The 72,089-nt window shown below is 36.3% G+C and overlaps 4 protein-coding genes and 1 long non-coding RNA gene across 11 annotated transcripts; 3 read left to right on the top strand and 2 right to left on the bottom strand.

Annotated features, from left to right (window-relative positions):
• The first annotated feature begins 11,791 nt into the window (after window positions 1-11,791).
• LOC123884051 (probable receptor-like protein kinase At5g18500) lies at window positions 11,792-16,647 on the top strand. 5 transcript variants are annotated; one of them, XM_045933051.1, is made up of 8 exons: window positions 11,792-11,952; window positions 12,927-13,599; window positions 13,749-13,853; window positions 14,080-14,202; window positions 14,337-14,507; window positions 15,257-15,386; window positions 15,501-15,713; window positions 16,212-16,647. In XM_045933051.1, the coding sequence occupies exons 2-8, from the start codon at window positions 12,947-12,949 to the stop codon at window positions 16,335-16,337; spliced, it is 1,521 nt and encodes a 506-aa protein (XP_045789007.1). In that variant the 5' UTR covers window positions 11,792-11,952; window positions 12,927-12,946; the 3' UTR covers window positions 16,338-16,647. The 5 variants fall into 5 exon arrangements, with proteins under 5 accessions (XP_045789007.1, XP_045789005.1, XP_045789004.1 ...); XM_045933049.1 differs by lacking the exon at window positions 11,792-11,952 and adding an exon at window positions 11,961-12,348; XM_045933048.1 differs by lacking the exon at window positions 11,792-11,952 and adding an exon at window positions 12,574-12,730.
• A 3,452-nt stretch (window positions 16,648-20,099) lies between these two features.
• On the top strand, window positions 20,100-20,804 carry LOC123884053 (protein FAR1-RELATED SEQUENCE 4-like). Its single transcript, XM_045933054.1, has 2 exons — window positions 20,100-20,471; window positions 20,572-20,804. Exons 1-2 carry the CDS (start codon window positions 20,100-20,102, stop codon window positions 20,605-20,607), a joined length of 408 nt encoding a protein of 135 aa, XP_045789010.1. The 3' UTR covers window positions 20,608-20,804.
• A 5,597-nt stretch (window positions 20,805-26,401) lies between these two features.
• On the bottom strand, window positions 26,402-27,082 carry LOC123884050. The gene has a single exon (XM_045933047.1). The coding sequence runs from the start codon at window positions 26,992-26,994 to the stop codon at window positions 26,500-26,502; it is 495 nt and encodes a 164-aa protein (XP_045789003.1). The 5' UTR covers window positions 26,995-27,082; the 3' UTR covers window positions 26,402-26,499.
• A 12,729-nt stretch (window positions 27,083-39,811) lies between these two features.
• LOC123884049 (polyubiquitin) lies at window positions 39,812-44,782 on the bottom strand. Of its 3 annotated transcripts, XM_045933045.1 has the most exons (6): window positions 44,677-44,782; window positions 44,539-44,591; window positions 41,641-41,826; window positions 41,362-41,401; window positions 40,147-40,262; window positions 39,812-40,052 (listed from the first exon to the last, which is right to left on the bottom strand). In XM_045933045.1, the coding sequence occupies exons 2-5, from the start codon at window positions 44,539-44,541 to the stop codon at window positions 40,180-40,182; spliced, it is 312 nt and encodes a 103-aa protein (XP_045789001.1). In that variant the 5' UTR covers window positions 44,542-44,591; window positions 44,677-44,782; the 3' UTR covers window positions 39,812-40,052; window positions 40,147-40,179. The 3 variants fall into 3 exon arrangements, with proteins under 3 accessions (XP_045789001.1, XP_045789002.1, XP_045789000.1); XM_045933046.1 differs by having other exon boundaries at window positions 40,184-40,262; window positions 44,539-44,774; XM_045933044.1 differs by having other exon boundaries at window positions 44,539-44,772.
• A 23,896-nt stretch (window positions 44,783-68,678) lies between these two features.
• LOC123884048 lies at window positions 68,679-69,850 on the top strand. The gene is made up of 3 exons (XR_006800630.1): window positions 68,679-68,795; window positions 68,939-69,029; window positions 69,808-69,850. It is a non-coding gene; the product is annotated as an uncharacterized LOC123884048 (long non-coding RNA).
• Window positions 69,851-72,089: the final 2,239 nt, after the last annotated feature.

Here is a 72,089-nt window from a genome sequence, read left to right as displayed (position 1 = left end):
TTGCTTTATTTTATTCAGCGCCTGTCTTGCTGCAACATATGCTATAGCATCTTGTGCAGCATTGTGTTCACTGCGTGCCAGATTTCAATTGGCATCAGAGCAGGCACCCTTTCTGGTTATAGGGTGAGCTCCAGGGAGAATGTCTGGCAACATGGACAAAGAAGGAGGGCTTGTAAGCAGACCACCGCTTCTAGTTGGTGTCTCCAACTATGATTATTGGAAATCACGCATGATTGCTTTCCTAAAATCTATGGATAGCAAAACTTGGAAAGCTGTTCTGAAAGGATGGGACCCCCCTGTGGTCATGGACAAGGATGGAAAGCCAACACTTGAACTAAAAGCTGAGGAGGACTGGTCTAAAGAAGAAGATGAGCTTGCTTTGGGAAATTCAAAAGCATTATATGCATTATACAATGGGGTAGACAAACACATCTTCAAACTGATCAAAAAATGTGTCTCAGCCAAGGAAGCATGGAAGATTCTTGAAACTGTTCATGAAGGTACTCCTCAGGTAAAAATGTCCAAATTACAGATCCTTACTACTCAGTTTGAAAATTTACGTATGAAGGATGAGGAAACAATTCAAGATTTTCATATGACTATTCTAGATTATGATAATCAATTTGATGCTTTGGGGGAGAAAATTCCCGAAGAAAAGTTAGTAAGAAAATTGCTCAGATCTCTTCCAAAGAAATTTGATATGAAAGTCACAGCTATGGAAGAAGCCAAAAACATATCTCAGATGAAGCTGGATGAACTGGTTGGATCACTCCAAACTTATGAAAGTGTTGTAAATTGAAGAAGTGAAAAGAAAAATAAGAGCATTGCTTTTTCATCCAAAAATGATGAAGAAGATCTAGAAGAGGATGAAGAATCTAATGAAAGTATCTCTGAAGCTATGGAGTTGCTGGGAAAACAGTTCAACAAAGTTCTAAAACAAATGGACAAAAGACCCAGACCAAATTCTAAGAATGATGCTCCAGGCACTATGCGCAGCATTGTGAATCAAGGAAAACCTAAGAGTGATGAAAGGTCAAGCTTAAACAAGAATATTCAATGTCATGAATGCGAGGGATATGGTCACATCAGACCTGAATGTCCAACATATCAGAAAAGAACGAAGAAAGGACTAACTGTCAGTTGGTCTGATGATGATGACTCAGAAGATGATACAGCATCTGTGACTGCCAAACATATCTCAGTCTTAACAGGTACTATTACATCTGATACAGAATCTTGTGATGGAGAGGTAACCTACGAAGAACTTGCTGATTCTTACAGAGAACTCTGCCTCAAGAGTGGAGAAATATGCAAAGTCATTGAGAAACAAAAGGTAACCATCAATCAATTGAAGGCAGAAAAATTTGAAAATATATCAAAGATGGATGAGCTCCAGAAGAAGGTAAATTATCTATCCTCTGATCTTGATGAAGCTAAGGAAGTTATTGAAAAATTAAATGCTGACATTTGGCGTTTGAGAAAATTCTCTGACATGTTGTATAAAGATGATGATCATCTTGATAAACTTCATAAAGCTGATGGTCAACTAGAAGAAATCTTAGAGAAAAATGTTCTAAAGCCTAAACATATTGGGCTTAGTTATGAGAATGTCAACAAACACAAAGGTTACAGCCCAGATCTCACGTACATGCATCCAAAAGAAACTCATAAGCGAAAGATGCCTCAACAGATGCTACAACATCATAAGCAGCATCCCTTGTCAAAGAACAAAAGAAAACATCACTCTTGGATATGTCACTACTGTGGCAGAAAAGGGCATATAAGACCTTTTTGTTACAAATTGTTTGGATACCCTAACAGGCATCATCAGCCTAAACCAGTTTCCACAACTGCCTCCACTCAACAAGAATGGAAACCTAAAGGTAAGAATGTGAAGACCAGTGATGATACTCAACTTGAGAAGAAGATTACTGCTCTGATTGCTCACACATCACTTAGAGCTTCATCAAGGGAAGACTGGTATTTTGATAGTGGTTGTTCAAGACACATGACCGGAATTGAAAAATTTCTTGTTGATTTAAAGTCTTACTCAACTAGTTTTGTAACTTGTGGTAATGGTACTAAAGGAGAAATTGTTGGTATAGGGGAGCTCAACAGTAATAGCTTGCCTAAACTAAGCAATGTGTTGTTAGTAAAAGGATTGACTGCAAATTTAATAAGCATCAGTCAATTATGCGACCAAGGGATGAAGGTAAACTTCACCAAGTCTGAATGTTTGGTTACAAATGATGAGGGTGAAATTTTGATGAGGGGCGTCAGATCAAAAGACAACTGCTACTTATGGGTTCCCCAAGAAGAGGCAAATGTGTCGACATGCTTAATCACGAAAGAAGATGAAATAAAATTGTGGCACCAAAAACTTGGTCATCTCAACTTAAGAAGCATGAAGAAAGCTATACCTGAAGAAGCCATCAAGGGCTTGCCAAATCTCAAGATCGAAGAAGGAAGCATTTGTGGTGAATGTCAAATTGGAAAACAAACCAAGAAGCCACATCCAAAGCTGCAGCATCTTACCACTACCAGAGTTCTTGAGCTTCTACACATGGATTTGATGGAACCTATGCAAACTGAAAGCTTAGGAGGAAAAAGGTATGCCTATGTTGTTGTAAATGATTTCTTTAGATATACCTGGATAAATTTTATTAGAAAGAAATCAGAGACCTTTGACGTATTCAAAGATCTATGTATTCTACTTCAAAGAGAGAAAAACAATGTTGTGAAAGATGATACAGAAGATGCTACAGCATCTATCCTAGGTAGCATAGATTCTGAATCTATTGAGGAATTCAAGAATGATACAGAGATTACTATACCTGAACCAATCTTTGCTACTTCAAAGAAAGGGTCACCCATTCGTACTCAAAAGAATCATCCTACAGATCTGATTATTGGTAATCCTAATCATGGAATTACTACTAGAAGGACACTTGACTTAGCTCCTAATGCTTGTTTTGTTTCTAAGTTTGAACCCAAAAATGTGATGGAAGCCCTTACTGATGAGTTTTGGATAAATGCTATGCAAGAAGAGCTAAATCAGTTCAAGAAGAATGAAGTTTGGGACTTAGTTCCTAGACCAGAAAATACTAATGTGATTGGTACCAAGAGGGTCTACAAGAACAAGTCTATGCTAGAGGGGTATTGTGATGCTGATTGGGCAGGTTGTGCAAATGATAGAAAAGGCACCTCAGGAGCCTGTTTCTTTTTAGGCAACAATCTTATATCTTGGTTCAGCAAGAAACAAAATTGTGTATCTTTATCTACAGCTGAAGCTGAGTACATAGCTTCTGGTAGTAGCTGCTCCCAGCTATTATGGATGAAACAAATGTTGCTGGAGTACAATGTGGTACAAGATGCTATGGCATTGTACTGTGACAATCTTAGTGCCATCAATATTTCAAAGAATCCTATCCAACATAGCAGGACGAAGCATATTGATATTAGGCACCACTTTATTAGAGACCTAGTTGAAGAAGGTATTGTGACTCTTGAGCATATTTCAACTGAAGAACAACTGGCTGATATTTTTACTAAGGCTCTAGATGCGGTCCAATTTGAAAAATTGCGAGGCAAACTTGGTGTTTGCCTATCTGAAGAGTTATAGCAATTATTGCAAGTGTGGCGTGCAGTTTTCTCTTCAATTTATTTAGTAATGCACGCTGTTATGGGTAATGTTGAAACATCTGAAGATTTGGTAAGAATTGTGTGTTTGTTGATGATAAGGATGTTTCTTGTGGTGAGAAAGTATTTGTCAGAGAAAGTTATGTGGTGTTCTCCCCTGCTGTGTTTAACATTTGTTGGTAATGATATTAGCGCTCCAACTGAGGTCAAAGATGACTTTGTGTTGGAACATGTCAAGAAGAGTGTTCCTGAGAAAGATGCTGCACATGATGCTACAACATCTGCAGCACGGGAAAATTTGGATAACATCGTGATACCCGAGTCTCCAGATGATGTTATTGTTCCTGAAAAAGAAAAGGGTTCTGAAGCAACTACTACTGATAATGTTTTTGTTCATGATATCTATGTGATCCCTTATGTTGATGATAGTGGTAAAACTATGTTTGTTCCTTTGAATGTTGATGAATCTGCTGAGAAAGATTCAAATGTTATTTATGTGGACAATCTCAACCTTACTGAGAGGACTCCTGCTTCTAGTACTAGGAGGTTAAGGAGCAATGCTGGTAAAGGTGTAGCTGTTTCTAATGTTCCTGTCAAGACTGCCAAGGAAAAGAAAATCTATGGTCTTAAAAGACAGTGGAGTAAGATTACTGGGCCCTCTGAGCCAAAGAAGAAGCTTTTGAGGAGCTTGCTGTGGAAAGGAATTTAAGTGAAGTCTTTTTACAATGCCAAAAGCTTGTTGATTTGATTAATGCAGCTGGATTGATGAAAACTGCAACTGGGCTCCAACTACTCATTCCAATACTGTGGCTACAGGTTTGGCTAGGTTTATATATGTTGTAGGGACCAGATCACCTTTTGCCTTTGGTTCTTATATTTTTGATGAAACTGTTCTGCATGGTAAGTCATGTGCTGTGAAGATGCCTATAGCCTTCCCTACACTAATGTGTGATATTGTTCTGGCACAACATCCTGGCATCTGTACTGAGGCTGATAAGAGAGGTTGTGATTTGTCTTTTTGATTTTAGACTGTTTGAGTAACACATGCTGCAGACTGTGCTGCATCATCTGTCAATCTGTCATCTGATGTTTTGCCTATAAAGCAAATGATTGTTGACCTCAAGGTGTTCTCCAATGTCAGTCCTGGTGTTCTTGATGGTAATGCAGGTGGTGATACTGAGGTAGAGGAGGAGGACTCTGACGCAAGTCCTTCTATGTGACCTGCTTATGCTTTATTTGCATGTCCTTTTGGATTTTAATTTTGTGGGCTACGCCCTGATGCTCTCTGGATTGTAACATGCATAAATCCATGTCTTTGGGTTCGATACTCCAGGTTTTCTATGCCCTGATGGTTTGTATATGCACTTTATGAGTTCCTATGCTCTGATTCTCTCTGCACTCTATATTTCTCTATGATCTGATAACTCTGTGGAAGTTCTGCTCCTACTGTGTGATACTGACTTTATTTGTCAGAATTTATGGCTAAAAAGGGGGAGTAATATCTGTTGTGCATGATGTGATGCATAATGCTATAGCATCTAGTATAGCATGTCTGTTCTATGTGATATGCAAGTTTTGAGGGGGAGTGAAGTTTATGCATATATTGAGGGGGAGTAGGTAGAATTTATTTTTCTACTACTTATGATATGCATGCTTATATAGGAATTTATTTTTCCTATTCTCTGTGGCGTTGCTTAATTATTAAGGAGTTTATTTCTCCGATCTTGAATCCACTATGTGAGACTTTATTTCTCTCTATCTATACTTTGAGGCTAAGATGTGTTATGTTCCGCTGTTGCATGCCTCTGATGCTTACGTGCTAGCTATCTATTCATCTGATGAATTTCTTTACTTTCTTTCCTAGTTGTGTGCTTATGTTGACTCGAAGGAAAGTTTAGACTGTATCTCTCTATGCACTGGCCTAAGGTTGTTTTAGCCAAAATTTGCCAAAGGGGGAGATTGTTGGTGTTTTGATTGGCGACATTTTGCAAAAGCCAACCAGCCAGATGCTGGATCGCGATGATGTAGCATCATCGTACAGCATCCTGATACTCTGTTTTTCGTGCAGAATTTTTATTTCAAATCTGAGTCAAGATTTGCTTCAATTATATATTCAGGCACGTGCGTCTGGGCAAAACGAGCCTTGCTCAGCAAGTTTTATTGAAGTCGGCTGAAGGAATGTTATTTAAAACAAAAATATAATTATATTATATTTTTGGCGTTTTTTTTGTTTGGTACAACATGAAACAAACAAATTATATTTTTGAAATTAATTTAGGGTTGGGCCGCAATTCCTACAGCTGTACATGTCTGAAGACCTAACTTGGACATCAAGACAATTGAAGACTATAAATATGTGAAGCCTCAAGCTATTATTTTCATGTATTCTAAACCGTGTTCTTTACAAAGTGTGAGTTTTTAGGGTTTAGAGTTTGTGTCTTTTGTCAGCCTTTCTTGTATCAATTTGATGCAAGTTTAGGACTGTGTTTTGGTTGTTAATTGTAAGCTACTCCTAAGCTTTGAAGCACGGAGTTAGTGTGTGTGATTCACTCATAAGCTTTTAAGCAAGAGTGTGGTCTAGTTTCTAGGAGAGTGTCTCCATCTTGATTATTATTATTGACAGCAACATGGTACGTGTTGTTAGAGGGAATTTGGGACGGGGTCTCATTATCTAAGAGGTTCTTAGATAGGATTGCACGGGTAGTGTCTAGGCGATAAGTCAAGTACCGGGTGTTGGTCGAGGGCTTTGAACTAGAGCTATTATAGTGGATTCATTCCTGGATTGGTATCCCCCAGAGTAGGTGACGTTGCACTGAACTGGGTTAACAAACGATCTGTGTTATTTATTATTCTGTCGTTTATTGCTTTATTTTATTCAGCGCCTGTCTTGCTGCAACATATGCTATAGCATCTTGTGCAGCATTGTGTTCACTGCGTGCCAGATTTCAGGATAATTTGAATCAAAATTGCTTTTGGAAACACAATTACCAAATTGGGTTTTAATATGTGTTTTTTTATAGAAACATAAAACAAAATTACTTAGTAAATACTCCCTCCGGCTATTTTTATAAAAAACATTTTGAAAAAATCACATAGGCTAAGAAAACTAATTTTTCTCGTTAATAATTCTAAAGTTTTATGTTTTATTCCAAAACTAATCTTGGAGTAGCATGAGAAATATGTCTCTCTAATTAATGCATTAAAATTGAAATAAATTATTTGTTTTTATTTAATAAAGGTACAAATGAAATTGTCTATTTAATAAAAAATAAATTTAAAGAGTATTTTTTATAAAAAGAAAAAAAAAATCAAAGTGTTCCTTATAAAAATTATCGGAGAGTATAATATTTAAATAAAATCATACCCTTAAAAAATATTAAATTAGCATAATAACAAATTATTATGGATCTAAATTATGGATCTAAATGAACATAACAAATGGTGGTTAGTAAAAAGAATTGCTAAACATTTTTTGCCAACAGCAAGAGAAGGGTAAAACAAAAATAGTGGAACTGCAACACTTGTTGAAAGGGGCAAAGTTGGTAAATCAAATTTATTTTATATAGAATCGATTCACTAAAATATAGAAGCTATGAAATGGAGCTTCAAGTAGAAGCACTACCAATTAATTGAATCACTTTATAAAATGAGATCCAAACATCTTTATGTTTTATTTGAATCGCATTTGGAGGGTTGGACGTGCGTTTAAGGCATGTTTAACTTGAAACCAAACAGGTACTAAAGATAGTTAAACAAATTTAGGTTTAGTATGGATTAAAACTATGCGAAAGAAAAAATTTATAGGGACTAAAAATATAATAAAAATAATGTAAGGACAAAACTTAGAAGGTCCACATTTTATATGGACCAAAAAATATTTAACCCCAAAAAATAATAAATAAATAACAATATTGTATACTTTTGCAAAATAATATTTGACACCGTTAAATAAACAATTTCAAAAAACAATTTTAATTATGAGTAACTAAATAATGTTAAACTAAAATGGGTGTTAAGACAATGTCTCTTAGATTTTGATAATAAATATTTTGATAATAACAATGTATAAGTGAATAATCTGGTATTATAACGTATATTCAAGTGTGAAGAATAATATATTAAAAATGTACTTCTGAACACGCTACAAAGTCAACGTTGAAAGTCAAAAGGTCAACTCTGATGACTAACAAGTTTTGAAGACTAGCATGCTTCTGACCAAAGTAAACAAAAGTCAAGTTCTGATCAGGATTCATCAAGTAGTTCAAGAGCAAGTTTTGCCTCTGAAGTCAACAAAAGTCAAAGTTCTGATTAAGACACTTCAAAGTAGGCATGACAATAAAACCCATATCCGGAGGTACCCACCCAAACCATACCCGCTTTGATGGGGAAAACCCGAGTTGACTGGGTTTGAGTTCGGGTTTGGGTTTTCCCCGATTTCAAAAGATGGGTTTGGGGCGGGTAATGGGTACATTGATACCCACCCCGAACAGGACCCCGAACCCGCCCCACTTATACTAAAAATTAGATTTCACCTCTTTTAAATTAGAAACGTTTAAACAATCTCTTAAGTTACGTTCATATATTTATTTTTTATTTTAATTTGAGTATTAAACAAACCATTTTCTCTATTTTTTTTTCTTTATTTAAAAAAATATTGTTGAGAGAAAATAATTTTGAACATTTAACTTTTTTTTTTAATAAAAAAATACTAAAATATAATCTAAATTCATGTGAAAAGAGACGTAATGGGGATACCCGAAACCCGATAGGATACCCGATCCCCGTTGGGTATGGGTTTGGGGTTATCATTTTTATCCCCGCTCGAATTTGGGATGGGTTTGGGGAAACCCGAACTTTATGGGTTTGGGTTTGGGGAGGGAAAAACCCGTCCCCGCCCCGCCCCATTGCCATGCCTACTTCAAAGGACTGAAGAGCATGTTCTGATGAAGACGGACACACGCAGAAGACAAGTTCTGAAGCTGGAGAGAGATTATGAAGGATTCAAGCTTCACCAAGGTTTTGAAGTGTATTGTACTTTCACCAAGTTTCCTTGAATTAAATATCATATTACATGCAACCACAAAGATATATAGATTCCCCGAGTTAGACAGAATCACAATAGATGACAAAACTCTCTCTTAAAAGATTTAAAACTATTGAAATCTCGGGATTGAATTCTAACCAAAGATCTTTGATTAAGACGGAAGAGATATATATTACAATCTCAAATACCGAATTATTTTATGTGAAAAAAACACACTGCACGAAAAATTACTAAGTTGCGAAAATTTTTCTTCAGAGTATTTCACAATTCAATTTATCCAATATCAATATAAAAAAATATCACGTAAATAACTATTTAATCACAACCTTTGAAATAAGTTCACCTAAATTCACCTTTTTAAAAACAAATAAAATGACAAAAATATTTCCTTTTTAAATAAAATGACAATTTTTTTGAAGCATAATAAAATGACAAATATCACAATATAATTTACAAGATGTTTAGTTTAAACACAAATAACTATAAAAAAATATTCTGCCTAATAATTTCAACAATGTTAACTAATTTATATACTCATTTAGATATTAAGATATCATAAAAGAAGGTGGTTGGCAAGTTTTTGTTTTAATATGCCTCAAAAAAATTGTTTTAATAATATGTTAGAAAAGTCTCATCTTAGGTTTTCATTTTCATATAGGGTTGGGAAAGAACAGATTGAATTATGTTTTGTCAAGCTTAAGTTTGATCTGTCAAAAAATTAAAGGTATGACTTGTAGGTGAAAAAAACACGAGAGAGTTGAATTGTGTTGCCTTCTTAAAAAATTTTCAAATCAAAGTGGTTAACATAAGTCAGATTCTGAAGCAAAGAGTAGAATCTGATCAGTATAGTAAAGAGTATGCAGCAGATAAATTAACACAAAGATGAGAGAGAGAAAACAATTTTATACTGATTTCTCTCACAAATTGAGAGTAGTCCAATTCTTTTGTACTACCAAAGGAGTTCCATTATAATCACCAAGACTATACAGTTTGATCAAACACCAAGCAAGAGACTTCCACTTCTCAAGTCCATTGACAAGAAACTTCTATGCTCAAACACTCAGCAAGAGACTTCTAATTTTTCAAGTCCACTGACAAGAGACATCCAAATGCTCAAGTCCAAACGCAAGGCAGGAGACTTCTCAATGCTCAAACTTTTAGCACGGGGCTTATCAAAAACTAACTTTACAAACAAAGTTAGTGGTCACCTTCTTCAGATTCTTGGTTTTCTTACTAGAATCTGTCTTCTAGCTTTTGATCAATTGTTGTAGCTTTTCTTCCCAATTTCATATGCTCTTCGTGTGTTCACATAAATTTTAACCTTTGGTTCTACACACTTGAATACACATTAATATATACAGTTTGTTCTTTCAATATTTTGTTATCATCAAAGCTCTAGGGTATTGTACAAATTCATTATGTTCCAACATGGGCAGGACATGTGGCCTATTATAAGCTTATTTTTAAACTTGAGTCTAGCCTTTTGAGAGCTCATATGGCTTGTTAGTTTGTTTAAAAGTTTATTTTCATATATCGAAAGGACAAAGATTAATGTGATTTTTCTTCTCTTTTGATTTGGCATATATTTCTTTCAAAATTCAGCTTTAAAGTGAAATTTCTAATTACAAAGCCACTTGAAAAATATATTTATCAATATTTTTTGTGTGCATTAATGTATACTTTCCAGTTTTTCCTCTCAATTTTAACATTTCAGCTATTAACCGACTTCTCTCTTTTTTAAATTTCAATCATATATTTTTATTGTGTGAAAAAAAATGAAATCTTTTTATAATTTAAATGGTATAGATTTCACATCACTCTTAATTTTTTTTTTTTGCAATTGAAAAAATTCATTCTCCTTAATCTTAATATTTGTCAATCTAAATTTGAGTAAAAAATAAATAAAACCTAATAAAAAACTATTTCATTTATAAATGCAATTTTTTTCTCTCAAACAATTCACCCCTAGTTTTCTATTTTGCCTTATGTTATGGTGAATATGTTAACAAAAGATTTTTGCTGCTAAAAAAAAAGACTTGTCTTATGTTATGGTGAGTTTGTTCATAAAAGATTTTTGCCGCTAAAGAAAAAGTCAATGGTATTGTTGGTATTATGAAAAGTTCACACCAAATTTTTTTGTATCCTCTTTATATATAGATAGATAAAGAAAAAACAATTTATGACTTAATTAGTAAAATGGTCCCTTAAAGACATTTTTTGTTTCACATTGGTCCCTTAAAGAAAAAAGTCCAAATAGGTCCCTTAAAGAAAAAAAAAGGTTCGAATAGGTCTCTTAAAGAAAAAACGGTCCGAATAGGTCCCTTAAAGACATCTCGTTAATCAGTTTGGACCTTTTTTTAAGGATCAAACTGATTAACGGAGATGTCTTTAAGGGATCTATTCAGACCTTTTTTTTAAGGACCTATTCAGACATTTTTTTCTTTAAGGGACCAATCTAAAACCAAAAATATCTTTAAGGGACCATTTTACTAATTAAGCCACAATTTATTTATACAATAACAATCCAAAGATTTTGCAAGTTTCTTCTTTAAATAAAAAATGAAAATTTCGGTGTACTCTCCTAACAAGAGTAGTTCTTTCATGGGCACAAACCCAAATAATATTTGTTAGGCACAACTCACAAGAAACAAAAAATAGTTAAAGTAATTTTTTTTTGAATAATGCTAGCAACACACTCTTTAACAAACACACTCTAATACACTCTCTTTTATTGGTTGAAATTCACATGAGTCCCATTAAAAAATGTGGATCCATATAACTTTTATGGGACCCATATAAATTTTAACCAATAGAAGAGAGTGTGTTAGAGTGTGTTTGTTAAAGAGTGTGTTGCTAGCACTCCTTTTTTTTTTATAATCAGTTAAAATAATGTAAATTGATATGACCATTTTATTTTTCTTTTAATTTTTTTGACTTGTGTTTGTGTGCCTAAATATTGTGCTTATATAGTTGTGGCTATAAGCAAGTGTGTCTCTACTAACAAACATTGATGAATGTCAAAATATAAATAACAAATTAATGTTCTTAAAAAAAATAATGAATAATCAATGAATAATAAAAAGAATTAAAAAACACTACTAGAAGTAGCAAGTAGAAGGAAACAGAAAAGTTTGAGAGACATATTGAGAGAGGAAGAAAGAGATTGAACACTAAACCAAAAGTCCAAAACAAAACATCAAAAGATTATGTAATGTTTATGAAGACAAAGAAAGAGAAGATTTGAAGAAACATCAACAACAAAAAAAAAAAGTTTGTATTTTTTATTTTTTTTATCTTCTCTTTTACTGTATGTAATGTGAGTCATGTCATTGCCCATCACCTACCACTGATAATTCAATGCCTTCTTCTTCTTCTTAGCCCCACCGCCATTCTCTTCTTCTCAGATTTTCATGTGCTTCTTGTGTTCTTCATTTCCCTCCAACTACACACTAAAGGGTCAAATTTAGTGCCTTTTTTGGTTGTGTTTGAGAAATTCCATTTTTTGAGATTGGAAATAGATACCCTTTTGAGCATTTGACAAAACCCATAAAGCAAAATTTGACATTTTTTTAGATTTTCAAAATGGGTCTTAACTTTGGGTGTTTCAATGGCTTCACTTAAGAGATCTAGTTTTGAATCTGTGTAGGATTTTTTGTTTTGGAAAGGTATTCATTCATTGAACATTTTTTGTTTCAAAGAATTGTTTTTTACCTTTTGTTTTTTTTCTATGTTGGATTAACTTGTCTATGTAATTTTTAAGTCTTTGTTTTACATTGTTGGTAAGAATTAAGGATAGTCCTTTTTGTTTTGTTGCATTTGGTTGTTTTGTAACTTTACTCAATTTATTTTTTGGGTTGCTTAATGTTGAAACTTTACTAGGCTTGTGTTTTCTTATGTTGCAATGAACAAAGTTTTAGTCTTTTTTGCTTACTTGTTTCAATGGCTTTGGTTGTTAGATGTTTCCTTTCATGAGTATGAGTCATTTAGACTTTTTGCTTAGTTGGGATGTGAATTTCTTACCAAAATTAAGTTTTTGTTTTTCTTCATGTAAGCTCTCTCTTTTGTTATATATATTATTATTTTGTTATTTAGATTTTGAATGGCTGTATGTATGATTAAGTTTCTCAAATCTTGTTGGTGCGCAAATTCACAAAAATAGTAATGTATACTTAGAAATTGCATTATTTTACAATTTGATTTGTTGTCTAATTGTCATTTAATATTTCAATTTTGATTTTTGCAGATTTTTTTGGAAACACCAAAATGGCGTCTGATCTAAATTCAGGGTTGTCAAAGAAAACATTTGTTTTCGGATTGAAAGTTTGGGTATTAATGGGAATTATTGTTGGTTTGTTCATTATAATCATTCTTGCGGTGCTATCAATATGTCTTACTTTAAGAAAGAAATCGAGAAGAGGCAACGGTGGCATGCGTCCTCTTAGCCATATTCTGTCTATTTCAGAAGAGATCAAAGAAATTAGTGTCGATCAAGTTTCATCGAATAATCATCCGCAAAATGGTTCTTTCATGAGCTTGAATGACAAGTTTAGTGATGGCGATTCCGGAAAGGTTTTGATCCAGACAAAGAATGGAGATAATAGTAGTCAATCAGGCTCGTTTAATCGTTTAGAGAAAGATCCGAGTGGTTCTCAGTCAGGTGAAGATAGTGGCGGTTTTAGGAGCATTTCAGCTTATAGGTCTTCGTCGCATCCTATATCTGCACCATCACCATGTTCTGGTCTTCCTGAATTCTCTCACCTTGGCTGGGGTCACTGGTTTACACTAAGGGACTTGGAACTTGCAACTAACAGGTTTTCGAAAGACAATATTATCGGTGAAGGTGGTTATGGAGTTGTCTATCGAGGTCAACTTATCAATGGGAATCCTGTTGCCATTAAGAAGCTCCTCAATAATTTGTAAGTTATTTTCTTTATAGTTTCATTGCAGCTTTTGTTTTAAAGTTTTTGATTATGAACCAGGTTTTACAATGGTTTCGTGTCATGTTTTATTAGCATGTTTGCAAATGCAGCTATTTTATCGAAAAATTGTTAATTTCATCATGCAGAGGACAAGCTGAAAAGGAATTTAGGGTGGAAGTTGAGGCTATTGGTCATGTGCGGCATAAGAACTTGGTTCGACTTTTAGGCTTTTGCATTGAAGGAACTCACAGGTAGTAAATTGTTTAATGTTTGCGCTATGTATGCATTTGATTATTTGCATCCATAAAAGCTTACGATGTGACTGATTAATGTTTGCATCATCACCGTCATTATTTTAAAAATCTATTAACCGCTTGAAAAATCTAGTCTTTACGTCTTTCTAGAATGGAATTTCTTTTAGTAATGTTTTATATTATTTGCAGATTTCGTTCTTATTGAACTTGCTATAAATTTCAGGTTATTGATTTATGAGTATGTTAACAACGGCAATTTAGAGCAGTGGCTTCATGGAGCCATGCGGCAGCATGGATATCTTACTTGGGAAGCTCGGATAAAAATTCTTCTTGGAACAGCCAAAGCGTATGCTAATTTCTTCTCGAAAAGAAACATTAATCTACTAGTTTCCCGAGTTTATTTTGTTGATTGAGTTTCCTTTTTATCTAATGACTAATTGATTGATGATGATTAATTTGATTGATTATTGTATCTTGTAGGCTTGCTTACTTGCACGAGGCGATTGAGCCAAAAGTTGTACATCGAGATATTAAGTCGAGCAATATTTTAATTGATGATAGCTTTAATGCAAAAATATCTGACTTTGGGCTTGCTAAGTTACTTGGTGCTGGAAAAAGTCACATTACAACTAGAGTAATGGGTACTTTTGGGTAAGATTCTCATGTTTCAAATTTATAATTTGTTTGTTTTCTGTTTAAGAATTAATTTCTTCATAAATTCTTATTTTATTAGACACGGTGAAATAATCATTTTGTAGTACACCAAATAAAGAAATTACTATATAATTGGTCATTTTTTTTATTTTCCTCGGTGATCTCATGCTAATATTCTATTAAGTATTATATTTTGCCTTAACAATCTGTAATGTTTCTGCCAAAACATGACAGATATTCATTTGCATACGAAAATTAACATAATTGGTGTGTTTTTTTTTTTGGTCAAGTAGCCTAGTGGCTAGAAAATCCACCTTAAAGGTGAAAAAGTGGAGTGTCCCGGGTTCGAACCCGGGCTCCTGCACATATAATGCGATGTCCCTACCAACTGAGCCAAGCTCACGGAAACACATAATTGGTGTTTTTATTCATTAAACTAATTATATATTCCGAGAAGTCATAGTTGTATGTAATTGGCTCTTTCTTTTCATTGGTTGCATACTAGCATTGCAATTTTCAAGATAAGATGTTCTAGAGTATGTCAAATCTGGATTACTAAATGAAAGCAATGACCAAGTCAAAAATGAATGATTAATTGTGAATTTCAACTCAGCTATATTGTAGTGGACATTCATTAAAATCTGACAAAGTTGACCTTTTTGTTCTTTAATTGTAATATTATAGAAATTAAATCTGCGTCTTGTTTGCTCATTCTTCTTTTGCATGCTTGTGCTGTATATTTTCAGATACGTAGCTCCAGAATATGCGAATTCTGGCTTGTTAAATGAGAAGAGTGATGTTTATAGCTTTGGTGTATTGCTTCTTGAAGCAATTACAGGAAGAGATCCAGTCGATTATAGCCGATCAGCAGCCGAGGTGTGCCATTGTCATCGGTTTACTTTAGAAATAATAATATCTCTAACATACTACCGTTTTGACTCATGGGGCTTTCATTGATGCAATATTTTTTTTCTTCTTTTTTTCGTATAGGTAAATTTGGTTGACTGGCTCAAGATGATGGTAGGGTGTAGGCGCTCAGAAGAGGTGGTGGACCCTAATATTGAGACTAGGCCATCGACTAGTGCCCTAAAACGATCCCTTTTAACTGCTTTGAGGTGTGTTGATCCAGATTCTGAAAAAAGACCAAAGATGAGCCAAGTTGTTCGCATGCTTGAATCAGAGGAATATCCTATACCTCGAGAGGTTTGGCATTCGATTTTTATATTTTTCATTGTAACATGGCAATCTGTGCTTTATGAAATTACATTTCGTTCTTTACAAAACAAAAGGGTTTGGCTACACATAAGACAAAGGGAATGATAAAAATTATAGACTTGTTTTGTTTGAAAAATTACAATTTTCAATGATTTGTGTAGAATTCGGGTATAATTTTCCGAATATAATTTCAAAATAGAGTGAAGATCTATTTTGGTCCTTCACAAATTTCAGACGGGACAATTCAATACAAAAATAAAACCCTAGTCTTTTGACATTTTCATATTGGGGACAAATTAATCTCTCTGTTATAACGAATCAGGGACTAGTTTGTCCTCAATATTAAAATATCAGGGACTAATTTGGGTTTTATCTTCGAGACATCTGTTTTGAGACCCCCCTGTTCAAATTTTAAGAAACATAATTTATGTTAGTTTGTATATTTGGAATGTGATGTTTTCTCAAATATTGTGAGTGACATTTCAGGATCGTAGACGGCGAAAGAGCCAAGCAGGAAACATAGAGGTAGAGAGCCAGAGGGAGACTTCAGATACAGATAAGAGTGACAATCCAGATCATAAACCAAATGGCAGAACAAACCAACACATGTAGATCGAGATAGTGATCTCAAAGGTATTTCAAAGATAAGGAACACAAGTGAACTTGCAAATTTTGCATTCTTTCGAGATTCTGTAAGTTCCTACGCTGCGCAGGAACCGGTTACTTATATATATACCTATAGGTTTAGATGTTAGAATGTAGATTATTGTGTATGAATATGGCATGAGTTCCTTTGGACTAGTAGTGATGGTGTGTATAGTTTATTACTCTACTATTCTTTCCTTTTGTATTTTCATTTATTTCATCATTAAGGAACTAAACTTTTTCTCTGGAAGATCAGAAAAAGTATTGTTTTCATGAATGTTCTAATAGTTATAAGAGTTTGATAAATCCAAGAGTACTTGAATGAGAAGATTCATGTCTCTTTGCTCCTAACGAGAGATCTTAGGTTTGAAACCAGTCTTAGGGATGCAACAACATTCAAACTCTTGAGAAAAATATTTGCAGTTGATTATGGTCTTATCCGGTTTACACACAAAGTTTAATAACGACGTAAAATATTTGCATGTGTAAAATTTAGTAAGATAGTGAAATATTGTTTAATGCATGTGTAAAATTTGTTTAGAGTTTAATTGTTGTGTACCATCGGTGTAATTTTTTTTTTACACATACATCCAATGACGCGTTGTCACATCATTTAATGAATGTGACACATCATGTGTTTTTAATTACCATACATGATGTGTCGGTATATTATTGGACGCATGTGCAAAATAACTTTACACTGACGGTGCATATAAATTAAATTCATTTGTTTATACCGTCAATATTTAGTCATTAAACTTTATTAAAATTCACCAGATATTTAACTCTTCTAATTGGTGGATTCTAAGGTGAGGGCTCAATTAAGTTCCTCACCGGTGTACCACTTAACTTGACCTTTGGATTAAACAAGCGTACATGATCTAAAATGTTCCTTATCACACTGGATTCATTTTCTTTTTTTCTTTTTTTCTCTCTCCCTCAACCGATCTCGCTCTCCACATCTGCATTCTCCATGATCTTTCGCCACTGTCTGCAAACAATTACCCATAAATTGATCTTTTCTATCATCTAAGTGGAAGTTAATTGGTGCCTCTACATAACCAACTTTTGCTACAAATAAAATAACATCCTGCTGCAATTGCTTTAAAAGGGGGTTCAAGTTTATGTTTCCAAAGAATAATATCATCCATTATTGTTGTTCTATCCATTATTGTGGTTAATGTCTTTAAATTTTTGTTATCAATTTTTGTGGGATGTGTTTATGCAAAATGTAAGTTTCATTCATTCCCAGATGATCTATCATGGTTTGATATAAATTTGCTTCATTTTTTTTGTTATAATTAAGAAAATAATCTTCTGATTTACTCTAAAAGAAGAATAATATTGTGCAATGTTTAATTGAATTCGAAGGAAATAAGGGTTGTACTGTATGAAGGATAAAATTACATCCCTAAAGAGAATAAGAGGAAGAAACCGGATCCGGTGTGGTCAGGAATTATTAGATCATATAGACTAATTAAATCTAACGGTAGATTTGAGTAGTACACCGGTGAGGGACTTGATATAGCCCTCACATTAGAAGAGCCACCCTTTTATTTATTTATTTTTGGTATTTTTTTTTTGAAGGATTATTTATTTTTGGTATTGGTATTAACTCTTCTACCTATTTATGAAGTTGAAGATTATTAAAATATTATAAGTTGCAATCTTTTCTTTCTAAATTGGCATCGAAATGTATATTCAAAGATATTTTTAATCACTTCATGTTTATTTCTTTCTTTCTATAATGGTAATCCAGGGTCCATAAAATGGATATATAATATAACATCAAGATGAGAAGAGTAAAATTACTCAATGATTGTTCCCGTGAGCGAGGAGTTCAGGTTCCCTCCATTTAATGAATCATCCATTTAGCCAATTAATTACATGGATGTGTGATATGTGTCAAATAAACAATCTAATGGCCTAGATCAAACCTCTAAAAATACACCTTCCCCGTGTCTTTCTTCTTCACCTTCGGATCTCTGTAACTTTCTTCTTCACCGTCACTCTTCTTCCTTGTTTCACTTTACTTTGGGGCAAACCATAATAAAATTGAATTAATTTTGAAATAACAGTGGAATCAAACCCAACAATTACAAGCCAAACACACACCATTTTGACCTAACAAAATTCAATTTTCCAGAAGTAGAAATATGAAGCTTAACAATGTCTCAAATTTAAGCATGAATCAAAAGAGAAATTGAATAGAAGAATAGGCTACAGTCCGGGAAGGAGAAGAGATCGAGAATGGAAAAACGCTGCAGAGCATGACATGTCGGAACGCGGGGAAGATGAAGAGGAGACCATGGATATCATAAGGGATCGTTCAATGGTACAGAGGAATATGCAACGCGACTTTTGGTGCTGGGATGGATGGCGGCAGCACCGACGAAGATGAGAGGACGAAGAGGGAGTTGCTAAGTTCCATATCAGAGGAAGGGGAAAGTTACAGGGAAGGTGTATTTTTAGAGATTTGATCACAGCCATTAGATTGTTTGTTTGACACATGTCACACATCCATGTAATTAATTGGCTAAATGGAGGATTCATTAAATGGAGGGAACCTGAACTCGTGAGCGAGGGCTGAGATTTGAACTCGGAATTTTTCACTTATTTATTTTTAGGGGTAAATTTCTAGCTACTAGACTACTTGATCAAAATAAAAAAGGACTCTGATTAATATTTAAACACACTATTAATTCATTTCATTCGATATAATGTTCGTGATGCTATCGGTAGAGGTGTAAAAAAGGGCCATACTATCGGGTCGGCTCATTAGCCCTATATTTTTACACGGGCCGGGCTTCATAAAAAGGGACCGGGCCTTATCAGGTCGGGCCTTATCGGACCAGGCTTTTTCATGGGCCGGCCCACGAGCTTTTGGGCTGGTCCCTTAAAGAATTAAAAAAAATATTTAAAACATTCTATAATCTTTTTATTGTTATATTTTGGTCGTATTTTTATGCATAATTCATATATAATCTTTTTTATTATTTCTGTCATTTTACAGCTGTGCTATATGGTGCGACAGGCACCCCACGAAATTGCACGAACACGTGCGTTGCCACTTGCCACCAGTTTCCTTTATTAATAAATTAATATGAAAATAAAATAAATAAAAAAATATTGAAGAGAAAATTTTGCACGCGCGTCAGTGCTATTTTGTTCAAGAATGTAAACTACCCACTAATCCTATATCAATCCAAAGCGCGCGCAGTTAGGACTTGCCGCCAGCAACCATTATTGACAGTTTAATTCACTATCATCGACTCGATATATCTATTGTTGCGGTTGTCGTCTTCGTTGTTTTTATTGCTGTCTATCTTCATTCTGGTTGTCTCCATTGAAGCCTCTGACGCCGTTGTCGTCGTTCTCGTTGTTGTCATCATTGTGGTTCTCGCCGCATAACCAACACTGCAACTGCTCTGCATTTCGTTCAATTCAACAGTGAGTATAATTTATCTTTATTACTTTTCCTTATATTACTAGCTAGAATAATCTTGTTGCCTTCAGTTATAATTAGTTGATTAATTTAATTTTCTTTTTTTAAAAATGGTTGCATTATTAGTGGAGAAAAGGATTACATCTTTTGACGAAGAAGAGACTAGTCATATAAATGAAATTTGTGATGATAAAATGGAAGAGAGTGGTCACATAAATGAAACTTGTGATGATAAATTAGAAGAGAGTGGTAACACAAATGAAGATGAAGAGCCTAAGGTTGGAATGATATTTAGTTCTCAAGAAGTTACCAAATATTACAAGAATTATGCTAGGTGTATGGGTTTTGGAGTTAGTAAAATCAGTTCAAAAAATGGAGATGATGGAAAAAGATACTTTACTCTAGGATGTAGTCGTGCAAGAAGCTACGTGAGTAATTCAAAAAACCTTTTAAAGCCAAATCCTATCACAAAATCACAATGTAAGGCTAGAGTAAATGTGTGTGTGTCTTTAGATGGAACAGTTACAATTTCAAGAGTTTCTCTTGAGCATAATCATGAATTAAGCCCAAGCAAATCAAGATATTTTAGATGCAACAAGAATCTAGATCCTCATATAAAAAGAAGTTTGGAGCTTAATGATCGAGCTGGGATAAATGTAAGCAGAAATTTTTGGCAATATAGTCAAGTTTTAATATACTCCTATTTTAATTTTAATACAAGTCACTAATTATTTCATTCATGTGTTCTTTTTGCAGGCACAACATCATATAAATGATCGCCCATTATCATGATGCAGTGGAGATGTGTGAGTTTTATTCATGTTGGGGTGCTCCCAGGCATGTGTGAAGAGGGTAAAAATTGAATTCATAGTGTAGGGGAAGTCCTACTATTTCAACTGTGTAATTTTCCTGCATATTTGCATTTTCTCTGTTGTGGGGCAGTATGTAAGTTGCAGGCTGTGGCTGAGTTTGTCAGGATGAACTACTTGTGTAGCTTTATTATTGAATGGTTTAGTTTTGATTTTGGTATCATTTTGGCTTTAATGTTACTATACCTCATTTATGTTTTTAAGCATTTTATGGCTTTAATACAATGGATTTTTTAATTTCGATCATTTTTATGTAATTGATTTTGAAACACAGATTACCAATCATATTGAAACTTGATTTCTGAAAGTATCAATCTTCAATATATTCAATCTTCCAATATATTCAATATTCAAATATTACAACAATGTACATACATTAACAATGTAATATAACTTTTTACAATTATGCCTCTACATCACTTGCATCTAAATTGTGATTCACTCCATCTGACTTCAATGTCAATTCCTTGTTGACGAGGTATTTTAACCGAAATTATTCTGCGGTTGACTCTCTAGTCGCACATATCAGCATAGCACTCCGTCTTTGTTTAGCAATTGTGCACTATTTTGATCTTGAGCAGTAGTTTATTAATGGTAGCTACCTATTTAACTCCTTCCCTTGCAATTTTAACCTGCTAGAGTGCTAGACTGCTATTCATGGAAAACCTGCAAAACACAACCATACATGCTACAAAACAGCAGCCATTGTCAACAATAAACACTAATTCAACACTGTCATCGATTCTTTATATCTATTGCGGCCGCTTCATCTCTATTGTTGCCTTTGTTGTTGTTATTATTGTTCTTTTATCTCTATCTCCATTGTTTCCGTTTCACACAATCACTCTACTGCACATTGCAAAACAACCAAGCTTATTATAACTATATTTACTCCTTTTTTTATTTGGAAACAACTTTATTAGAATAAAACCTTGAGTATAAAGGCAAGGCAACAAACAGAACCTGCATAATACAGCAGGAGTAACAAAACAGAATCCAAACACACACTTGGAAACAACAACTCTCAATCAACCAACTAAGCTACACAAGCACTTCTAACAAGATCCTAAAAAAACCAGTTTCACAGAATCTAATCTAACACTTAATCCAACACACCAAGTTCAATTTAGCTTATAATGCCAAGTGCCAACAATGAGTTTTACAGCAAGTGACTTGTAGACGAACTTCATCACCTACAAAAATCAGAGAATATCAAAGGCGGACAAAAAGAAGAGAGTAGTATACGGTTACTGAACCGAAGAGAGTTATACGGTTACTGTAACACATGAGAGGGTGGTTGAGTTGAACGGCGGTGGTTAGGTTAGGGAAATCGATTTGATAGAGATCAGAATTGTGACGAAGGATTAAGCTTAAATTGAAATTGAAAGAGTTTTTGAGATGAAGGTTGATGAAGTTGATGCTATCGATTAAGGAACGAAGTGATTTTGAAGTCGATCGGACTCTGAGAAGAGATGGAACCGGTAAGAGGGAGAGTATGTCAGTGAATAATTCTGGTGGAATGTTTGCCATCGACGATGAGATTGGGAAGTGATTTTGATTTAAGCGATTTTTTGGTGTTCGTCATCTGCTCTCCTGCAGAAATCTTTGGTATGATCCTCAACATCTGTTGGTTTCGATTTCGATTTGATCCTCACGGTTGTGGAACGATGGCGATGGCGTAGTTGATTGTAAGGAAGGAGTGTGAAGGGACGCAGAGGAGTATTTCCGGCGAACAATTTAGGGTTAATTTGGGCATTTTGTCTATAGACGAATTTAAGAGAGTGGCCCCATCAGGATGCCAAGTCACTCGCGGGATTTTCACGACAAAACTCTCGTGCCTTTCAGCATTTTCCGTCCATTTTATTGTTATTATTTGTGTTTTGTTTCTATCTATAATCTGTTTTATTCCTATTTTTAAGCATATCATCTTTTTATTGTCTTTATCTTATATATATATATATATATATATATATATATTGTGAAATTACAACGAAAGATATAAAACTTGGAATATGGTTATTTTAAGCATATCATCTTTTTATTGTATTTATTTTATATTCTTTATATATTGTTTTTATTTTTATTTTTTTTACTTAAATTACAATGAAAGATATAAAACTTGGAAATTTTTTTATTTTTTTTGGTTTTCAAAACCAGTTTAATCTGGTTCGGAGGTCAGTTCTGGCATCAAATGGTTCCAGACTCCTCCCGATCGCAGTTGCGGGGGATCGAACCGCGGTCCTCCCTACCAAGTTCAACGCCAATCACCACTGAACCAACTAACGGTTGGTATAAAACTTGGAATATGGTTAAACCTACTAAGGATAAATTAGTAACTTTGGTAGTAATTAATTTTATTATATTAAAAGTAGATATAAAATACTGAGATACGAGGTAGAAATCTATACCTGTATATAAAGATAATACAAAAAAATTTGGTGTTGAGTTTTCATAATAGCAACAATATCTTATTAACAAACTCACCATGATATAAGACAAAATAGAAAATGCGGATCACACAAACGGACACAAAACGTGTCCGTTTGGCCGCTAGTAATAATAATAATATGACAAAAAACTTATTGGATTAGAGTGAGATTATTTGTTAAAGATTTGTTTGTTTGTTTGATGAGGATAAAGAGGAAAATATTGTTGTTTGGGAGATTATGTGAGAAAATATAAGGATACGAATTACCTTCTTGGAGATTTAGTTAACGGGCCGGGCCGACCCCTTTATATGACCGGGGCCCCCGGGACGGGCCAGGCCGGACCGGCCCCTTTGACAGCTCTAGCTGTCGGAAGAGAGCGAGCAACACAATTGGCTTATCTCCGAATACCAGTATCAGTATGCTAGTTAAAAAAACATCAGCAACCATTTCAGTGCCTTCAATACTGCAAAAGTTTTGGCCTCTGCTACTGTTAGAGATCCACTGTGCTAAACAGTTTTCGATTGAACTACCTTGCCATTATCGATTCTCCAGCACAACCTGCATCCAAACATATTGTTGTCAGTGAACAACGCTGCATCCACATTGCATTTTAACGATCCTATAGGCGGTTTCCTCCAGCTCCCTGCACTGTTTCTGTTATGGCTTTTGCTCTCGACTAGTTAATTTTTTTTTGTAAACCATCGGTCAATCCCCTAATAAAACAAATTATTTGAGAAAATCGTTTTGAAAGACAGTTTCAATAAACAGAGAAAGGGAAAAAAAAGAATACACAAGTACTTTTATACTATTTCACGATCGACCAACTACCTGCTACGTCTAGTCCCCTCATTATTGAGAAATTTTTCCTTCTTTATTCGAAGGATTTAAATCCACTATAACAATTATTACACAAGTATTCTTTACTCCGCCTCTCCATGTTAAAATCAGAGATACACAAATAGGAAAATAGAAAGACGGCTAGGGTCAATGGAATACCAATAGCTTAACATTACAAAAAGGTTACTAGAGAATATATAATAAAACCTAATGGACTCTAAACTAACAGGCCCAATAACATAAACTATTATTTTATTATCTAACACCTACTCTCAAACTCATGATGCATCAACAAGAAGCATTATGAGTTTGTCAAACAAAATACGAAAATAAAATAAACTACCAAATAAAATAAACTTCTAACATCACCCCTCAAGCTAAAGCTTACTAAGCTTTAAGCTTGTTACAAATTAGCCCTAACAACAAATCAACCCAATTAAGATCACGATCAACTAAGAGCAGCCATTTACCATCAAAGAGGAGAGAACCAAATCAAATTAATCCAACATCCAATCCAATGCAGTCCAAGCTAACCAAAAACCAAATCAATCGAACAAATTCAAACTAAACCAATCATAAGAATCAATAGGGAGAAGTGCAATCAATCAGAAGAAGTGCAATAGGGAGAAGTGCAATGCAATCAGAAGAGAAGTGCAATAGGGGGAGAAGTGCAATGCAATCAGAAGAAGTGCAATAGGGGGAGAAGTGCAATAGGGGGAGAAATGCAATACAATCAGAAAAGAAGTGCAATAAGGGGAGAAGTGCAATACAATCAGAAGAAGTGCAATAAAGGGAGAAGTGCAATGCAATCCGAAGTGCAACAGGAAGAAGTGCAATACAATCAAAAGAAGTGCAATAGGAAGAAGTGCAATACAATCAAAAGAAGTGCAATAGGGAGAAGTGCAATGCAATCAGAAGTGCAACGGGAAGAAGTACAATACAATCAAAAGAAGTGCAATAGGGGGAGAAGTGCAATGTAATAAGAAGAATTAATAGGGAGAAGTGCAATCAAAAGGATGAACCAATAGAGGGAACAAAGCAAACACAAAACTTGCAACGAAACTACCATTAAGCAAAGATCCTAATTTTTTCACCAATTTATTTCTTCAAAGCCAATATAGATCTCCTAGAACCATATGCAACTTGCACCGTTTGAACAAAAGCACCAGACGAATTTAACTCAAATTACAAAATTCCCAAGCAGCAAGCTTTCACATCCCACCATATAATAATATGTTCCAGTCTCGGTGGAGGATTTCAAACTTGTTCTTTAAAGAAGCAAACATATAACAAATTATATGAACAATCAGATTCAGAGCGAACAACCGAAGCAAAATATAGCAAACTTACTTTTCAATTAATTTCTTTCTTTCAATAAATCGACCAAACAAACAGAACCAACAATGCAACAACATCCCCAAATTCTTGGGAATTCAACAGCGGAATCAACAAATAATTCAAGGTGGATCGAAATAAGCTCTCGATACCATGTTAAAATCAGAGATACACAAATAGGAAAATAGAAAGACGGCTAGGGTCAATGGAATACCAATAGCTTAACATTACAAAAAGGTTACTAGAGAATATATAATAAAACCTAATGGACTCTAAACTAACAGGCCCAATAACATAAACTATTATTTTATTATCTAACATGTTACGTACCTTGTTGATGAACCAAGTATTATTTAATCCAGAGTTCTAGGCTACACATGAGTATTCTTTGCTCCGTCTCTCCAAACTATTTCACTAGAAATCTTTTAGTCTTCTCAACACTTTTGGCACCTGCTTCCTTGAGGAACAAGTGTTTATAGTCTCTCTAGACATTTCCTTTTCTAAACAAATGTTGTTGTCACTACTAACTGGTTTACATAGAGTTGGATTTTTGTTTGATCTTAACATAAAATATTTTTTAGGATTCTTACTCTTATTAGAGAGGATATTACAATTCAAATTTTATATCAATCTATTGAGTTTCAAGTATGAGTGGTTAAGTTCTACATCGATTATGAAATGAAAGAATGATGAATTTATAAGAGAGGTGACCTATTAACCTAATGCCTTAAAATTTTGGGTGGAGATGCGACGTCTCCCCCTCTTGTGGTCCTGGAGCATTTGTCACATTGTTTCTACCGAGCTTCCCATAACTCTCAAACACTAGTATGTAGTATTTCTCAAAGTCGAATGAATATACAATCAATTGTATATATATTATCAAGATTATGATTACTATATCCTAGTGATCAACTACTTTCCCTTGTTATTACTAATGTATTGTAAATTTAGGAGTACCCTTCTATTCATTCTCATAAAAAAAAAAACCAAAGCGTAATACATACGTACATAACATAAGAAATCAGTACTTCAAAAAATTATATATATGTATATTTACTAAAAAAAACAAAAGAGTACATCATAAACTTTATAGTTGATAACTTTCAACAATCAAGATCTCATAATGCTCATCTATATTATTCATAATTATTCATAATAACCAAATTGTCAAATAACATACTTGAATTAAAAACAAACACATACAATGTCACCAATTAATTTTCTTTGATCTCCACCTCCTTATCCTTCAATTGCAACAACTCATACTTTTCCTTTTCCTCAATAGTCATAAATGAAGTAGCATGAAATGACTTACCAATCCCCATAGGAGTCTTAAAAAATATCTTCTTTCCATTAAAACCATCAATACTCATTTCAATTATAGGAACCCAAACAAACAATTGCTTACTCTTAATTCCACTCATTTTCTTCATCTTGAATTTCTCCACATAAGCAGTTACTTCAATTCCATAGCTCACAAGAGTCTTTGTACCTTCAAAAAAATGTTCACTTGGTGCTTTTTGCTTCATCCAAACAAATCCAGTTTCTCTAACTCTTCCACATTCTACAAGGTCTTTCAAAGGAAGAACACCTTTTGGAAATCCAAGCTCTTCTAAGAGTTGTATGGAATGGTTGAAGCAGTTTTCGGAACCATAGACAATTTCCGCCCCTGCTCGCTCGTTCACTACCATTGTACTATTGCTAGCCATTGCAAAAAAGGGAAGAGTTTTTTTTTTTTTTTTTTGTGACCAAAGGAATGGAAATATTGTATTATTAACTATATGGATAAATTAAGCTATCATATAATATGTATAAATATAGCTTTTAGAGATGAAGGGTCATTTGCTTAGAAAGGAAGGTAGTTGCTGATTAAATGGAAGTTGAGCTGAATTGGTTTGTTTCTTTTTAGTTGTTCAACCAATTTTTATTAACGTTTTGTGGTTAGTTTGGTCAGCTATAATATGTTTTCTTTATGCATGCATGTATCCTATGATCTATCTATAGTTATATTTGAAGGAGATGCAAAATTTTGATGTAGTCAAAGTATTTTGTTTTTCATCACTTCATGTGGATCAATAAGAACCATGTATTCTGTCACGTCACTTCAACTTACTTTATTGATATGACATAGAAGTTTGCATTATTTTTATTGGTTATCACTATAAAATTAATTTACACGGTAGTGAGTATTATTTGAATTTTTAATATAATCATAAAAAAAAACGTTTTTTTTTAACTCAGTCATAAAATAAACGTGAAGGGTAGATTTTAATGCAAAATAAGTTTTAGTAAAAAAAATGCAAGTTTATCTGCATGATAAGTAACAAAAAAATGTGCATGGTACTTTTTTTTTAATGGCAATTTAGTATATTTTTATTTTATAATTAAGTTGAAATTTTAAATTATTAATACATAATACATATATATATATATATATATATATATATATATATATATATATATATATATATATATATATATATATATATATATATATATATATATATATATATAATGTTCGTAAAAAAAAAAGTATATATATTATGTGTTCCGCTTCCGATTTCTGAGCTATGAAGTACGGACACTGCACGGACATCGGACAACGTGTTTCCAATATTAGGACACGCCTAATCCGATTAGTGTCCGTGTTTTATAGCTTTTGAGTCCTTAAGAAAACTGGTAAAGTTAGGTGGATTTTGTTAGTTAGAAAATATGTAAATTTCATGTTTGGAAGTGGGGTGCGTAAAGGTAGGTATGAAATTTTGGAGTGTGAACAAATTTGAACGTTGTTTATATATGTTATCTTAATCAACGTGGTTTACTGTTTGATTGAACTCAGATCAAGACTTTGTTCAATGACAGATTAGAATGTAAGAAATTTCTTTCAGTTTTCAAAGTTTCGGAATAAAACAAAATCAAAAACAAAACTAACCTGCTTAAGGGGAAATCTTAAACAATAATTGTTATACAGTTGACGATGTTAAGAGAGTCAAAAATACCAAAATCGTAACCTTTAAAGATACACACAATCAATATTAAGCTGATTGAGGTAACGGTTAAGAAACATGAGATCATGGTTCAAATTCTGGCAAAGGAGAAAAAATTAATATATATATATATATATATATATATATATATATATATATATATATATATATATATATATATATATATATATATATATATATATAGGAGCTGCTAATTTAAACCCAGTTGGGTCTAAATAAGCAAAGTGCACCTTTTCAGTTGGACCAAAATACTCATTCTTTTTAATTAATTAACCAAATTACCATCAATGGAGCGGATCCAGTGTCGCGCGCGTACCGCAGGACCATGGTTACAGGCTGTTGATTTCCATCAGACAGCCAAGATCGGATCTCATCAAGACTGTCTGATCAATCAGACAGCCCAGATCATCCGAATTCATCAGATTCCAGCGCGTGCACCACACTGGATTACACCCTGGAGAGAGAAGAATCTACTTTTTAAAAGCAGGACACGTGTCGCTGTCTGATTGGCTGGGCGTGATTTTTTTCCATTTAATACTTTGAACTCAATTATTTCGTTGTAAATTAATTTTTTTTTTTTAATACCAAAATTCATTTTTTTTTCTCTACAAATAGAGACTTGGTTCGTTTGATTTGGACACCGAAAAAAAACTCAATTTTTCACTACCTTAATCTCATTTTTCACTACCTTACATCAACTCACTGAAACCATTCTATCAGGGAAATGGTTTCAGAGTACAAATCTCTGAAACCATTCTACCAGCTAAATGGTTTCAGAAGCAAATAACTAAGAATCAACTTACTGAAACCATTCTACCAGCATAATGGTTTCAGAAGCAAACACAATTAATAAATTACTCACTGAAACCATTCTACCAGTAAAATAGTTTCAGAGTACAACTATGTGCAACCATTCTACAAGCTAAATGGTTTCAGAAGCAAATAACTAATAATCAACTTACTGAAACCATTCTACCAGCAAAATGGTTTCAGATTACAACTCTCTGAAACCATTGTACCAGATAAATGGTTTCAGAAGCAAACACAATTAATAAACTACTCATTGAAACCATTCTACCAGTAAATGTTGGGAAATCGTTTCATAAAACACTTTTATAAACGCAGCGGAATTTTAAAATTAAGATTTCCCATCAATGGATTCTTGTGAATGAGCATGATCAGGTCTAGAATATTACCTTTGAAGAACAAAACTGTGGCCGCCTTTATCGATCACAAGCACCGCACTTGCAGCACCTCCACTTAGTCCACACGAACAGAAACCTTCGATCTCACAGTGCTAGCTGTTCTTGGATGAAGGCTGAGGGAATTTTGTGCGGTTTAGGGTTTAGAGAAATTCAGAATTTTTCTAAACTCAGTTAGGGTTTCAAAAAGTGTAACTTCTGAACTTCATAAGGCTCTATTTATAGAGTTTCTTATGAGGTCTTTAGTTTACACGAAATTGGGCTTCTCAAGCCCAATAACCGTTTTTCACTAACTGCACCCCCACAATAAGTCTTACTTATTTTTCCCTTCTTAACTGTCCTTATGTGTGTGACCCTGTAGGTTCTTATGACGTTGGCAATAATATTAATCGTAATATTATAAACAGTGAGCGGTATCTAGCAACACATCACTGTTACCCAAGTCATAGGAATGTCACGTGATCTGACTAACCTTTCCGTGATAAATATCTTGTGCACAATTACCCTTTTGTCCTCATGTCTATATTGAACACAAGGCATAGTATGTCATCCTTGTCTAGTTCAATATTGGGCCCATAGACATATCTCCCGTTATGTAGGAGGGACAAATTCCATCTAGGTCACTCATGTCCCTCAGCATGATTCGTGGGATACCCATCAACCATCTTTATAATTATCCAGTTACGGATAACGTTTGAATGACAACAAGGTATTACACTCCTGCATCTAGGGTACATAGTGGTTTCAGGTCGAAGGGTGGAATACACCTTTTATCACTATGAGAAAACTTATGACATTTCATAACACTCTATGTAGTATTCTCATGGTGGGTCAATCCGATATAAAGTTACCCTTAACATTTATATCTATGTGAAGACTTGATAACTCATTATCCATGATCAGTGAGATATGATCATCAGTCTACCAACATAATAGTCTTTATGCTTTATCGTTATCCCATTTCACAATAAAATTTGACTATGGATATGTTTAAGAATAGTGTTCTTATATTTAATGGAATCTCACGATTAAGTCATACTTAACGTTCCATAAGTGAACTGACTATTCTAGGGACTTTATCATTTTATCATATATAAAATAAATAAAGAAAAGCCTTTTATTTGATAAGTAAATTATTCAATACATCTATTATTCAATTATAAGTAATTGGCCTCTAGGGCTTACACCAACAATCTCCCACTAGCACTAGAGCCAATCAGGCATACTCCTAATACCTATGCCCCTAGTGTGGCCCTCATGCTTCGGCTGAGCAAGAGGCTTTGTAAGTGGATCAGCAGCATTGTCAAGTGTTGGTACTCTGCATATTTTCACATCTCCTCTATCAATTATTTCTCGAATAAGATGATAGCGCCTGAGTATGTGTTTGGACTTTTGGTGAGATCTAGGTTCCTTAGCTTGTGCGATTGCACCATTGTTGTCACAAAATAATTCAATGGGATCCACAATACTAGGGAATATGCCAAGTTCAGTAATGAACTTCTTTATCCAAACAGCTTCCTTTGCTGCATTTGATGCAGCGATGTACTCAGCTTCGGTTGTAGAATCAGTAACTGTATCTTGCTTTGAACTCTTCCAGCTCACAGCGCCACCATTTATGCAAAACACATAGCCTGATTGCGACCTAAAGTCATCCCTATCTGTTTGGAAGCTAGCATCAGTGTAACCAATTACATTTAGCTCTTCTTGGCCTCCATATATTAGGAATGAGTCTTTAGTCCTCCTTAAGTATTTAAGGATGTTCTTGACAGCCACCCAATGAGCCTCACCAGGATCAGACTGATAACGGCTTGTTGCGCTTAAGGCATATGAAACATCTGGTCGAGTACATATCATGGCATACATGATAGATCCTATAGCCGATGCATAAGGGATCTTACTCATGCGGTCTCTTTCTTCTTTAGATGAAGGAGACTGTGTCTTTGAAAGACATAGGCCATGTTGCATAGGAATGAATCCTTTCTTGGAATCATGCATATTAAAGCGTCTTAACACTTTATCTATGTATGTACTCTGGCTCAGGCCAAGCAGTTTTTGTGATCTATCTCTATAGATTCTTATTCCTAATATATAGGCTGCTTCACCCAGATCTTTCATAGAAAAGCAATTCCCTAACCAAGTTTTAATTTGTTGCAAGGTAGGGATGTCGTTTCCTATTAGTAATATGTCATCTACATATAATACTAGGAATGCGACTATGCTCCCACTAACCTTCTTGTAAACACAAGGCTCATCTTCATTTTGAATGAATCCGTACTGTTTTACAGTTTCATCAAAACGAAGATTCCAACTTCTGGAAGCTTGCTTCAATCCGTAGATTGATCGCTGTAATTTGCATATCTTTTTGGCTTCTCCTGGAATGCAAAAGCCTTCAGGTTGTGTCATATACACATCCTCAAGGAGACTCCCATTAAGGAAGGCAGTTTTTACATCCATCTGCCAGATTTCATAATCATAGTATGCAGCGATGGCAAGTAAGATCCGAATGGATTTGATCATCGCAACTGGTGAAAATGTTTCATCATAGTCTACCCCATGAATTTGTTTGAAACCTTTAGCAACCAATCGCGCTTTGTAGGTCTGTACCTTTCCATCCATGTCAGTCTTCTTCTTGAAGACCCACTTGCATCCTATGGGTTTAATCCCATCAGGAGCTTCCACCAAGTTCCAAACTTGATTTGTGTACATGGAATCCATTTCAGATTTCATGGCTTCAAGCCACTTCTCAGATTCAGGGCCAGTGATGGCCTCTTGGTAAGTCACAGGCTCATCTTGATCCATGAGTAATACATCGCCTTGTTCCGATATGAAATATCCATATCTTTCAGGTTCTTGACGTATCCTGTTGGACCTACGTGGTTCTTGTGTTACATGAGCAGGATTTTCTGTCACAACATCTTGTGCATCCTGCTCTTGTTCCTCCATTGGTGTGTCACTACTTTGTGGATCGTGAATTTCTTCAAGATCTACTTTCCTCCCACTGATTCCTTTGGAAACAAAGTCCTTTTCTAGGAATACTCCTGTTCGAGCGACAAACACTTTGCCCTCAGAAGGATTGTAGAAGTGATATCCTTTTGTTTCTTTTGGATATCCCACAAAGAAGCACTTGTCAGATTTAGGTTCAAGTTTAGTAGAAATTTGACGTTTTACATAAACTTCGCAACCCCAAATCTTTAAGTAAGACATATGTGGTCTCTTGCCACTCCATATCTCATATGGTGTCTTTTCAACCGTTTTAGAAGGAACACGGTTAAGTGTATAAGCTGCTGTTAATAGGGCGTGTCCCCAAAAGGAGTTTGGAAGATCAGCGTGACTCATCATAGACCGCACCATGTCCAACAAGGTTCGGTTTCTTCTCTCAGACACACCATTCCATTGTGGTGTTCCAGGAGGAGTGAGTTGGGATAAGATCCCACACTCTTTTAGATGGTCATCAAACTCTAGGCTTAAATACTCACCTCCTCGATCTGATCGAAGGATTTTGATTTTCTTTCCTAGTTGGTTTTGTACTTCATTTTTAAATTCTTTGAACTTTTCAAAGGATTCAGATTTATGCTTCATTAGATACACATATCCATATCTACTGTAGTCATCAGTAAATGTGATGAAGTATTGAAAACCTCCTCTAGCATGTGTGTTCAATGGTCCACATACATCAGTATGTATGAGAGCCAAAAGATCACTTGCCCTTTCACCTTTACCAGTGAATGGGGTCTTTGTCATTTTTCCCAATAAGCAAGATCTGCATGTTTCAAAAGATTCATAATCAAATGAATCCAAGAGCCCATCTTTATGGAGCTTGGAAATGCGTTTCTCATTTATATGGCCTAAACGACAGTGCCAAAGGTATGTAGGATTTAACTCATTAGGTTTAATCCTTTTTGTATCAATGTTATATATTGGCATTTCAAGATCAAGAATATATAATCCATTACTCATTTGTGCTGTGGCATAAAAAATATCATTTAAATAAATGGAGCAACAATTGTTCTTTATTGTAAATGAAAAGCCAAGTTTATCCAAACAAGAAACAGAAATGATATTCCTGCTAATGGCAGGTACATAAAAACAGTTCTCTAACTGTATTATTAAACCAGAAGGTAAAGTCAAATTATAAACTCCTACAGCTAATGCGGCAACTCTTGCTCCATTTCCCACTCGTAGGTCGACTTCACCTTTAGCCAATCCTCTACTCCTTTGCAGCCCCTGCACATTAGTACAAATGTGAGAACCACATCCGGTATCTAATACCCATGTAGAAGAAGTAGATAAATTAATTTCAATAACAAAGATACCTGCTGAATTAGAGCTCTCTACTCCATTCTTTTTATCTTCCAGGTATTTTGGGCAGTTCCTCTTCCAATGTCCAGTCTTGTTACAGTGGAAGCACCTACCCTCCTTTGCAACTCCCCCAGTGGGCTTCAAGGCTTTAGGGGTAGGTTTGGGTTTGGCAACTTCCTTGCCCTTCCCTTTGACTCCCTTCCCTTTGTTGCCCTTCCCTTTGTTTCCATTGCCAATCATAAGAACATGGTTGGACTTCCCTTTTGTTTTCATATTCTGCTCAGCTTGCCTCAACATGCCTAGCAGTTGTGGCAGAGTCTTCTCCATGTCCGACATGGTGAAGTTCAGAACAAACTGATTAAAACTCTCCGGCAACGATTGCAAGATCAGATCAGTTGCAAGCTCATTTCCAAGTGGAAATCCCAATTTTTCTAAGTTCCCCACGTACCCAATCATCTTGAGCACATGTGGACTTACTAGAGATCCCTCAGATAGCTTGGCTGAAAACAGGGCTTTGGAAACCTCAAACCTCTCAATCCTGGCTTGCTCTTGATAGAGCGTTTTCAAGTGTTCGATCATATCGAACGCATTCATGTCCTCATGTTGCTTCTGAAGCTCAGAGGTCATGGTAGCCAGCATGAGGCACTTTGCATCCATGGCATCATCAAGACGCTTCTGATAAGCATCCCTTTGTGCCTTTGGAGCATTGGCGGCAGGTTCATCCTCAGGGTTAGGTTGGGGTTCCTCAATAGCATACAGCTTTTTCTCGTGCATGAGGACTATCCTCAAGTTACGATGCCAATCAAGAAAATTTGTCCCAGACAATTTCTCTTTGTCAAGAATGCTTCGCAAAATGTTGTTCGAAGTATTGGTGTTTGACATGGTGATCTACAATTATAAAAGTGAAAATATAAGTATTGAACAATTTTAATACACATTTAATTAGGCCTTTAATTAAACATGCTCTCTCACTATTTTACTCAAAACAAATGACCCTCGACATTTGATTCGGAAAATCCCGTTGGAAGATTTTCTAGTGAGAATGAGATCCATATTTCACTTCGTTTTAAGTCAGCGTTGGGCTGATTACACAAAACTTAGTTATTTAGGTAGGAAACTCCTTTCCAATTGTATCTCATACAACTCTCATATCCTTTCTATTGGGTGAATAACACTTATTCTAATCCATCACATGGAATAACCCAATACTTGCTTCTAAAGTTATATAATCTTATTATACTTTCTTTAGTTAAGTTAGACCCATTAAATAGCGATCGGATAAATAAATTACCTCACCGCAACTTATCAATATTGACAATGCACTTCGCGTTGGCAAAACCTACATTGATCGATATTGATCTTGAAGGGCGCTATTCGTTGGAAAGCAATAAAACTTAATATTAATTCCTTTGAGGGCTTTTATAATTAATTTGATCTCACCTTACCACGGCTTACATACAATGACGTCACTCCATTCATAACATGCATCAACATACATAATATAATAAAATGATATGGTTATGGCCCCTAGCGTAATTGTTCCCTCAAGCCATTGAGAGAACCTATGCTATATCTAAGAATGACCTATACTTCTCCAAGATAGATCTTCATTGATGTCCTTCCTGTCCTATTTGCTAATCTTATATTACATCACTACAAGAAACTCGTGTTCATACGAGGGAGTGAGATGAGAAAAGAAATTACATCAAGAAAATATAAGAGAGGCACGACACGCAGGCCGTATTTAAAATCCCAAATAAAACGAAAAAGAACTAAGGCCATAACCATTCATCATGCAACTTTAATAACAATAAACACACAATTTATTATTATTACATTAGTCCAATTAATAAAAGACTATGATTGATCACCTTACGCAGAGTTAGCCAATTAATAAATTTCGATGAACACTTCATCAATGAATCCTAATCGCACCAACACTTGATGCTTCAGATACAAACCCTAGCCGTACTCTGTTTTTGTAACGACACAACCCTTGTATTGTTACAGTAATCATTCATCAAAACGTTTCAGGATTTTGTTCACCATAGACGATTGGATATATGATGCTTCACCAGTTATCGGTTCCGAAGCTCACGCTCACAATCATTCATGCTCACGACAATCACTTAAAACTTTCAATGAACAATATGTTCTGTTTATATAACAACACAACACTTGTATTGTTATAAACCCTAATACAACCACCATTCATCAAAACGTTTCAGGACTGCTAGTTCTAGATGAACGATCGGATATATGATGCTTCACCATAAACGGTTCCGAAGCTCACGCTCACAATCATCCAAATTAAACGCCAATCACTCAAACATTCGAATGAATGACACGATCAATGTATCACATACACTGATGCGTCGTATCAGAAATATATATCACATATATATTTTAAACCGATCAATCAAATTTTATTAATCCTTGTTGTTCTTATTATTAATACCGATTCAAAATCATATTAATAAAACAGTAATGAAACAGCAAACCGATTCATGGTTTCACAAGTGGCTCTGATACCACTGTTGGGAAATCGTTTCATAAAACACTTTTATAAACGCAGCGGAATTTTAAAATTAAGATTTCCCATCAATGGATTCTTGTGAATGAGCATGATCAGGTCTAGAATATTACCTTTGAAGAACAAAACTGTGGCCGCCTTTATCGATCACAAGCACCGCACTTGCAGCACCTCCACTTAGTCCACACGAACAGAAACCTTCGATCTCACAGTGCTAGCTGTTCTTGGATGAAGGCTGAGGGAATTTTGTGCGGTTTAGGGTTTAGAGAAATTCAGAATTTTTCTAAACTCAGTTAGGGTTTCAAAAAGTGTAACTTCTGAACTTCATAAGGCTCTATTTATAGAGTTTCTTATGAGGTCTTTAGTTTACACGAAATTGGGCTTCTCAAGCCCAATAACCGTTTTTCACTAACTGCACCCCCACAATAAGTCTTACTTATTTTTCCCTTCTTAACTGTCCTTATGTGTGTGACCCTGTAGGTTCTTATGACGTTGGCAATAATATTAATCGTAATATTATAAACAGTGAGCGGTATCTAGCAACACATCACTGTTACCCAAGTCATAGGAATGTCACGTGATCTGACTAACCTTTCCGTGATAAATATCTTGTGCACAATTACCCTTTTGTCCTCATGTCTATATTGAACACAAGGCATAGTATGTCATCCTTGTCTAGTTCAATATTGGGCCCATAGACATATCTCCCGTTATGTAGGAGGGACAAATTCCATCTAGGTCACTCATGTCCCTCAGCATGATTCGTGGGATACCCATCAACCATCTTTATAATTATCCAGTTACGGATAACGTTTGAATGACAACAAGGTATTACACTCCTGCATCTAGGGTACATAGTGGTTTCAGGTCGAAGGGTGGAATACACCTTTTATCACTATGAGAAAACTTATGACATTTCATAACACTCTATGTAGTATTCTCATGGTGGGTCAATCCGATATAAAGTTACCCTTAACATTTATATCTATGTGAAGACTTGATAACTCATTATCCATGATCAGTGAGATATGATCATCAGTCTACCAACATAATAGTCTTTATGCTTTATCGTTATCCCATTTCACAATAAAATTTGACTATGGATATGTTTAAGAATAGTGTTCTTATATTTAATGGAATCTCACGATTAAGTCATACTTAACGTTCCATAAGTGAACTGACTATTCTAGGGACTTTATCATTTTATCATATATAAAATAAATAAAGAAAAGCCTTTTATTTGATAAGTAAATTATTCAATACATCTATTATTCAATTATAAGTAATTGGCCTCTAGGGCTTACACCAACAGTAAAATGGTTTCAGAATACAACTATGTGCAACCATTCTACCAGTAAAATGGTTTCAGAAGCAAACATTAGTTTTTAATTACCGTTTTATCTCATTTAATTAACTAAAAATAGTTTCAGGTCTCCAAAAATTTCATAAAATATACCAAAAGTTCCAGAATATTATCTACTATTTTCCTGGTATAATTGTTTCAGTGAGTTGGTTGAGTGGTGCGTGTTAAATTACAACACACAAGTAACGTATTTAGTAGACAAAAAATGAGATTAAGGTAGTGAAAAATTGCATTTTTTTTTCGGTTTCCAAATCAAACGAACCAAGTCTCTATTTGTAGAAAAAAAAATTATGAATTTTGGTATAAAAAAAAAAATATATATAATTTACAACGAAATAATTGAGTTCAAAGTATTAAATGAACAAAAATCACGTCCAGCCAACCATTGTGTGACACGTGTCCTACTTTTAAAAAGCAAATTTTTCTCTCTCCAGGGTGTAATCCAGTGTGGCGCACGCGCTGAAATCTGATGGATCAGGATGATCTGGGCTGTCTGATTGATCAGACAGTCTTGATGAGATCAGATCTTGGCTGTCTGATGGAAATCAACGGTCTGTAACCATGGTCCTTCGGTACGTGCGCAACACTGGATCCGCGTCTATTAATGGGTATTTTGGTTAATTAATTAAAAAGAATGGGTATTTTGGTCCAATTGAAAAGGTGCACCTTGCTAACTTAGACCTAACTAGGGTCTAAGTTAGAAAACCCCATATATATATATATATATATATATATATATATATATATATATATATATATATATATATATATATATATATATATATATATATATATATATATATATACGGTCTGTTTGACCTGACTTTTTAAGCTCTTTTTTAGAGCTTATGCAACCAGCTTATGCAATATAAATTAGGTTTTATGCTATTTTATAAGTTCACATTAATAAAAATTGTAATTTTATAAGCTATTTTATCATAAACTATCTTGATAAACTTATAATAATATATAAAAATTGCACAAACTCTAAAAAAAGAGCCAGAAAAGTCAGGCCAAACGTCTATAATGGCCGATACTTATATTTTTAATTTATGGTGGAACTGAAGATAAAACTTACAACCTCTAACATAGTACCAAAATTCTTCACCATTGTGTCAATCTCTTCATTCTCATCATCAAGAAATAATATAGTTTCCAAATCTAGTTCACGTTTTTTTATTCTAAAAAATAAAATAAAAAATTGGAATCCTGTCGTTTAATAAAAAATCAATCAACTGTCAGAGAGATCCCCCATATGTTTCTGGAGATATCGAAACAAAACCCCAACACCAACATCAAAGCCAACGAAATATCATCAAGCCAGCCACTACACCCCAACAACAGAACAACAAACACTAAACCAAAAGCCAACACAAAAAGAGTAACGACGTAAACGAGCAGATACAACACCGCACAGCAGCAAGCAAAGGCACAAACCAGACCGAACCAAAACGCAAACAACAAACAGAGCAAAGCCGAAAAGACTGCACAACAGACAGAAAATATCTGGCAAAACTCAAACAGATTGGCAAAGAGCAGAAGCAATATAGCACCCATATAGAAAGCAGTTGTAGACCCTGGTCTGGGATAACGTTGAGATGCGGTAGAACTTTTCTTTCGACCTACGGTGAAAGCAAAAGCGGGCTGTCTTGTTTTTAAGAGAGTCTCTTCTATAGTTCACAAAATTTTGAAGCCTTTAAATAGGGTTAAGAAGAGTCCCAACTAGATTAGGTTAATAAATAATAACTAACTAAATCTTATTTTTTTTCAAAAAAATATCTTGTTTTTTTTTTGACAGAAATCCTAAAATTACTTTTTTGAGGAATAACTTTATCCTAAAGTTACTGTTATTTAAACTTAAATGATAATAATCTTATTTCATAGGTCAAATTTGTTCTAACAATTTTATCCTAAATACTGAAATTTAAAATTCTGTTATGCTAACTTATTAAAAATATGTAAAATAATACGGCTATATCCTAAGTAGCATAACTAACCCTAATCAGTAGAATTTATTCAACAAAAAAAAAACCCCTAATCAGCAGAACCAAAGGTCTTCCTCTTCTAATATTGTTTTCCCCCAAATAATAATAATAATAATAATAATAATAATAATAATAATAATAATAATAATAATAATCAACCATATATTGAATCTTTTAAGAAAAAAATTCAAACTTTAACTTCCCCAATACTATGTAAATTGTTTGTGTCTTCTAGATGACCTAAGCCCTATCGCATCACATTGGTTTAAGACCAATCTATTGATTCACAATCTAGGCAAAGTTTCAGTGTAATGCAAACAAGTACATCATTTATCTCTACAAAATGTTTCCAGTCATTACAGAATTCACCAAGTCACCTGGAAAATTAACAGATAGTATGTTAGCTCTTATCATGGAAGTTTTATTTATTTTTTTAAAAAATATTCGTTAATGATCCAATGAACAACGTACTAGTTGTGACACAGTCTATGGTGGAGTACGGCTTTACCAATTGCCACCCTCTGCATCCCTTGTCTGATAGAAATCATTTGGTCGAACAATGTTGACTTCCTCAAACTCATTATCATCTGAAAGCAAAAGGAAATATTGTTACAATAAAAAAAATTAAAAAGTAAACTTTTGGATTTAAAGGAATTGTTTTATTCTTGTCATCTTGGCTACTTTGGTTTCCCTATAACCTAAGCATTGCCATAACAGCCACACAACATCTTAGTGACTAGTTAGTTACACCCTTATATAGTAGAAACAGGGAAGTCAATGGAAAACAAAAAGCCCCATTTAAGCGAAAAATGTCACGAACTATCATGTCACAAATCACAATAGTAAACAAATTTGCAATTGTTGCATAAGGATACGTTGAACATCATCCTTGAAGAAAATGGAATACAACCTAAAGGCTAAAATCTTTAAGAATAAAGATAAACATGCTCAGAGTATATGAATACAAACAAGGAAGCACTTTGACACACGGGGTAGGGCCTTCTATGTTAAATGATAAACTCGGCCAAATAATTATCTGTATTGCAATTTACAAATAACTACGATAAAAACCTGAAAAGTTACGAATATGCCCAAATGTGAATAAACTATACATATTTGCCATAAAAATAATTAGAGTTTGTTTTAATCCCTAAAGTATATTCATAAATTTCTAAGGCTCCCAAGGTTACCTGAAACTAACTGTGTAAACAATTTGAGGATATAGCATTAAATCTTTCTGAAACAGTCCCTAAATGATTGCAATTCTCCAACAGGAATGAAATCATTTAAAATTAGTCCAACATTTATATCCAGGATGACCTGAATACGGAATTGGATTGTGTGCAATCACACTGCTCTGCATGCAGCTTATAAAAAAAAAAAAAACTGCTCTGCATGCAGTCAGGATATCTGGACCGTCCGATCAATATCAGACGGTCCAGATTTTAAGATTAGATTTTAACTGTTTTTAAATATAAAATTCAAGCTAAAAATCTGGACTGTCTGATCTTAATCAAACAGTCCAGATATGACCGACTGCAGTGTAGTCACCTCTCTCCGACTGCAATGAATCTGAATCCCCTAAATAGGCTATCTCTATTATCAAATTGGAGGATCCTTCAAAGAACATTGGGAATAGGAAGGAAGAGGATTATGGTGGTATTCAGTTAATGATATATATTTTACCTTTCCTCAAGGTCAGTGCAACAACAGCATCAGTTTCAATCTGAAAGGTCGAAAAAAGGATATTGTAAGCATCTAGAGTATGTAAGTCATATGAGAAGCAAGCAGAATTGTATAACACTAGTAAGAAACTAAGAATATATTTGTTAAATGCTAACATTTAAAAAAAGAATATACACATAGTGTCAGACTAGGAATGGACGAAGCGGGTGAAGAGCTTAGGTATAGAAAAGGACAAAGAGGCTAGGAGTATATCACATGAAGACTTATGTAGTAGTGTACCTTTTGATCAGCCAGAGTCTTAGCGTCCTCTAATACTTCGCCAGTACCAGGTAGAATTAACCGTTGGTCATTAACAGGTTGATCGATTAGTTCTTGTAATTTCTCCTTTATGTCAAGAATTTTGTCAGATGGCTTACACCGGATGAAATATGTTGTCTTATCACGCTTAATGCGAATGTACATATCCTGTCACGAATGATAGTTAAGATTAAAGACCACCCCAAATTTCACAGAATGCATAACAGATACATAAATAAATTAGAGCTTCGAGGAAGGATTTCAATGGAAAACAGGGCTACAAGTCCCATCTATGTTATGGGTAAAAATTCACATAGCATAGAACATTGACCACATCCTCTTAAAAACAAATTGAACAAAATAGCTCAAAGAGTAGGTTGTATCGTTGAACGTGTAAATAACAGCAGCAGATGCCTCTCGAAATTAATAACTTCAGAAGAGAACAGGCAGTAAAAAAAATTAGATACACAAAGCAAGCTAGATCCAACCAAAGTAATTTAATTTGTATTTGTTGAACACTTGAACTAACAGGATCTTTTGCTTAGATAAAAGAGAAGGGAAAGAATTAAGACTATGAATTATCAATATTTTGAAATGATTAATGATTATCATTTGATAATAACAAAAGACTCACTGAGTCACTACCCTTGTTAACACTAATACCAAGACTTCAAATCCAAATTTTAAAGGAAAACGAATTATGATAGTCAAATTTTAAAGGAAAACAAATTATGATAGAAATATGGGTCAGTAGATCAATTGGACTTGAGGTTTTGGGTTTAGGTAGGTAAATCAGTGAAAGGGCTTTGAATGGAGGTGGTTTCACCAAAGAACTCACAGGAATTTTTTCTGGTGGTGGCAAACGAAAACAAAGGAGAGATACTGAACCCGGCAATAGTGTCAAACTGTGGCAAATGTCTTTTTTCATTAGGTGAGGTAGGCAGCATGGATCAAAACAATGCTATAATACCCTAAAATAAATGATAACTAATTACAAAGCATTTAAATCAAAAAACCTTTTTGATAGTTAAACCGTTCGCTTGTATTGTTGATTATTTCATCACTTTCCGTTAACAATACCAAAACACTTGAACCTCTACAAGTCTAATTAAAAGTAATTAAATAACACCTCAATGAATACAGTTGGAACCGTGTCCCTGACTGAACATACTGGAGCTGTTTAATTGCAGCCTGTTTTGTCAAGCTTGCATCTAAATGGGAAGAATTACCTCAAGTGGTAGTGGGCATCAACAAGTCCAAACCCATATAAAAAAAAGAATGAAAATTAAACCATCACGTTGGAAGAGGTCCTAATTTCAAGGATTCAAACTTTACTACTTGGGTTGGGATGAGTAAGATGTTGTAATAATGTCATGGTTATGGAGTTTAATGGTGCCTGAGATCAGCAACTAGAGTAGGTTTCTGAAAACTGCTATAGAAATATAGGACAGTTACACACAAGAGTTTTTCTGAAGTGGAAGATGCAGCCCAGATTTGACAAATCAAGACGAATATTTCGGCTACCTTACAAGGGGTTCATTCTTTGCAGAAATCAAGACGAATATTTCAGCTACCTAACAAGGGGGTCATCACGGAAACCTAATAATCAAATGGTCCAAATGTAATGAAAATCTTGTTATACTAACAAGATAAAGGGAGAAGAATTGGATTTACAAGTTCCTACTTCCTAGCAAGACTTGATAGTAATTTTTTTTTTTGGTCAGGTAGCCTAATGGCTAGAATTCACATCTTGAAGTGAATAAGTCGGAGATCCCTGGTTCGAACCCCGGCCTTGAATATAAAATGCAATATCCCTACCAATTGAGATATGCTCATGTGACACTTGATAGTTGATAGTAGTAAATTTTACCCAGTAAGTACTATTTCAACTGTTTCGTAAAGAAAGAAACATTGTCGTCTGTTTGATAGGTCACTTACTACATTGCAAGTAGGGCAAATTTAGAGGTTGTCCAGACAATTGGTCAGAACTGGGAGAGACCAGGTTACTCAAATGAGCCCTAAGGATTGTATACTCTTTCATTTCTCAAATATGAATATCATACTGATCCAGAGGATTTTCGCAATAAAATTGTTATTGTTCTTCAATCTTTCTCCAACTAGACTATTTCAAAATGCGTAAGAAGCACTTAACTCAACTTTTGGAGAAGTTCATTACACAAGTCTAAAACCATGTTAAAAAGACTGGGACTTAAACAAGCTATGAAACCATCATTGTCGATCACAGATCGCAGAAAATAGCATTTTGTTTAAACTTCGTTATACTTGATGGAAACAGATTTATTGCTAAAACTGTGTCAATGCAGTTACATCATCAACCGTCCCATTTCAATCAATAGTGAAAATTACTCTAGTGCATGTGTAATCTAAACGGTTCGATGTAAAATCAACGACTGAGATCGAAGACAGCGTGTAACCACATGCTTTTTCTACTGCAGCAAATCCAAATCCCTATTTGACAACACTTTGTACTAAATCACGTATTTCGAAACAATAATGGTTTGTTCAAATTCTGCTAGGCTATAGCGCCGCTAAAGCCGCTGTTTAACAAAACTATGTGATATATCTTCATAAATCACCTAAAACCGCTATTTAAACTTAGGATTTTTCACTATCAAGACATTATTCAGCTGAATCACTAAAAAACAGTAACCAAATTTTAAGTTTCAATTTGAAACCAAATTCCATCATCCTAAACCTAATTTGAAACCAAATTCCATAATCATAAACACCATTTTTATTTCAATTTGCTTAATCCTAATTCATTCGATTCAATTTAAATAAACATTAATCAATTAAAAAAAAAATAGAAAAAAACGATTCAAAAGAAGAAAATGAAATAGAAAAGAGTGATACACATACCATTTGTTACGGTTGAATCAGGTGTTTATAGTTGGCAACGAAATTGAAGAGTTCTGCAGTCAAGAATTAGAAATCTATCAAAACGAAATTTGAATTCGAAAAGATGATTATTGTTCTGTTCTCAGTGAATCTTCTCACTTATTATGAGTTAGATCGGTTGCTTAAGCCAATTTGCTCTCAAATCTGCTTCACCCCTCTCATCTCATCTCAATTTTTTTTTGTACATACATTTATTTTTATTTTATTATTATAAGACTCACATTTATTTTTTATTTTTGACAAATGCTCTGTTTGGTAAAATAGCCGTCGGCTAATAAGTTAATTTATAATTTATAGTTGATGACTGATAGCTTTTAATTGATGATTGATGACTTAGGGTTGATAAACTAATCGGAGTGTTTGGTAAAATTAGTGGCTCAACCGACTAATAAACGTAAAATCACATAAAAGGTCATTCTTAATATATAATAAAACATCTTGTAATTTTTTCTTTTTATAAAATCTATATTTAATTAATATTTAAGATACTTCAAATTTAGTTATTTAAATTTATTAATTTAATATATCTTTTATATATTATTAAATTAAATTTTATTCTTTGAAATTTTATTTTAAATTTATTTTCATTTCAATGATTATACTTTATAAAAAAGATTAAACATAACATTTTTTAGGTTTTATAACAAACAAATTGCGTAAAAAAACATTTTTTAAATTTTATAATAAACAAATTTATTTAACTTTTTTTAGGTTTTTATTACAAATATAGGCACAGGTAATAACAAACAATTTCCTTATACGAAGTAACATATAAATAAAAAGATAAATCAAAAGTAATGATACAGTAATACTAGTATAAAAATAAAACAGTGATAATATAGGGGTACTTTTAGTAACGTTTCAGGAATAAAAATAGAGACAAGCGTAAAAAAATAATACAGTATCACTTTATTTTGTTTTCAATTGTAATAAAATTTAAAGGATAAAAATGTATTTAAGATAAAATTATAAGGGTTTGTTTGGCAAGCCAAAAAAGTTAGCTTTTAGCTTTGGTCTTATGGCTTATAAGCTAAAAGATCTGTTTGGTAACAGTCTTTTCAGAAAAAACTTATAACTTATTTTACCGACTTATTTTCCAGAAGCTATTTCAAGTAGGCTTCTAAGCTTATAGCTTTTCATTTTTTCTTCCTCTTTTACTCTTAGGCTTGTTTGGCAGAAATAGCTTGTGGCCGATAAGCTAGTTGATAGCTTTTGGCTTATGGCTGATAGCTTCTAACTGATAAACTAATTGAAGTGTTTGGTAAAATTAACTGTTCAACTGACTGATAAATATAAAATCACAAAAAATCAAATTTACTCTATTTGATTTTCAAAAAATAAAAAACCCTTCCATGTCCTATTGAATCGTGAATCTATCATGAATTTATCTCCAATTTTCTCTCATTTGAATCATGAAATTGTAACCCTTCTCTCATCCATCTCTAATTTCCATCAAATTGTGTTCTGGACTAGGCCAAGAGCTGGCCCAATCACTTCTGCCCGACATTTGAGGCACATCTCAATAAGGGGAGACTTCCCCGACACGTCAGCCAATGACGTGTCCTGCTCGACATAATGGGTAAGCAGCACGTTAAACACGTGCTCGTCTATCCATGCATGTTGATCAGTTCCATCATAGCTTAACAGCTAAGCAGCACGTTTAGCACGTGCTCATTTACCCAACCATATCCGTCACGGAGCTTATCCCTTACCCGCGAATAGCGGAACGGCTCCAACCAAGATAGAGGCAAAATAACGGCCTCCCCTACGATACAGGGACTATCTTGGCAGTTGAGTTTATTGGGCCGGTTATCCCGGCCCAATAGACCAACCTTTGGCCCAGCGCTGGGGGCACTATATAAGCTCTCCTAGACAGGAGAGCCAGGTATTCTGATTCATTCTATACCTTACTTTCTCCCTCTTCTCTTGTATCTCTCTCATTCTCTTGCTGACTTAAGCATCGGAGTGCCTGCAGGTACAAACCCCCCCTTCGGTGTGGAAGCTTGCTCAACGGATCGGCTGTCAACCTTTCTGATCATGAGGTGAGATCAGTGGCGCCGTCTGTAGGAACTGAGTTCCTCCCCTTCTTTACTCTTTCCTAAAGAAACAAAGATCAAAACCGATTCCGTTCTTCAACAAACAACTTTCACCATGGCTAGTTCATCGCAGCAACTCAACACCGATACCGGCGTTGAAAACGTCCTCAACGTTTCGCCCTCCCCGCCGCCGCAGCATAACACCGTTTTATCATCGGTGCGCGACGATACCACCACCACACGTGGTCCAGAGAGCGACCCCCGCGACGGCCGGGAAACCTCCGTCTCATCTGAAGAAGAGGACGTGGAGGTCTTAACCAAGCGTCGAACGGGCAAACGCCCGCAATTCAAGCAAAAAACTCCGGCAAACAACGCCGAACAACCCGCCACCTTGGCCAACTCCGAAATCGCAGCCTTGATCGCTGCCCTGAAACAAACAACGGAGGCTATGCAGGCTCAAGGTCGTCGACTGGACGAGCAGAGCGAAAGAATCGCCGCGCTGGAGAAGAGCCGGCGTCGCAGAAAGACCAACTCTCCCCCGCGGAGACACCAGGCTGATCCTTCCCCTCCCCGTCCGGCGGCCGTCAAACATCGACGCCCCGACCTAGAGAGGGTCGAAGTTACTCCTCAGAAGAAAGATCGTACTCCTCCTCATCGCGGGTAGATCCCCTCTGGGCAAGAAAGGGAAGCACGAAGCCCCGCGCCGCCATTCACCTCAAGGGTTGGCGCAGATGTCCAAGCAAGGCGCATCGGGTAGCTACCATCCCCGCAACTACAAATCTCGTAGTCCGACGCCGATGCCCGGCGATTATTCTCCCCGGTCTTCCGAGGACCATTCTCCCAACGGAAGCGACGAGGGCGATCCCCGATGTCCTCTTTCCAGAGACATCTTGAGGAAGCATATCCCAAAGGGTTTTCGAGAGACCTCCTACGCTCCCCGCGTACGATGGATTAACCGACCCCGACGATCACATAGCTAATGTCAACGCTAACCTGAATTTCAGGAATATTAGCGGTGCCATTAGATGCAGACTATTCCCAACCACACTGAGGAAGGGAGCGATGGCATGGTACCAAAGCCTGCCCCCTCAATCTATCCACTCGTGGAGGGAACTTACAAAGCAGTTCTGCAGACACTTCACTGCTTCCCGCAAGCACCCAAAAATTGTGCACGCCTTGGAGGCCATATACCAAGCAGAGGAAGAAACTCTCCGCAATTTCGTCGAGAGGTTCAATAAAGAGGATGTGCAGGTCGAGACAACCGACGATATGAAGAAGTATTTGCTGCAGAGGGGCCTTCGCCCGGGCAGCGATTTTGCCAAGGCTGTTGGCATAGAAAAACCTCCCACCTGGGACGACCTCCTTTTAAAAGCTCAAAAATACATCGAGTACGAGGAGGTCCAGGCAGCTGATGTCGCCCGCCTTGCCCGACCTGGAAGCAGCCACCCTGCCCGCGAGTCCTCCCATAGGTACGACGATAGGGGCGGCGACAGGGGACACGATAGAGGCGGCGATCGGGGTGGCGAGAGGGGCAGAGACAGAAGGAGGGGCGAAAGACGAGAGCCTCGCGGCCCTTCAAGCACATTCGCCACCTACACCCCCCTCGTCAAGTCACGGGGAGAGATATTCGCTGAAGTTCACATCTCTGAATTCAACAGAGCAAATGTCAAGCAGCCTAAGCCAACCCCCCTGAAGCCCGGCCAAGACAAAAATAGGTATTGCAGATACCACAAGAGCTATGGTCACAGAACCGACGACTGCATCCAACTGAAGGATGCTATTGAAATCATGATCAGGAACGGACAGCTACGAGAGTTCGTTAAAAGAAATAATGATTCTCGACCAGAGGCCGCGGAGACTCGCGCCGTCGAGGAAGTAGTTCCCCCACCTGCCGGGCAGAACAGTACCAAACAGATCGCTATGAGCGTATCCCGGCCAGAAGATTTCGTCATCCCCAGCTGTTTCGGGGACATCTATACTGGTCCTACGCTTAGCACGTGGGACTATTTCACAGATTCATTCGTTATATCCGGTGGTCGTATGGACAAGCACACCATCGGGTCAATTAAAAGAAAATTCGAGGAGCTCATCGACATGTCCTCGAACATGAACGCAACACTGGACAAGGCGAAGGGGCGATCAATGCCCTTAGCTTTCTATCTCGAGGAGCTGCCCGACGGGTCAGCCAATTTTCAAATTCCCCTCCTTGTCCGGGCAGACATGGCTAACATGGACGTTCGTCGGGTCCTCATCGATCCGGGGAGCTCATGCGACATTATGTACGCTAGTTTGTTCAGGACCTTGCAGCTGGACGAGACACACCTCACCCCATACCTGGGCTCAGATCTCACTAGATTCAATGGAGCAACTACTAAGCCTTGGGTTTATGTCGACCTCATCGTCACCTTTGGCTCCGAGGGCACCGCCAAGTCGATCAGGGTGAAATTCTTGGTCGTGGACTGCCCCTGCCTCTATTAGTGCATCATCGGCAGGACGGCCATAGCAGACTTGATCTCTGTCCCCTCCACTGCCCACTTAAGGATGAAGTATTACACTCATAAAGGGCAAGTTGCTACTCTACACGGGGACATTGAAGCTGCAAGAAGATGCTTCGACGCGGCGTCCAAGGGCAATAATTTCATCGGCAAAGCTCCTAAACCGAAGAAGCCAAAGCCTTCCCCGGAAACGCCACCGAAGCCTTCCCCGGAAGCACCACCAAGTCTGCCCGTCCCAAATGTGAGCTCAGTTGATCTCGACAGCCGCACCTCCAAGAAAGAACATAAGGAGGAGAAGAAGCTGAAGAAAGAAGAAAAGCAGGACGACGAGGCAAGCAAAGAGCATTACCGCCCCATTCCTGATGGAGACTTCGAGATAGTCCAGTTTGGCGACGATCCAGAAAAAGGAGTCAAGATTGGTACAGGGCTCCCCGACTTGGCGAGAAAGCAGCTAAAAGCCTGCCTTAGAGAAAATGCTGACTTGTTCGCATGGCACGCTGCCGACATGCCCGGGCTGGATCCAAACATCGCTTGTCATCAACTTACTGTCGAACCACTTGCTAGTGCCGTAGTGCAACATAGGCGTAGGCAGTCTCCCGAAAAAGCGGAGGCTGCTGAAAAAGCTGTAAAAGACCTCTTAGAGGCAAATTTTATTTCTGAAGCCAGATACACTATCTGGTTGTCAAACGTTGTACTAGTTAAAAAATCTAATGGAAAATGGAGAATGTGTGTTGACTATACCGATCTCAATAGGGCTTGCCCTAAAGATTCATATCCTTTACCTTGCATTGATAAACTAGTCGATAATTCTTCTGGATTTAAATTATTGTCTTTTATGGATGCATATTCAGGATACAATCAAATCCCAATGGTTGTGGCCGCCAGGGAAAAAACAGCTTTCATGACCGAGTCGGGCAACTATTACTACAACGTAATGCCCTTCGGTCTAAAAAACGCTGGTGCTACATACCAGCGGATGATGAACAGGGTATTCCGGGCAGAAATAGGCGACATGCTCGTAAAATCCCACGAGGAAATCGACCATACCGCCCACCTACGTAAAGTCTTCGAGCAGGCCAGAAGACACAATAAGAGATTCAACCCAGAGAAGTGCACCTTCGGGGTACGGGCAGGAAAGTTCCTCGGATTCTACCTAACAGAACGAGGAATCGAAGCCAACCCCGACAAATGTCGTGCCTTTACGGAGCTCCCAACTCCGAGCAACAAGAAATCCATACAAACCCTGAACGGAATGCTGACCTCATTATCCCGCTTTGTAGCAAAATCTGCTCAACACGCATTACCTCTCTTCAAATTACTTAGGAAGGAAGCTGTGTTCGAATGGACGGACGAGTGCGAGCAGGCCCTTCAACATCTTAAGAAGGCCCTGTCCGAACCCCCAGTCCTCTCACGCCCGGATGTCGAGGAAGTATTATACATTTACCTCTCCGTCGCATCTGAGGCCGTCAGCGCAGCTCTTGTCCGGGAAACAACGGAAGGACAAAAACCAGTGTACTTTACGAGCAAGGCTCTCCAGGGGCCCGAACTCAGATATACACAAATCGAGAAGGTAGCCCTCGCCTTGATCAACGCAGCAAGAAGACTACGTCACTACTTCCTAGCACATACAATCGTAGTCCGAACCGACCAACCCATCAAATCATTGCTTGGTCGACCAGATATGGCGGGCAGGATGCTAAAATGGTCCCTCGAACTTTCCGAATTCGACATTCGTTACGAAAGCAGAAAAGCGCTGAAATCACAAGACCTAGCAGACTTTGTGGCCGAAATGACGAGTCCAGCCTCCACGACAAGCGAGGCAGATAAATGGACAATATTTGTCGACGGAGCGTCAAGCGCCACGGGAGCAGGAGCTGGAATCATCCTGGAAAACGAAAACGGGATCATCATCGAGGTATCCCTAGCATTATCCTTCCCGACATCGAATAACCAGGCAGAATACGAAGCCTTCCTAGCAGGGCTGCGGTTGGCTGAGGACATGGAGGCAAATGAAATTAAAATTTTCACAGATTCACAACTTGTTGCCTCACAAGTATTAGGGGAATATCAAGCCAAAAATGATAACCTCTCCGAGTATCTAGCATTAGTGAAGGAAAAAATCACTAAGTTTGAGTCCGTGGAGGTGCAACACGTTCCACGCGAGCATAACAAACGGGCAGACATTCTGTCCAAACTGGCGAGCACAAAAAAGAAAGGCGAAAACAAGTCCGTTATTCAGGAAATACTCCCTCGACCAAGTATCGAGAAGACGACCAACGTCCTCGACATAAATGTCATTGGCGACAAAAACTGCTGGATGACCCCCGTTTATAACTTCCTCGCGAATGGAACCCTCCCCGACGATCAGAAAGAAGCAGCAATAATTAGACGTCGAGCATGCGCATATGTCATCCTCGACGGAAAGTTATACAGACGAGGATTCTCAATCCCACTCCTAAAATGCGTCGACGAGGAAACAGTTGACTACATCCTGCGCGAGGTACACGAGGGGATCAACGCCCAGCACTTAGGAGGAAAATCGCTGGCCAGGAAAGCTCTCCGAGCAGGATACTACTGGCCCACCATGCAGCAAGACGCTAAGGACCATGTGAAAAAATGCGACAAATGTCAACGACATGGGGACATGCACCTAGCTCCTCCCCGCGAGCTCAAATCTATGTCGTCGCCATGACCCTTCGCTTGGTGGGGGATGGACATACTTGGCCCTTTCACAAAGGGGCTTCACCAAAATAAATTCTTAATAGTCGCCGTGGACTACTTCACCAAATGGGTAGAGGCGGAACCCCTCTCCGACATAACGTCGTTCAGGATACTCTGTTTCTTCAAACGCGTCGTACTCTGCCGATTTGGGATACCACAAGCCGTCGTCACAGACAACGGGACACAATTCACGGACAAAGGATTCCAAGACTTCCTCGCTACCCTGGAGACCAAGCAACATTTCACTTCCATGGAACATCCCCAAACTAACGGGCAGGCCGAAGCCGCCAACAGAGTAATCCTACGCGGCCTACGACGAAGATTGAACCAAAATAAAAAGAAATGGGTCGAGGAGCTTGAAAGCGTCATGTGGGCCTATCGAACAACGCCACACTCCACGACCGGGGAGACTCCATTTCGAATGGTATATGGAACAGAAGCAGTCATCCCCGTGGAGGTTGGCGAACCATCTCGCCGAACCGAGCAACCGCTCGAAGAAGAAATGAACGACGAAGCTCTCCGCGAAGAGCTAGATCTCGTCGAAGAGATTCGTACGGGGGCATCCCTTCGAGAAGCCACCCTTAAACAAAAAATAGCTGTCCGACATGACGTTAAAGTCATTAAAAGAGAATTTGAAGTGGGCAGCCTCGTCTTAAGACGAAATGCCAAGGACTCCCAGGACGGTAAACTGGCGGCCAACTGGGAAGGACCATATCGCGTCATCGACAAAACAGAAAATGGCGCGTATTATCTCGAGGATCTCCGAGGAAAGAAACTTCCCCGACCTTGGAACGCCCAAAAACTAAAACAATATTACAGCTAAGTTATTGCCAAACTGAAAAACACTTTCAAAAAAGGCTGCTCGGATCCTCTAGCAACGAGCCCGACACCTCGACAACGGAGAGCACGCGGGCACACGTGCTCGATCCAACCATTGAAAAGGAGATACTCTAGCTCAGGAAGGGCAGAGCGTCTCCCCGACAAGGATGATCTTTAAGACAAGCTCCTCGTCTTTCGTGCCAAGGCTTAACGCCCAGCTCGCGATGGGAAGTTCAAGCCGCGGGGACGGGCACAACAACGTGTCGGCCTCCGTATTAGCCTCAGAAACAACTCTAGGCGCTTAGACAGTTCCCTAAACTTTCTAAGTTAAACCCGAGGACGACCTCCTCGACGAAACGCGCTCGATATGAAAACTTGCAAATATAAAAATGGTTTTGTCGAGCAGGCATACAACAATGTCGAGCAAGTATACGAAAATCAAAACCAAAAATTTGTTATGTTAAAAACGAGCAAGCATAAAGACATGCATATTTCACACAGGCATAACTTAGCAAAACGAAAGCAGTAACTTAAACATACAAACGAGGAGCATGAAATAAACGAGCAGGATTAATAAAACGGGCACTGTCATAAAATACCGGGCATAAAAACCCACTTGTTCAGATGTTACAAAAACCGGGCACGCAGGCCCCCAAAAATAAATTGTTATAAAAGACAAAAAAAAAAATTACAAGTTAATAGCGCGCAGGCCCAAATAAAAGAGTCGAGGAGGATCTGGTGCTCTCATCGTGACCCTCTGGGTTATCATCAGGTGCCTTCTCCTCCCCGACGGCTTCCTCCTCAGCTTCCTCCTCCTCCTCGTCATCATCATCACCATCCTCGTCATACTTCTCCTCCTCAAGGGCCATTTGCTTATATTCTTCAGGAATAACAATATGCCCATTCTCAACCCGTTTGAGCTTGTGAATGCCATCAGTAATCAAGCCATGCTCGGCATTCACAACCTTGAGTTGGGCGATCGCATTCTTCCACCCATGCACCATGCTCGCCAACATCAAGCCCCCTAGCCTTTTGATTTCCTTGACCAAGTCTGCTCGACTTACCAGCCTGGAAGTTTCAACGGCCTCGTCGGCAGCTGGAGCAAGCTTGGACTACAGGTCAGCTATCACCTCTTCCAGCCTCTTCTTCTCCTCGGCACCCCGGGTCTCCACCTCCTCGAGCTTTTTCTTTGTCTTTTCCAGCTCATCCCGGCTTAGCCTAACATCCTCCAGCAAATTCCCATAATTCTCTTGCTTCCCCCTCAGATCGATCAGCTCACCCTCCATATGCATAATTTTCCCCTCCAGCTTGGCATTCCGGGCAGTCAGCTTTTCCACCTCATAAGTTGGCCCCCCTTCATTTAACACCAAGGCTGTCTCCGCCAGCCGGATGACAGCAGCAACATCTTCATTGAGCTGGTTCTGTCGGGCAGCTGAGGAAACGCCCAGGATATAAGTCTTCTCCGACGTAGGTACTTGGAGGGGATTCTTATCAAAAAATTTCGGATTACTCAAACACGCGGGGAGGACAAAGCCACCGTCCCCCTTCGACAGGTCGACGATGGGCGTCATCTGCTCCTCCCGCTGCCTCTTTACACGACCACCCGGGGTCCCAGCTGAACTTCCCACAGCGGAAGATTGGGTGATGCTCCCCGAAGCAGTCTGCTCGGCAACCAAAAGGTTAGGCTTGGATCTCCTCGCCTTCTTCTTTGGCTTCTCCCCTTTTTGCTCAGCAGCTATCCTTATCAGCTCGGAAGCAAGATCAGCCATTCTACCTGCAAAGCCAAAAACATGGTCAGAAACACGGGGAGAAACTCAAAACATCAAAAACGCTGAATATAAAACAAGTAAAAAACGGGCAGGAGTTAAAACAGATACCCAGCAGAGTGTCCTCGGCTGAAACAGTCTTGCACGACAGTAGTAACCTAGTGTTAACGAAACGAGGTTCGACCCTCGGTTTACCGTGCTTATCCAAAGCAACTTCCCCTAAACTAGTCATGACCTTGCAGGGCTTAAAGCCTTCCACGTAAGCCTGAAGTTTCTCAAAGCCTGCCATTTCGGCCGGGGTCAGGTCCTCGGCAGCTGTTAAATACTCGTCGGTCCGCAAAACAAAGTGCTCCGACGACCACGACAACGGGAATCGAAGAACCCACTCCATTACTTGTCCTCCTTCCTCGTCCAACTGAGGGGACCCATCCTCGAGGAGCACGGGCCTCTCCACGTGCAGAGAGTTCAGGGAAAACTCCGTCACCGGCTTCACCACGTAGTACCTCTCCTTGAAACCCCGAGCAGACTCGACGAACATTTTAAATATTTTGCTCGACTGGTGCTTTAAGGAGATCCAACCCTGCCGGTCCCCGACTTTCTGTCGTTGAATTTGGAAGATGTAGAAGAATAAAGCAACAGTAGCCTCCACCTCCAGATACCGACAAAGGATCTGATACGCCCGGATGAACGCCAGCGAGTTCGGGTGAAGTTGGGAAGGAGCCACCTTTAACCGGCCAAAAATCCCAGCTTCAAGGTCGTTGAAGGGCAGCCGAAATCCCATCTCCTTAAAAGCCATCTCGTACATAGTAAAGCTACCTCCTGTGTACGACGAGCAAACCCGCTCCCCTTCGGCAGGTGTGTGGACCTCAAAGTTATCTGAACCATCATCCTCGACGACAGTAAAGAGCCGCGGATCTTGGGCGGTAATCGTTGAAGCAATTCCCCGAGGTTCGGGCGCAACCCAAGCCAGCTCTGGGTCGGTAATGGTGTCGACCAGCTTGTGTTTCGACGTTGCTTGACTCCCTGTCACTTCCTCTATGTCGGACATTTTGAATACCTGAAAAGCAGCGAAAATAAAGTGAATTCGACAATAATCAAATCCACCCTTTCACCGCAAATCAAGTGAAAGGGCGTAAATAAGGACGAGGACGCTGTCTCCGACCATAAGCCCTTATCAAAATGGCAAACAAAAGCAAAACAGAGGAAGCGGGGAGAACTATTTAACAAAGCCTAAAAACGGGGAGAAGGTCCCCGACACAAGCTGGCAACATTACTCGACACTTAAAAGCAAACTTTAGTTTGCGTAAAATCTAAAGTTAAAAACGGGGAGAAGGTCCCCGACAAAGAGTTTTCTACAAACTCACTTATCTACAAAAATTTCCCAGCGAAATAACGGGGAGAAGGTCCCCGACACAGAGTTTTTAAAAACTCATTTTCTCAACGAAAAAACGGGGAGAAGGTCCTCGACATTCACACAGTTCATAAAGACACTTAACGTATTCGCGAAGACAAAATAGGGAGAAGTTCCCCGACACAAGGGTGAACTAACGTATTTTGTTGCTACAATAAACGGGGAGAAATAACGATTCAAATATCCCTGACAAAATAATAGTTATAACGGGGAGAAGAAACAACGTCCTCCTCCCTGACACGAAACTCATCAAATTCCCAGAAATTATGAATGTTCATCATTTTTCCCAGAAACTCATGAACGTTCTGCTGGAGTAAGCCCTAAAAGCCAATATGTTTTGATAGAATCTTCTTTTGTATCATGACTTTGATTTATATATTTAATATATATAAAAAGGCATTTCTTTATTATGTTTGTTTCAAACTAATAAAGTCCCTAGAATAGCTAGTCTAATTAATGGAACATTAAGTGTGACTTAATAGTGAGGCTCCATTAAACATAAGGACACTATTCTTAAAGTATCCGTAGTCGAGTTTTATTATGAATTGGGATAATAATAAAACATAGAGACTATTATGAAGATAGACTGATGATCACATCTCATGGATCATAGGATAAGGAGTTATCAAGTCTTGACATAGGTATAAATATTAGGAGTAATATTTATACTGGATTGACCCGCTATGAGAGTACTACATATAATGTTATGCAAGATGTCATAAGTTGCTCTCATGGTGATAGTGGTGTATACCACCCTCCGACCTGAAACCACTATGGACCTTAAATGTAGAGTCAGGTACTTTGTTGCTGATCAAACGTTGTCCGTAACAGGATAACCATAAAGACAGTTAATGGGTACTTCACAAAGCATGCTAAGGGACATGAGTGACCTAGATGGAATTTGCCCGTCCTGCATAACAGGATAAATGTCTAAGGGCCCAATATTGAATCGAACAAGGGTGACACAGTGTATGCCTTGTGTTCAATATAGACATAGGGGCAAAAGGGTAATTATGCACATAAGCATTATCACAGATAAGGTTTGTCATATCACAAGACAATTCCGTGACTTGGGTAGCAGTGATGTGTTGCTAGATACCGCTCACTGTTTGTTATAATTAAATGTATAACTGCCAACGTTACGGAAACCTACAAGGGTCACACACATAAGAACAGCCTAGTGTGAGATAAGGAACACCGTAAGGTACGGTGTACCTCAGAGGAATGTGGAGATGTGATAAGGGTATCACGATAATTAAATAAGCGGTACACCATATGGTATGGTGAGGGAGCGTCCATGTGTACATGACACATGGGGCAAGCACCCCTTTGGTTATTTAATGAAAAGGGCTTTAGTGTAATTTGAGCCCAATGACAAGTGTTTTTGTCTTGGTGCACAAGACAAGGAATTCTATAAATAGAACCCTTGTGATAGTGAGAAAAAACTTGAAGCAAATTCTCTTGCAAAACCCTAAATCCTAATTCCTCCCACCTCTCACTAAAACCTTCATCCTTGGAGCTAGCACTCTTCTTGAAGGTTGTTGTTCGTGTGGACTAGCTAGAGGCGTTGCCGTTCATCTTCAACGCTCGTGATCAATTTGATTGTGAATCAAATCTCATCCTTCACAAGAGGTAAAAGTTCTTAACACGAATCATGCTCATTCGTAAGGATCAACAAAGGAAAATTTTAAATTCCGCTGCCCTTTTTAATCACTATTTTCCTTCAGTGGTAGCAGAGCCACTTACGAATCCATGATTTGATGTTTGTTTAATTCCTGTATTTTGTTTTAATTTGATTGAAACACTTAATAAAGATTAAAATCGAGTAATTAAAATTTGGCATCTATTTGTGTTTGATTTGGATGATTGACATTGAAACGGCTTCGGAATCCGACTTTTGTATGGTGAAGCAGCGATATGTTAATCGTCCTAAGTTTACACAAACAAGAATGATCAAGACTTATATGTGATATAAGTGATCGTGATGCAAAGCGGTGTATGTGATATACCGTTCATAATTTCGTTCATTAAAACAAATTATGAAAGATACCCAATTAAAGCGATCCATGTTCACTTGCTTTGGAATCCGACGTTAGTATGGTGAAGCAAAGACATGTTGATCAATTAAATTGAGTTTCGGTCATGATGGGTTTTGACGGCATGAAATTAGGGTTCACGACAACACAAGGGTTGTGCTGTCAAAAGCGAAAAACCTTGATTATTTGCGTGCTGGCGCTGGGCGCAAAACATGCCGCGCTAGGCGCGAAAGGCAGAAGCAAGGGTCAAGTTTCGTTTGCCAAAATTTTGATTTTAATTCACTTAACAGGACTTAAACGGATTATAATAATAAAATATATTGAATTTTGAAATTGTTTCAAAATTTTAGAAATATCTTTTGAAATTGTTTTAAAAGATAATATTATCAATTTTGGAAATATATTATTCAAAAGGGTTTTGAATAAATAAATTACCATATTTGATAATTAGAGAATTGTCAAAGATTTGATTTAAAATATTTGATTTAGAATTACAAGATTTGAATCAAATTTAATTAATTGGGTTTTTTTCAAAGCGATTATGAATCAAAATGTTTGATTCTGTTTTTAAAATTAATTATTTGAATTATTTAAAGTTTATTCAAAAGGAGTTTTGATTAATTAAATTACCATATTTGATGATTATAGAATCATTAAAGATTTGATTCAAAATATTTAATTTAGAATTAAAAGATTTGAATCAAATAAAATTGATTTGGTACTTTTAAAGCAACGATGAATCAAAAGGTTTGATTCTGATTTAAATTAATCCAAAAGTGTTTTGATTAATTGTTAAAGATTTGATTTAAAAGTTTAGCATAAATTTAGCATAATTTTATTCTTTTATGAATCAAAAGATTTGAATCAGTTTTACTTTTATTTGATATATATATATATATGATGCGATATTATTTTGAAATAATATTAGTTTGTTATGCCAATAAAACAGAAGGAATAATTTTTTTTTTTTGGCGCTAGTTTGTTAAGATACAAAATTTATCTAACTTTATGTTTCCATAAAAATCTGAAACGTTGTTATTGGCATAACAATGTAATATTAATTTAATAATAATAGTAATAATAAGATGTTATTATTACTTATTTATTTATTTATTAAATATATGGTATATGGTTATGACCTTAGATATTTGGTGCGTTAATTTATACGGCCTGCGTGTCGTGGTTTATTTTAAAATACGGCCTGCGTGTCGTGCATTTTATTTATTTATTTATTTAGTTATTTAAATAATGTAATTGCTCGAGTTCAAAAGAGACAACGCCAAATGATGATACCGATGGAGAAGCTTGAGAAGTTTGCTCGAGGGTCAAAGAATTGTAATAAAGTAGTTTATTTAATTCTTGTGCGTTAGGAGGTCATAACCATACTACCTAGTCTATTTTATTTTATGTATGTGATGCATGAGATGTATGTTTTAATTATATTTGCCATGTATGTTTTATATAATTATTAAACGCATATTTACATGAATGTCATGTAAAGTGAAACGCGTGTATAAGATACACATGTCGGTGAGATCAAATTTAATTAAAAATCCTTCAAGTACTCATAAAGACTAATATTGAAGATGTAGGTCTTGCCAACGCAAGGTGCATTTTCTATACTAGTAAGATGTGTCTATATTAAGTTTTATGCTTTCCAAAGAATAGCACCCTTCAAGATCAATATCGATTAATGTAGGTTTTGCCAACGTAAAGTGCATTGTCAATATTGATAAGTTGCGGTGAGATAACCAGTTTATCCGATTGTTATTTATTGGGTTTAACTTAACTAAAGAAAAATATAATATGATTATATGACTTTAGAAGCAAATGTTGGGTTATTCCATATGATGGATTAAAATAAGTGTTATTCACCCAACGGAAAGGATATGAGAGTTGTATGAGATACAATTGGAAACAGTTTCCTACCTAAATAACTACGTTTTGTGTAATCAGCCCAACGCTGACTTAAAACAAAGTGAAATATGGATCTCATTCCCACTAGAAAATTTTCAATGGGATTTTCCGAATCAAATGTCGAGGGTCATTTGTTTTGAGTAAAATAGTGGGAACATATTTAATTAAAGACCTAGTTAAATATGTTTTAATCATGATACAAATATTCTTATCTTCATAATTAGATATATTTGGCATATAGTTTATATTTCACTAAAGGTCCTTACGAAGGACATAAGGTTCGGAAAAGAGTTTATGAATTGGTACATATATTGAGAATTGTTCTCAAATACGAGAAAAACTTCTAATAGTTTTGAAAGAGTCAAAATGGAAGAAAGAAGTAAGACTTCTTCATACATCTTGTTATAGAAAGTTAAATTATTTATTTTTACATCTAAGGTATATGATACTAGATGCAAATTTCATATTTATTGAAATATGAAATTGTTTTAAAGAAATAAAAATTTGACTATAGATAAAGTCAACTTACGTTTAGAATGAAATAGTTTCATTGATCGTATAAGTTGAGTTTAACATGGAACCAAATAATTGTTATTAAGTTTCATTTAATAATAGAAGCATTGAGCCTAAACCTTGTATTGACAAGAAAAGGACTACTTGTTTCATTTCTCTTACTTCATTTACATTGCTAATAAGTTTAATAGATGTAAATATGTGTATTGACACAAACTATGATTCTTTGAATTTGTTCAAAGAATTCATGAATGAATGAAGTAAAGGAAATTTTGAAAAGTATTTAGACCATACGAACATGTCGTGATGGTAAATGCTTAAATAAGAAGTATAATAATAACTATTTATATTACATCATGTTTGACATGTTTACATATAAGATAGTTCATTTATATCTCTTACGACTCTTTCGAAAAATTATTTTAATTAGAGTTATTCTTTACCCAAAAAAGTTCAAATAAAAGAAATTATAAAGACACCATATTTGATATGGAGGTAAAAGTACCTAGTTTGACTTTATGGTAGTTTGGGATTGTACGGTTTATAAGATAAACATAATTCCAACTTGGATTAATGTGTATTTGTGGAGGGATCCTAAAGAAACTTAGAAATACTAATTCTACAACACTCTCTAGGACAAAAATTGTTTTGTTACTAGAATTAAAATATTCCTTTAGAAGGAATGTGTCTCTAGAAGAGATAGTGGGAGTGATGTAGAACTTGAGTAAATTCGAGTACCACAAAACACATGGTTTTGAGAATGGAACATGAATCGGTTCAACAAGAGTTGTTGTTGGATCACCAGTTCGAGTAGCACAAGACCTATATAAGTCGGATATGTCATATCACACAGTTGAGAGTCACGGTTTTACCATGACTCGACAAGGTGATATATGATGCTCATGGAAGATGAGAATGTGACTTATAAAGAGTCCATGAACACAAAACATATATGGATATTGTTTTGTCATCCAATTGAGTAAGACTCATAGGATAAATATGAGTCTTGTTGTAAAGATTCACATGGATGGTATTGTGAATACCTTTATGGTGTGATTGAATGTGAAAGGTTTCACACAAATCATGATGCAATTATGATGAAACCTTTATTTCAATCATAGTGCTTAAACTCATTTGATTCCACTTGCAATTATTGTATGTTTTACTACGAGTTCTGGCAGATGGACAACGAGGTTACATTCCTTAATTGGAATGACCTTACATATGTATTTGACATATGGACGGGGTTTCGTTAATCTAAAGGATGCTAGAAAAGTATATAAATTACAAAATTCATTTATGAATTTGTTCAAATTTCTCAAAGTTGAATTATCAGTTTTATCGATCAAGTTTTATGAAAAACTAAGATTAATAAAGGAACTCTTGTGCACACAAGAAAGTCAGTGGGGGTATTTAAATTAATCTGGTATTGTATGTGGATGACATACTGATCATCAAGACAATTTTCATACACTACACATGTAAGACATGATTAGGTAATTGTTTCTTGATGAAATACTTAGGCGAGACTTCCTAAAAGTTAGGAATCAAGATCTATAGAGATAGATTATTGACATATCTCAACCTTAGCCTATGTACAAATTTGATGAAGTGTACAGACACCTCATGTGCTTAATTTTATTGAAATTATTGCACACGTCACATGATGTATTTTTGTCTCAAAGACAATATCCAACCTCATTGGATGAGAAAGGGATGCATGAGAAGTAACCAAATGCTTTGGCAATTGGGTTGATCATGTATATCATGATATGTACTAGACCAGATGTACTATATGCTATTAGCATAAACAATATGTACCAAATTATTTCTAGTGATTGTCATTAGATCACCATCAAGAATATCCATGGATATCTTAAAAGGATTAAGGATGGCTTCTTGATTGGATCTGGAAATGATCATTGTAAATGAGTTACAATGATACTGATTGTCCAAAAGCGAAGAACAGTATACCCAGATTGTAGTCTGGAATAAACTTTATGCTCGGGTGTCAAATCTGTAAGCTTACAAGCTTCAGAAGATTGATATATCTATTACAAAGGTCAAATATATGATTTGAATCGTTTGTCTCATAAGATGAGGCATAAAATTGTTTTCCTTACGTTGCAGATTCCCTTGACCTCATTAAAGATGGTAATGGTTTAATCTTGCAAGCAACGAAAAACCAGATCTCACCAACGATTCAAATACAAGTTTTGACACTTTATTTCTTTTGATAGAAGATCAAAAGTGTAAATTGGAAGATGTATCGGGTACCAACATAGGAAAGAGTTCCTTATCCACTAATAGAAAATCTTGCATAGAAGATGCTTGATGATCACGCTAGTCCAATAGATGTTGAGTTAATATCTGATTGGCTTTAGTGCTAGTGGGAGATTGCTGGAGTAAGCCCTAAAAGCCAATATGTTTTGATAGAATCTTCTTTTGTATCATGACTTTGATTTATATATTTAATATATATAAAAAGGCATTTCTTTATTATGTTTGTTTCAAACTAATAAAGTCCCTAGAATAGCTAGTCTAATTAATGGAACATTAAGTGTGACTTAATAGTGAGGCTCCATTAAACATAAGGACACTATTCTTAAAGTATCCGTAGTCGAGTTTTATTATGAATTGGGATAATAATAAAACATAGAGACTATTATGAAGATAGACTGATGATCACATCTCATGGATCATAGGATAAGGAGTTATCAAGTCTTGACATAGGTATAAATATTAGGAGTAATATTTATACTGGATTGACCCGCTATGAGAGTACTACATATAATGTTATGCAAGATGTCATAAGTTGCTCTCATGGTGATAGTGGTGTATACCACCCTCCGACCTGAAACCACTATGGACCTTAAATGTAGAGTCAGGTACTTTGTTGCTGATCAAACGTTGTCCGTAACAGGATAACCATAAAGACAGTTAATGGGTACTTCACAAAGCATGCTAAGGGACATGAGTGACCTAGATGGAATTTGCCCGTCCTGCATAACAGGATAAATGTCTAAGGGCCCAATATTGAATCGAACAAGGGTGACACAGTGTATGCCTTGTGTTCAATATAGACATAGGGGCAAAAGGGTAATTATGCACATAAGCATTATCACAGATAAGGTTTGTCAGATCACAAGACAATTCCGTGACTTGGGTAGCAGTGATGTGTTGCTAGATACCGCTCACTGTTTGTTATAATTAAATGTATAACTGCCAACGTTACGGAAACCTACAAGGGTCACACACATAAGAACAGCCTAGTGTGAGATAAGGAACACCGTAAGGTACGGTGTACCTTAGAGGAATGTGGAGATGTGATAAGGGTATCACGATAATTAAATAAGCGGTACACCATATGGTATGGTGAGGGAGCGTCCATGTGTACATGACACATGGGGCAAGCACCCCTTTGGTTATTTAATGAAAAGGGCTTTAGTGTAATTTGAGCCCGATGACAAGTGTTTTTGTCTTGGTGCACAAGACAAGGAATTCTATAAATAGAACCCTTGTGATAGTGAGAAAAAACTTGAAGCAAATTCTCTTGCAAAACCCTAAATCCTAATTCCTCCCACCTCTCACTAAAACCTTCATCCTTGGAGCTAGCACTCTTCTTGAAGGTTGTTGTTCGTGTGGACTAGCTAGAGGCGTTGCCGTTCATCTTCAACGCTCGTGATCAATTTGATTGTGAATCAAATCTCATCCTTCACAAGAGGTAAAAGTTCTTAACACGAATCATGCTCATTCGTAAGGATCAACAAAGGAAAATTTTAAATTCCGCTGCCCTTTTTAATCACTATTTTCCTTCACGTTCATCAACATTCAAAGTAGTTTTTTCCAGAAACCCATCATGTTCATCCCTATTTTCCCAGAAAACTTTTCAACATTCATCAATGTTCTTCGTTCTTCCAGAAAATGGCCGGAAAAAGGCGAAAACATGGGAAAGCAACACTATAAGGGAATATTTGATAGCAAAACTACTACTATCAGACACTAAAAACACAGAACACAAACCCAAACAATGCAAAATGGGTACAAGGGAAAAAAAGGATGAAATCCATAGCAAAATAGCCAAAGACAAGTAAAACACATTACCTTTTACAGGGAGAAACTCGAGATCTACGGACCAAAAAGCTTGAAGCTTGAAGGAAGCTTGAATAGAGGTGCAAGAACGCATATAGCAGAGAACAACAGCAGCAAGAGAAAAGGAAGTGAAAAGTTCAAAATGAACCTTTCCTCCCCTATTTATAGACTCCCCATCGCTGCACCTCCATCACGAACCAATGCACTTCACCACATCATAACCGTTGATCCAAATCCAACGATCCTGATCAAAAGCCATCAAATGGCCCCAATTGAATCTCATGAGAAACCAAAGGGCGCGTGGATCTAACGGTCCCGAACGCTCCTCGTAAAATGAAGTCATTATTACCTATTCCCAAGGCAATAATGGCATCCCTTCATAGCCCACACACGTGGCGCCATCAAACCAAACGTCATGTCTTTTCATATCCATCGAGCAGAACCACGCGCCTCTCGAGGGATTCGTCGCTATCCCCAACGTAAATATCTCCCCGACATTGCGGACAAGCGCGAATTACGGGCAATTGAAACAAACGCCACAAAACGTGCCCGCAATAACAGGCATCGTCAACAAGATGCAATTCACACAACCTTTCCTCGACAATTCGTCGAAGAACCAAGAAGCCAATGAAGCCAATGACTCTCAAAGGCAATAATCTCTTCCCCGTAAGTTCCTCCACGAACATCGTGGCACGCGCTGCGAGTTAAGGGGAATGATCCCGTTAGAAATTTCTCCTCGTCGTGCCACGGAGGAATTTACGAGCAACATATATATTCTCCTCGCATAAACGAGCAGCAATCATGGTCAATGAATTATGAACTCCTCCTAGGATTGACGGGGAAAAACATCTCCTCGACGTGCGGGCCTGGACCTTAAGTCATTACTCCTATAACTAGGAGCAACGACTTGGGGGCTCCTGTTCTGGACTGGGCCAAGAGCTGGCCCAATCACTTCTGCCCGACATTTGAGGCACAACCCAATAAGGGGAGACTTCCCCGACACGTCAGCCAATGACGTGTCCTGCTCGACATAATGGGTAAGCAGCACGTTAAACACGTGCTCGTCTATCCATGCATGTTGATCAGTTCCATCATAGCTTAACAGCTAAGCAGCACGTTTAGCACGTGCTCATTTACCCAACCATATCCGTCACAGAGCTTATCCCTTACCCGCGAATAGCGGAACGGCTCCAACCAAGATAGAGGCAAAATAACGGTCTCCCCTACGATACAAGGACTATCTTGGCAGTTGAGTCTATTGGGCCGGTTATCCCGGCCCAATAGACCAACCTTTGGCCCAGCGCTGGGGGCACTATATAAGCTCTCCTAGACAGGAGAGCCAGGTATTCTGATTCATTCTATACCTTACTTTCCCTCTCTTCTCTTGTATCTCTCTCATTCTCTTGCTGACTTAAGCATCGGAGTGCCTGCAGGTACAAACACCCCCTTCGGTGTGGAAGCTTGCTCAACGGACCGGCTGTCAACCTTTCTGATCATCAGGTGAGATCAAATTGTGAAACCACAATCCTCTTCCTCTTCTTTACAAATATCAGGTTGACATCGCCGCCGTCGTATCTCCCTCTCCTTTGATTTTGGCCCTTTCCCTCTCCACGCAAAATCCCTAGAAGTGAAGTTCACATAGAAACGACGCTCTTTCCTTCTCCTTTGATTTTGATTTCATTGTTATCTGTTTCTTACTTTAAGGGTGTGTTTGTTTCAAGGTATGAAATTGCATTCCTTGGAATGATATTCCTAGGAATATTATTTCCAGAAATAATATTCCTACTCATGTGTTTGGTTAAAATTTAGATTTCCTGGGAATGTTTTTAAAATTTATATAAAATAAAAAATTGAAAAAATAAAAATGCAAATAAATGTGAGTGCTAGTGGGAAGTTATGAGAAGTTATAGGAAGTTGAGTTTTATATTCCCACCCTATTAGCATGAGAATAACAAGTGTAGAAGTTATGTGTAATTAACATTCCTCGGATTAAAAAATTCCTGGGAACAAATTTTCAAAACTTGAAACAAACATAGCAATGTTACATCCAGATATCATATTCCCAGGAATAACATTACAAACCTTGAAACAAACACACCCAGGAATTGCTCCCCCTTCGAACTTTTATTTTTCCTAATCATATATCAGCGGCCAAAATATTAATTTAGTGATGATGGTTTACTCTAAAATTGTGAACATCATTTCTTTAGATGTAGTTTTTCCTATTCCTCTCACATAATTATTTATATTTTTTAATTAAAAAAAGAAAAAGAAAATTGTTTTTAAATAAAAATAACTTATCTAGCACAGTAAGAACTGTGTATATGGAACTGTACATAAGTTTGGTCCTAATATGTAAAATGCTTCATTAGTTTATGGAGTATTAACTAAGTGATTACTTGTTGTCTTGGTGGTGGTTAGTTTTTGGGGTTCTTTTGTTTTTTTGGTGTTTTATATTGGTCTGTTGTTTTAAAATACATGTATGTTACTAATGTTGTCAAAATCCTTATATTTTTTAACCTTGGCTTTGGTTCCTATAGATTTTTCACCTTGTGACACTCCTAGTGAACTTTGATGCTAGAGACCCTAGAGACCAATACTCACTCTGTCCCATAATATAGGCAAAAAAAATATTTTCACATTTATTAAGAAAAGTAAAATATGATAATTTCAAGGTTGACTTTTTGTGTGTTTGTTGAAATAAGTTTCATGGGAAGATGTAAAAACAGTTTTTATTGGTTATTGATTATGGGGAAAAGAAGAGAGAGAGTAAATTAAGTAAAAGTTTATCTTGAAAATAATAAAAGTTAGTTTTTTTTTGTTTATAATTTGGGATATGAAAAAATGATTTTTTTTACTTATAATATGGGACGGAGGGAGTATGTTCTTCAAGTTGGTGTCTTTCTCTTTATTTATGATCAGTGCAAACATACGGGATATTAAGAATTTGACATCTAAAGGTACCTTGTTTTCCTTTTCTTTATAAATGTATGGTTATGGTGTTCTAAACACCAATTACATTAGCGTGTGTTTAGATGAGAGATTCTAGAAATTTAAGAGATTTTAAATACTAGGCAATTCAATTGATTCAATTGAATTCCCTTGATTTTTAAATTCTAGTGTTTGGATAAAGTGTTGAAATTCCATCAATTGTAAAATTTTTTGTTTGGATAATGTAATTGAATTTCCTTCATTTAATTTTATTTATTTTAATAAAATCGACCCTAAACCCAAAAATTGGCCGAAAAACAAAAAAAAATCGGCGGAAAAACCTAAAATCGGTCAAAAACCATAAATCGGCTGAAAAACCTAAAATCGACTATATACTCTAAAATCGGCCGAAAACCCAAAAAATTGGCAGAAAAATCTAAAATCGGCCAAAATTCCAAAAATCGACTATAAGCCCTAATATCGGCTGAAAACCCAAAAAATCGGCCGAAAAACCAAAAATCGACCGAAAACCCAAAAATTTGGCCGAAAACCTAAAATCGTCGCAAATCCAAAAAATCGACTATAAACCCTAAAATCAGCCGGCAACCCGAAAAATCGGCAGAAAAACCTAAAATCGTCCAAAATTCCAAAAATCGACTATAAAACCTAAAATCGGCCGAAAAACCAAAAATCTCTGGTCTTGAACTTGTTTGAGCGAGCCTAAATACCCACTTTTTCTTTATTCCCCGTATATCTTCCTTTATTTTGGGTGCAAAATATACTAAACTGATGTGTTCATGTTGTGCAGCGTTTGTGTGCTATAGAATTATTTTATAATCTGAGGTTCTACACAAACTTATAAGCTATGAGGTTTGACACATCTCTCACTCGTCATTCTCAATTAAGATAGTAATGTGTTTGATATTTAGATTTTGTTGGGTTGTTTAGTGTCATGTTATTTTGCATTTGAATTATATCTCTCAATGCTACATATATAGACCCTTAGTAAGTTGATTAATATGTTTGAATTATATCTCTCGTGATTTTAGGCTGTACAAAATGCTGCTTATAAAGCTGATTGGTATGTTGTCTATATAGTGTGCAATATGTCACAATCTACGGATGTTGTTCATGAGGTAATTTTCCCTCACTCCTAAGTATTGTTGTCTCTTTTTATGTAAACCTTTATGTCACAATCTATTTAAATTAGTTCACTTTTAATGAACTTTTTCTTAATAGTGTTGGAAGGGTGAACTTCACATGTCTATATAACTGGTTTATATAGAATTGGAAGAGCTGCATCAATATACTTTGTTGGAACTGAAGTTTTACATTGACAAAAGTATTTACTAACTAGACATTACATTTGATCATATTCAATTTTAGAGCCAAAAGCAACAAATAGTTATGAGTGCGGCTATTATGTCATGATACACATGTTGAACATTGTATCTGCTGATGTTGTTGGTTCATGGACCCAAGTAAGTAATATAATTTTTGTATCAAGCTGTATCAATTGATTAATACTATTGTTTATCTAATTGGTGCAAGAGAAAACAAGCTATAGTACATGACGAAATTTGGAGACAGATCTAAGTTTAAGTTTTTTATTCTTTTTGTCCAGGTACTGTTACAATTTTAATGATATGCAGTTGCCCCAACACATTAAGAAGGGATATGAAGTTTTTTCAAGACTTGGAATAATTCATTATTGGGTTGGTTCATTATTTTTTCACGAGTGATATTACCCCTTAAATTAGTTTGTAAATTTGTTCTTATGAAATTTAAATTGGGCAAAATAAATTACTCTCATTTGGATATTTGGTTGGCAAAGAGCTACTATATTTTTTATTATTTTTTTGTAAAGAAAGTGTTGTTTGCCACAATTTAATTGTGGCAATTTTTTTAAAAAAAATTACAAGTAACACTTATTAGGTCGGGTAAAACTTTAACAGACTTAAGAAGTCGGTTTTTAAGTCAGGTCAAAATCTGACTTAAGAACTTCAAACTTCTTATGTTGCCTTTTCTTAAGTCAAGTATGGACCGACTTAAAGCGTTTCTTAAGTCAGGTCCAAATCTGACTTAAGAAGTCAATACTTCTTATGACTGGATTTTCGGCCGATTTAGCGTTTATCTTCGATTTTAGGTTTTTCGGCTAATTTTAGGTTTTACGATCAATTAGTAATTTTTAAAAGTTTATAGAGAAGAAGAAATTTCAAATTCTTTGGTTTTAGGTGTCATTTTGAAATTCTCTAAATTTAACTTGAACAAAATACTTCATAAATTTCCATCATTTTGAAAATTCTTCAAATTTTCATCCAAACAATGGAATTCATCTCAAATCATTTGAATTCCCTCAAAACATTACTTTACCTCAAAAAATTCTCTCATCCAAACACACTCTTAGTCTCTAGGATTTATTAGGAGTTATAAATATAAATGTTCTGAAGATTCACTGCTTTTGGTTGTTTGATTGTGAATTTGTGCTTGCAGATGCAATTGAACAAAGTTTCGAAGCTTATTCACAAATGTACCAATTACTAGAATTTGGATAGTGTTGGGGATAAGTTTCTGTTCATTTTCAGGAGATTGTCAATTTGGTAGATTTTTTTATTAACCTTTTTATTAATCTTTGTTTTGTGAATTAGTGCCTATAATAGTGTTAAGTGTTGTGGCTTGAGGTTAAAAAATGAACTAGGACTATGGAATAGACATATAAGAAGCTGACTGAAATGAATGTGCTACGTGACGGAAATGGATTTCCTAAAGTTGAATTTTGGTGCATTTTGGTGCAGTTGAGAAAAGGAGTGTTTATTTGGGTAAGAGAGAGAAGGTAAAAACTTTAATAAATAAATAAATAAATTAATTTTGTCATAATTGCACATGACTTTGTGAAATCGCAGGAATTTGTAACAGCAGTGAATCTTGATCCCTACGTGACTTGGTGCTTTTGAGTTTGATATCACTCATGCGGAGGTTTTGATCGCATTATATTCAACTTTCCTCACACTGGTTTCCATAGGAAGGAAGATAACTTGATAATTATCCAGTGAGTTTTCTAGTAGATTTCAGTTTAATGACTAATTAATATCTTGATTAATATTTAATTTTGCTTGATATTGAAGACTGCATTAATCTTATGAATCAGTTTGTGAATGCTAATATAAATCTACCCTTTTATTATTATGCACAAGTTTGTACAGAATTGTTAGTTTGCATATTAAAAAATGTTAAATATCTTTGGTTATATCATATTTAAAGCTTTTAGAATGAAATTATTATTTAACTATCCAGATCGTATGTTAAAAACGAATAACTGTTCCTTATTATGCTATTGGAACTAGGCAAACTAGCTTGCTTTTGAATATTTGGTAGGCACATGTATGATGGATTTAGGAATCACAAAGAAGAAGACCCGTTTGACCCAGCTTTTTTTAGGTGTAGAAGCTTTTTTGATCATAAAGTTAGAAATAGTAGCTTTTTAACTAAAGTTAAAATTGTTTGGTAAATCTTAATTTTTTTATAAAAAAAAGTTAAAAGTTGTTTTTTTATTATAATATATTATAATTTTTCCTAAAATATAGAAACTGTTTTTTTTTTACTATGGCTTTTAGAAATTGTTGTTTGGCCTAACTTCTTACTTTTAAGTAAAAAGAAGAGGAAAAAAAGTTAGGCCAAACGGGCCCGAAGCGTATGTTAACTGGAAGTTGTTTGTGAGGTAATTTTCGCCCTTGCTCTCCTAAGTATTGTTGTCTCTTTTTATGTAAACCTCTGTAAATATTATATTTAACTTAGTTCACTATTAGTGAACTTTTTCTTAACACTTGGTTTAGTTTTATACTTTTGTAATATTCTATGATTGAAGGGCATGCTGTGTTAGATGGTGTGATTCTTTAGTAGCTCCCCCCATTATTTGTGTTTGTAGGTCTCCCAATGCCACCATGATATCTCTCCATTGTGCTGACATAGCTAGAAGGGGACTGGATATGAAGTGTTTATTTTGTGTTTAACTTATTATTTGTGTCTGATAATGTGCATAGAAGGCAATGACAAATGTCAACTGTTGTGACATATGCATTGCTGCCATTATCTTAGTTCCAATATCAATTATTAGAAGTTATTTATTTTGTTTATCATGTCACATGACAGGTATTTCCCGTTGCTCAAAAGGAATTTTGTGGATTCAATCCTTTTACAAGTATGAACTATCTCCCTTCTCTGGTCTTGAACTTGTTTGAGCGAGCCTGAATACCCACTTTTTCTTTATTCCCCGTATATCTTCCTTTATTTTGGGTGCAAAATATACTAAACTGATGTGTTCATGTTGTGCAGCGTTTGTGTGCTATAGAATTATTTTATAATCTGATGTTCTACACAAACTTATAATCTATGAGGTTTGACACATCTCTCACTCGTCATTCTCAATTAAGATAGTAATGTGTTTGATATTTAGATTTTGTTGGGTTGTTTAGTGTCATGTTATTTTGCATTTGAATTATATCTCTCAATGCTACATATATAGACCCTTAGTAAGTTGATTTATATATTTGAATTATATCTCTCGTGATTTTAGGCTGTACAAAATGCTGCTTATAAAGCTGATTGGTATGTTGTCTATATAGTGTGCAATATGTCACAATCTACGAATGTTATTCATGAGGTAATTTTCCCTCACTCCTAAGTATTGTTGTCTCTTTTTATGTAAACCTTTATGTCACAATCTATTTAAATTAGTTCACTTTTAATGAACTTTTTCTTAATAGTGTTGGAAGGGT

The sequence above is a fragment of the Trifolium pratense genome, linkage group LG5 (genome assembly GCF_020283565.1).
Source record: "Trifolium pratense cultivar HEN17-A07 linkage group LG5, ARS_RC_1.1, whole genome shotgun sequence".
Lineage (NCBI taxonomy): Eukaryota > Viridiplantae > Streptophyta > Magnoliopsida > Fabales > Fabaceae > Trifolium > Trifolium pratense.
Note: the sequence above shows the minus strand (reverse complement) of the source record. Positions and strands in the feature narration are given on the sequence as shown.

Bases quoted from the DNA above. Each gene is read 5' to 3' on its own strand.
- LOC123884049 (XM_045933045.1), bottom strand. The intron at 41,402-41,640 runs GTACACTACTAC...TCGACCTTTCAG, and splicing joins AGACTCTGGCTGATCAAAAG to ATTGAAACTGATGCTGTTGT. The intron at 40,263-41,361 runs GTAAAATATATA...TTTTGCTTTCAG, and splicing joins TGCACTGACCTTGAGGAAAG to ATGATAATGAGTTTGAGGAA.
- LOC123884053 (XM_045933054.1), top strand. From the start codon at position 20,100: ATGATATTTAGTTCTCAAGAAGTTACCAAATATTACAAGAATTATGCT. The intron at 20,472-20,571 runs GTAAGCAGAAAT...TTCTTTTTGCAG, and splicing joins ATGATCGAGCTGGGATAAAT to GCACAACATCATATAAATGA.
- LOC123884051 (XM_045933048.1), top strand. From the start codon at position 12,640: ATGTTTCCTTTCATGAGTATGAGTCATTTAGACTTTTTGCTTAGTTGG. The intron at 13,854-14,079 runs GTAGTAAATTGT...TATAAATTTCAG, and splicing joins TGCATTGAAGGAACTCACAG to GTTATTGATTTATGAGTATG. The intron at 15,387-15,500 runs GTGTGCCATTGT...TTTTTCGTATAG, and splicing joins ATAGCCGATCAGCAGCCGAG to GTAAATTTGGTTGACTGGCT.
- LOC123884050 (XM_045933047.1), bottom strand. From the start codon at position 26,994: ATGGCTAGCAATAGTACAATGGTAGTGAACGAGCGAGCAGGGGCGGAA.